We start from the raw sequence: 71,932 nt of genomic DNA on the forward strand, positions 1-71,932 counted from the left end.
TCCATCACTCTCCGCACTCCTTATTTCTACCCTGCTCTCACAAGCGGGTCCCCTCTCTCCCTATTCTTCTTTCCAAACTTCATATACAATGATAGTTGAGATTGTATACCACTTTACACACACATAAACCTATGCACGGATTAATCTTACTCCATGAGAATCAAATAGCACTTCCCTTTAGTTGATGGTCTCATATATATGATACATTGATTTCCTTAACCATGGCAAATATTTGGTGAATTACCAATTGATTTGCCTTCCCACAATCTTTTGAATTTTTTCCTAAAGAGATTTCCCTCATGTTGTCACAAAAGATCATAGTAGCTTGCCTTGGGCTAATTGAACTTCATGTAGAAGCCTTGACAGGAATATTTCTTTGTATTCATATTTGAATAGAGCAATTTACTCTTCTTTTGTTCTTAAAAAGCAATTGTGTCTTGCTTGTTTATGTAAATGTTGATCGATTAAGAATTACAACCATTTGTTGACTTTGCCTCTTTACCTTCACCCCAATCTATATCATAGAGTCCAATAAGAAGTGGCCTTTGAACTGTATTTTTCATATCAAAAAGTTGATGGTTCTTTGTATATTTAAGACACTTGAAGATTTTCTTCATCAATGTCCAATGATTCTCATGGGCTTTCAATAAATTGATTGACCAAGCCTATTGCATAACTAAATGTTTGGTCTAGTTGCTATCTTGAGAAAATTCAATTTGCCAACTACTTATTGATATGATATTTGAAGGAAAAAATGGTTGTTGATATAATGTAGCACCTTGAAATCTCAATCTTAAAAGTGTTGCAACATCTTTCAATCAGAGTGTTGATAAATCTTGTGTTTCATCATGTTGAGTGATTTGAGCGTTTCATCAATGTATCTTCTTTTGATTGAAAGAGATCCCATCTCAATGTCTAGAATTTTAATTTTTAACATATCTCTCATGTCAAACTACCATCATAAAATTTATTTAAACTCATTGCTTGCTATGCTTAGATAATTTATATAAACTACAATGATTGTTAGGTTTCCATCTTAACTTAACCCATGATCATCTTCACATTTGACAAATTCTTGTGACTTGATGTATCAGTCTTGTTGCACCAAGCTCTTAGGGCCTACTTTAAATTTCATTCGATTTGCATGTCATATGCTCTTTTCCTTCTATGTCGAAACATAGTGCTAGCTACATCAGGCCTCTTTGTATAGATCTCTCTTGAAAAAGGACATCAATTTCATGATCATGCAAGTCCAATGTGCATGACTTATTCTTTATAATGCCTTACTATTCTTCACAATTATCAATACTCCATAAACCAGGAACCAAATTGTTTTGCATAGTGTCCTTAGTTCTTCAATGATATCTTATACATTGTACCATCTTTCACACTATGGGAAAGAATTTCCTTGTGATTGAACTTATGAATTTCTTCTTCTCAAAGAGAACTTGATTTTTTTATTAGCAATTCTTGACATAAAAAACAGTTGGTGCATATATCATTTTACAAATATTTCTTTATAAACCATCATAGAGAGATCTTCTATGCCTTCAATAAGTAGCTTGCAGTCATCACCAAGGTAAAGTTTTGAGGTTCTCTTGATTGACGTGAACTAATAGTTTTTGAAGGTCATATGAATGTATGCTACAAGGATCTAAGTCTAATGTAAGACATATTTGAAATCAATTTTCGAAGTGTAAAATACTCTATGCAATAATAGCTTTTGACATTGTCGAGGATAAATTTTATGCTTGAATTACCTCACCTATCAACTCTTCTTGAGTATTGTTATTACTAAAATCAACTACAATGTCATGCAACACTTTGGTCTTTCTAAGTTACACTCTTGTCCTCTCTATTTGCAACAATTTCTCCTTTGACCAACTATCTCTTGCAATATAACCCTCTTTTCTATAGTCGTGATGCATCACCTTTGGATTTAACTGATTTGGTTTGTGCTTGCTGGCCAATTTTCCTTTTACTAATTATCATGGCCTTGGCAATTTAACTGTAAAACTTTTTTCTTTGCCTTTAAATTTGGTTTCTGACATTAAGTCTCTTAGTACATTGCTTCCATCAAATCCATACCATTGGCTTCTCTTGAAACAAAATTGTCATAAATGCATTTGATGGTATCTAAGCCTCACGTAAAAAAATTATATGAATTTTTAGAGCCTTAAAAGACTTCGAAATGGGAATGCCCTTAGTAGTACAAGGTTCCAAATCACATAGGATTGGGGAAAGGGGGTAGTTTTTCCATTTAGGAGCTCTCAATGCCTAACATGAACAAGGTTCCTCATTAAAAGCTGGGACCACATGGGGTTTAAGGTTTAGGAAAACCTTTGTGACCCAAGGTGCTGAGAGCTTGAAAGCTCCCTATTGAATATCTACAACCCTCAACGCTCCTTTAGCCTTGGGCTTAGAACATAAGGACCATTCACCTAGGGATACCCTCATTCTATTAGTTCTCCAACCACATAAGAAAGACCTACGTTCCCAAATAAATTTCTTAAGAATAGCCTCCCCCCAACTAGATTCGCTTGTAAGCTTCTAGATTGTTTTGAACATGTCAAGGAGCCATTCCCATCTTTCATTGAGCATCAAATTCCATTGGAATCCCAAGTAGTCTAGCAAGAGTCCTAAGTGAGCATCTCATGGAGGATTGATTGGTTATCAACTGAGCGCCTGTGAGATCGATTGAGCCCCCCCCAATCCTACTACTATAATAGAAACTCAAGTCAATAAACCTTTTCTCTTGTGATGTATCTCCCTTTACATTAGCATGAGGAAAGAAGGCATTTAATGGGGCACACTAACACGATGATCAACTAACCTACATGATACTTGTTTTAAGCATTGTAGATTGGTCTAAACTCTAAAAAGTGGATCTATGGATTTGAGCTTTGAAGATGACCTTGCAAATCTACTCTTGTCTTGGACAATGAACAAGGTCTATTTCTTAGTAAGGAATTTCCTTGGATGAAGTGGTGATGCACTTCAACACGTCTTGTTTTGGCATTAAACATTGACTTGTTTGCCAGTTCAATGCTACTCATATTGTTAAAAGGGAGCAGTGTAGGTATTTGGAAACATTCCTATTTTTAAAAGGAGATTATTAACATGAGCCAACATTACTTGTACAAGGGTTGTGAAAAGTAAAACGCTTGTTAAGCACAAATAGAAATAGTAAGCCCTTTTGATTACATATTAGTTTTTTGTTGGTTTGTTGCTAATGAGATGAACTAATGTGACTTGTTAACTTTATTGTTACTTATCACTTTGTTGTTCCAAATGTTGACAACGTAGTGACATAGATTTGATGCTTGACTTTGGTGGCCACCTTCAATGACCAGGATTTCATGCCTAGCTTTAATAAGACATTGGCCTTTGAATTGAATTTTCTATTTAGCGGTCATGAGGCCCTAATTCTCATCCATAAGGACCCACACTCAGTACCTTCCAAGCTTGGATTGAGCCACACTAACATTAGGAGCACGGATCCATAGGTCAACTTCAAAAGAATCCAAGATTGAACTACCAAGGTCAAAGACTAGAATTCATGGCATAGATTTTAAAGTCTAGATAAACATGGTCATATTTAGTGCCTAGTCTAGTGGTAATTCTCAAAGATCGGGTCCACAATCCACTCTTATAGGTATGGGCCCCATGTATAACTCTAAGTTGAAAATTGGATGATTGATAGAGGGAAAACATTAGGTGGCCACTCAAGGGATGAAGCACACAATGTATTGGATCATTCCTATAGGCCCAAATGTGAAGGTCGTCTCTTGAAATTTGGTCATAGATATCTTCACAAAGCAATTTTCATCTACAGGTTCTCACACTTCAACAACAACTTTGTCTTTTCTAGCTACAACTTAAGAGAGGGAAGTGAAGGTTGAAGTTGTACATTATTTTTTTGGGCAGAAAAAAAAGTTTGTATTATATTATATCATCATCATATATATTCACAGTACATGTTCTTTAGCATAGAACAGCCAGCCCCATGGGGAGAAGTTTCTTTAATAAAACATTTCTGACAGATACTCATGAGCTTGAGAGCTTATGAAGTTGTCATAGCAGCATCAGCATAATTAAAAGAGAGGTACATATGAATCATCTGTATCATCTGTGTCATCATCATTAAAGTAGTCAAAGTAGTTGAAGTTCTTTGCATCACCAGAGCTGTTAGAGTCATCTGTGGCAGCAGCCTGGGCTTCATAGGGTGACACTGGCTCCTTCTTTACAGTTGGAAGGGGCACCTGTTTAAGAAAATTAGTAATCTTAGGGGGGATTTCAAAGGGTGTGGAGTTGTCAATCCCAAAACAGCTTTGAGTATGATCTTGGAGGTCAGCATTAAAGAGGGCAGCCTGACTTATGAACTGATTTATCATCTCTGTAATTTTCCTCTGGCCCTGTTCAACCAGTTGATAAAAAGCAAGTCAACATGCAACACAATTTGATTAAATTGGAGATTGTTTCTGGTTATCCAAATAAACCAAAGTTCATCTACTTTGATAGGTGTCTATAATTCATGTTTTGTCCTTGCAGAGTCTGCTAGTAAAATGGCCTTCCAATTTTTTGGTTCCCTTGTTTCAAGTTGAACTATTTTTCACATTTTCCTAGCAACAGGACAGGCAACAAAGAGATGGAAAATATCTTCACTTGTAGAGGGGCACCTCATGCATTTGCCATTTCCCTTTCCAATCCTCAGTCCTTTATTGTTAGTCCACACAGCTTTATGCATTATTAGCCAAAGCAAGGCAGACATTTTGTCAGGGAGTGAGGTTGACCAAATGGAGCAGAGATTGAATTTCCATTTGCCCTTAGAGTCCTGTTGTTTCCACCTAGTATTAAGGACCATGTAGAGACCTCCAATGTCCCTGCTTGAAGTTGTACATTGTTTGCTCAACCAAGTGTGATCATTTTGTAAATATGTAAGATAGAAGGTTGATTCACGAAGGAGGAATTTAAAATTCAAGGGAAGTTTGTAAATGGGATTTACAGATAGGAGGGGACTACAAGATACCTATCAAATATAAGTATTCTATGTACATACATATAAGGAGGGGAGTTTCCAATTCAAAATTAGGACATTATATGTATAAAAGAGGAGTACACAATTACACAAAAACTTGTAAAAGTTAAAATACAGGGGTGTTTGAATGTGTGCCCTTCATGACATATTTATTATCCCTAGTTTGGCATGAAAGGTAGTTGAGGCCAACCAAAAGAGAAAAAGATATCAAAATCTGCTTAAGTGATATGATGACCAAGAATGGTCAAGTTTTGGGCTCCTCAAATGAATGCAAGTGTTGAGATGAGACAACACTAAGATATGCTAGTATAGACAAACCCTGGAGACATAACCTCATAACCCTACCACATAGTTTGATAAACCAATGGAGCCATGAAAGGAAAGTATACATGTATAGACCCAAATGATGCATTCACCATTGACCTCTTTGATCAATGTGCAATCAAACTTGTATAATGCCAGAATTAATATGCTCTTATGCACTTCCTTTTCCCATGACATCATTTAACCTTCTCAATACTCCAAGCGGCCTTTAAACTTTGATTTTATACCATAAGTATGTGTCAACTTTTTATGCCAACAAATTGCTTTTGCTTGAAACAATAGAAGTAATGTCTTACTGCTATGAAAGCACTTGATCAAGGATATGGAAGAATTGCCAAAGCCTACAAGGTTGGCCATAGTGAATTGCCTCAAGAAATAAATCCAAATGGTTAAAGGATTGTGGAAGTTGAGAATGATGAGCACACTTGTGCTGAATACTTGAGGAGTCCTAACACGAGTATGGAGAAGCCTATCACAAATAGATGCAAAGGTAGATTAAATGCACCCATGTTGGGATATTACTCTCAATATGGAACATTTGGTGAACTAGTGCAAGGAGGAATAGAGAATCTACCATGACACCTTGTAAAACATATATGAAATAATTCCATGGCCCAATATTGTTCTAAAGCTACTACCACAAAAACCGACTACTATGATGATTTTCAAGTAAGGACCAAGCTATGTAGAAAGAGCAAGTCCTACCTTTAAACAATTATGTCTAAGCCTAAGAAAATTCCTACTGCCCACTTTTGCAAGAAGAGACATTCAAATGGAAGATTGAGTGATCTCATCCTCATAGATCAGCCTCACCAACATATCCTCATTGTTGCTATGCCACTAGCCTACACCGGCAATGAATTTCCCCAACGACTTGCCCCATGAGGACAAGAACAAAAATAAGTCCAACCAACATATTATCATTCTAGGTGCCAAAATAGTAATCAAGGAGGTTTTGTCACATTCTTGTAGCATTGGTGTTATCCAAGCACCCAACATATTGGTGAAATGGTAGTACTATTAGCCTCTTGAATCTTCTACCTATCACCATAATGTTAATTTCCACTCATGGAGGATTTTACTTAAAGATTATATTAGTTAGCATCCAAGTTAAATTTACAGATAGCTTGTCTTCATTTCTTGAGTTATAAAATGGGAAGGAAGATATGTAGGAAGGGACCTTTCAATGGAAAGACTTAGAATTGCAATATTTTTTTTGTTTGAAAAGGCCCTTTTGGAGAGAGTGCTTTTGTAGTTGTCACATTTGCATGGAAGGAGCCTCTATTGTGGCAACTTATCATGATTTGAGAAAAGATTAGTTGTAGCCTGGAAGGCCTAGGTTGGCATGTGCTAGCATCAATTTATGAGCCCTTGGAAATATCATGTGTTTCTTGGATTGAAAATATCTATGTTGGAAAGTGATGCAATGGCACCTACTTAGGGGCTTGATTAGTAGGTTCTTTTCTATGGACGAATACAAGTGCCCTCGGTGAGTGAAACCACATTTCAACCTTCGAGCCATTTGGGTATGGATTAAGGTGCCTTTTCCTATCCACATGGCTTTCTACTAAGAAGTGATGGATATGCATTTGAGTCCACCTTCACCTTTGGTAGTGTTCATCCACAACTCATGCCATATGGATTTTTGGGAACCAAAGGGAGGTCGTTTGGTGGAGATGTGCATCTGACTCCATCTTCAACCGAGGGGAAAACTGGGCGAAAGTTCATAGCCAAGCCCTTAGGTGTATTTGGTTGAAAAGATGTTCTAATCTCTTTTGAAATAAGGTTGGTGATGCAGGGCAAGTATTTCTAACTTAATGGTGACATACAGGTACGGATTGAGAACCTGAAAATCTTGCACAAACTTTCCAACGAGCTCCGTGGATATCTGGAAAACGAAGTGGTGATGTCCAACACCCAAGTCAACTTGGCAGCCCAAACTTGGAACCTGCTATCTGGGGTCTTTCAAGCTAATCTCGATGAAGCAAGAGATAAAAAGTGGTCTAATGAGTAGCAAACCAAAAAGAACCAAGAAGGGCTCCAAGCTAGCCCAAGGAGACAAAAAGTGGGAGGCATTTTCATGCTAGGCAAGGTGGACTCCTCCCCATTGGATAGAGCAAAGGAGACACTGGTCAAGTATAAGAGTCTAGGTCATCACACAAAGGCATAGAAAGAACTGACTACTTAGAAAGAGAGCGGCGCTGAAGAGAGGAGTGGAGGCACACCAACATCTCAACTAGTTACCAGAGCTAAAGTTAGTCACCTAGTAGAGGGGGCTAAAATCACATGTCCACTCCAACTGCTAAGCAAGGTGTGAAGCCAAGCATTATCATCAGTGTGGTTTATCACCCCAAGTTACAAGGAGGAGAAAGAATGACAGGTTCTATCCTGTGAGTCCACATGATACTTAATTTTTGGTTACGCATTGTCTCACCTGCTGTCGGGGTTGTTATGCTGTTCTCAATTAATCCACACTTTTTTGGATATTAAGGGGTAGAGTTTCACCTTGTAAAAATAATACTTGGATTAATATAATACACCCTCTTTTCTCTAGAAAAGATTATTAACTTTTAAGTGACATCATGTTTGTTTTTAACTTAAGAGATCATGCAATTTTTTGTCAATTGCTCATCAATTGGTTTGATCAGTAGTGAGAGATAATCTTGTTGGGTATACAAAACGATTATTCACATAAAGACAAACCAAGGATACATATTAAATATTCTATTAAAAAATTTAAAGATCAATTGTATGCATCTAAAGAGTCAATACTTGAAAATATCAAATGACAAAGAGGGTTTGATGATTATGCTTCAATATCAATACTTGAAGCTCTAGCACAAGCACAACAAAAGCTATCATAAGCATTGATATCTCTAACGAAATTGTTGTTGAACTAGACTAAATGGAGAGGGTTATGTATTTTGATTAACAAAAAGATTCTATTCTATTATGTTATCACACTATTTCATGCTAATTCTATTTACTCTATGCTTATAATGTTATAATATAGGTTAGCATAAAGTAAGATGAATTTTATAATAAAAAATGGCTAAATGAAAGATATCAAGAATTTTAACTTGCTAGCGAAATTCCAAAAGAAAGTACAAATATGTCAAACCAACTGGCATTTGAGCTGCATTTCCATGTGAGATTTGGAGTGGGAAATAAGAACTAGCTAGCTAGTTGCTAAGTCTGTACATAGATATTTTGATAGGTTTAATAATACATTAGAAAGTTAACGATTCATAATTATTAGCAAAATAGTTTATGCAGAGGCAATAGAATAGCTACTTGTTGCAAAGTCATCAAGTGCTATAATGTTACCGTAAGTCTAGTGATGTTTTTTTTGTGTGCGTAAAAAAAGAAATATATTAATTGCAAAATTAAAAAAGAAATTACAACCAAATTGCTAAGCACAACATAGAGCCGCGTGGGCTAATGTAGAATCATAGTTCTTCCTACTTATTAAGGTATTTCAAAATTCTTAGCACTTCCTATTGAATTTGACTAAACAAATGGACAGGGAATGCAGCACGCTGAAAGATGACTCCATTCCGCGTAGACTAGATCCTATGAACACTGATTCCATAGATTAAACTCAAGAGATGAAGTTGAGGATCCGAAAGTAGCCACAATCACCATGAGCACTGTTTTCCATAGAATAAGAAAAAACAATTGTCTACGAGCTAGCCACACAAACATCGACCACCACATTGGTCGAATCCTAAGGCAACTCCAAAAGATATGAAACTGGGATTCAATCGCCACTCGACAGAATGGGCACACCGGAGAAATATCATTGCGCCACTTAGCTAAGCATTCTCGAGTAGGAAACTTTGCAACTCATAATTGCCACAGTAGGAAATTCAATTGATAGGAAAAGGAGGGTTCCAAGACATGGTGGAGTCGCACACTGTAGATAGCAATCGAATCACAAGGAGAAAAGGATTTCCATGCTAACCTGACTTCGCTGGCAATGTCATTGTGAGGTCCCAAAGAGAATTCATTGAGAGTGAACCTACTGGAGGAATCTCACCGGGAAAGGGGACATGAGCACCTCTTGCCAGTGGCCCTAAACACCGAGTGCTCCAAAGGTGCCTAACCAATGTCGCGTGGTGATAATAGCCCAAGGTTGGATGAATGGACTGTAGTGATGTTAGAATAAGTCTAGTAATGCTCCCATACAATTCCTAAATTTTTTCTATTATAAAACTTTGACATATATTGAGATGTGTGTATGTGTTGTTCATGTTGAGTTGATGTAAACATTAAAAGACCTACGTCTATTGCCTAATGCTTTAGAGTGTTACAAAGGTTCTACTTGTGGGCAATTAGCTATTGTGATTAATATAGATATTTTGTAGTCCAAATATAAAGTAGAACAACATCAAGTTTGGAAATAATAATTTAGTAAATTTCAAAGAAAGATTCTAGTAAGTAAGCAAGTGTCATCTCACAAAACTATGTTATAGATTTATCATTTCTAGCCTTTGCATTTTGTATAAACACAAGTATGTGAAGTAAGTGCTGTTTTAAAAGAAACCTCCTTTCAAGGGTATAGATTGTGATTGTCTTCTAACCATTGAGATCTTGACATAAGCCACAAATAATGCATCCCACTAGCAAAGACGTGCCACACCAGATATGTTTTCGTAATGAGTGCCACACCAAATATGTTTTGTTCTCTCATTATGACATAATAGTGCATCCTAGAACGAGCTATTGATATCTAGTGTCTCCTAGCATATAAAAACTCTAGGAATCTATATTTTGTCCTCTCTATATCCCTTGACATTAGGCCTATGTGAGAAGCAATTCAAGGTTTGTTCCCTACAATTACACATTAATATCTAGAAAACATTGATAGACATGTATGGAGGAAGGTAATACACCTTGACATGGACTTGTTTTTTGTTATTTTTTACCAATGTTAATGGCAGAAAGCTAGCATGAATCATTTTCATGATCTACAAATCCAAAAGTCATTCCCATTAAAACAATTTCCATCATGTGGAATATTCTCACTCACTATGATAGTAGTGCTTCATTTTTCCATCATTTTTCAACAACAACTCATCATGGTGTAGGAATTATGCACTTGTTTGCTCTTGTTTCTTGCAAGAGTTACTATCAAAAAAATCATTTCTATGATCTACAAATCCCAATAGAAGTTTAAAATATTGAAGCAAATGGAATATTTTCCCTCACTATGATAGGAGTGCTTCCATATAACATTTTTCCTAAACTTTTAAATACATGTATATGAAAAGTGTTACATATATGAAGTAGAAAAACATCATTTGTGCATGTAATAATACATTCCAAAAACAATTTACAAATAAAGTAGTCATCCTCTTATAAAACTATGTTAATGTTTACTTGATGTGTAGCCTTGGTGTTTCAAATGAGAATATAAACATAGTATGTGAAGTAAGAGGTATTTTGAAACTCAATCTCAAGGGAAGAATGTATCCCAATGCAAAGCAACAACATAAAAGATTTCCATGATCTACTAATCCAAAACAAGTTTCTAGGAAAATAATTCCATCTTGTGGAGTATTGTGCCTTACTAAGATAGTAGCACTTCCATATTACATTTTCTTAGGGTATAGAGTCACCCTCAGTTTAAAATAGAGTCAAAACTCTAAGCACAAACATTTATAGACTTAAGCAAGTAAATAAAAGTGTTCCCCTAACTAGATATGATCACTTCCCACTTGGTCCAATGATGATAATGTAAAGGAGTCACTCTTTTCAAAGCTGAAAAATCTTGCCATTCCGAAGTCACCCACTTTAGGATCCATGCTATCATTTAGGAGGACATTGCTAGGTTTGAGATCACAATGCATGATGGCCTCACTTCCACAATCGTGATGCAAGTAAGCCATGGCCTGTGCGACACCCACCGCAATGTTGAGCCTTGTCATCCAATCCATCTCACAAGTCGCATTGTCATGTAAGTGATTATCTAGGTTTCCATTTGGGATAAATTCTAAGATCAATGCCGCTGTGGTGGAATTCGCAATGGCACCAAGTATCCTTACTAAATTTCTGTGCCGAACCTTACCTAAGGTTTGGCATTCTGCCCTAAAGATTCTATACATTTTGGGATCATGCTCTAGAGCTCTTAGTGTCTTGATGGCAACAGCTTCACCATCATGCAAGATGCCCTTGTAGACAAGGCTGGAGCCTCCTATTCCAATAATATTGTTGACACTGAATCCATTTGTTGCAACCCGAAGATCGGCTTCTGTTAAATTTAAGAGCTTGCTAGGCAAGACAGGTAACCTCCATCCCAGCTCTTGTAGGGATGCGCTAGAGCGCAAAATGCAAACTGTGACTACCACAAGAAACAATACACCCACCGAGCAAACTCCAACTGGAACTATAACTTTCCGGATTAAACTTCCATTTGTATGTATGTCAGAAGTGCACGATATATTAGCATGCCCACTTGACTTGCAAGCTGGCAATGGAGTCCCACACAAGTCAAGATTGCCAATATAGGAAGCACTGGTAAAGGTATTGAACTGACCTCCTCGTGGAATTGGTCCAAAAAGACGGTTGTTGCTGACATCGAAAGTGGATAGTCCATGTATTAGAGTGAGCGTGGATGGGATGTCACCACCCAATGCATTATTGGACAAATCCAAAGTCTCAAGATTTGACAAGCTCCCAAAACTTAAAGGAATCGCACCATGCAAATTGTTGTGGGACAAATTCAAGTAGATGATGCAAATCAAAGAGCCGAAATCAGAAGAGATTTCCCCATCTAGACGATTCCCGGACAAATCCAAGGATGCCATGGTTCCAAAGATATACGGGTACCTTAAAACATTGCCCTTCTCAAAAATCTGCAAATTGTCGAGGTAGAGAACTTGGGAAGCATTTAAGTGCAACGGATTCCGGAAGGCCGGCAGATTGATTGTCTTTGGAAGGCTTCCTGAGAATTGATTGTCGGAAAGATGAAGCACTTGGAGCAGGGGAGAAAAATTGAAAGCCCAATGCGGTATATGTCCAGTAAGGGAGTTGTTTTGAAGAATCAGAACTCGGAGGGATGCCAGTTTATTTAGGATTGGTGGCAACGAACCTGAGAGGTGGTTATTGGCTAGGTTGAGAACAGCCAAACTGGAACAATCTCCGAGTGCGCGAGGAAGACCACCACCGAAAGCATTCCCTGACAAGTCCAAAAGCTGAAGGTTGGTGAGACTTCCAAGAGATTCAGGAATTGCACCGCTGAGACGGTTGTTGGAGATCTTGAGAAGCTGGATACCACCTAATAATCTCCCAATTTCAAGAGGCAGGCTCTGACTGAGAAGATTTGCTGACAGGTCCAGGGTTGCAAACTTGTAGTGATCCGGTATCGCTTGACCATACTGCATCATCAAACTACTAGGTATCACTTGACCAGACTGCATCATCAAACTACTACGTATCGCTTGACCATCCGGTATCGCTTGACCATACTGCATCATCAATCTAATAGGTATCGCTAGACGATACCGACGGATCTGCGCTTGAGATGCGAAGTGAGGCAAATTGAAGTCGGATATCTTGCCGGAAAGCTGGTTTCCTGAGAAATCAACGTAGGAAAAGGGGATACTCTGATTTATAGCAGGGATCCTGCCAGAGAATTGATTATCCGCGACAAGTCAATTATTGTAAGGGGAACATTATCGATGCTCAATATTGCCGGCGGCATAGGACAAGTCTAGATACTGCAGCCGTGGAAGAGAGCAAATGGAGATGGGCAGCAAGCCATGGAGGCGAGGATTCCAAAAGAGGTCAAGATGTCGGAGGCGTGTGAGATGGGAGAAGCAAGGGGGGATCTCACCAGTAAGGCCGGAATGTTGTGCTGAGAAGTGAGTAAGATTAGAGAGAGCACACAAACAAGCCAGCGACGAGGACGGTGGAGCGCAAGTTCGTCCCATGGAGGGGTTGCAATAATACAACTCGGAGATGTCGAGGTGCTCTAAGCTGGCGAGTCCACAAGCGGCAGCAAGAACCGCATCCGCATCTACAAATACACTATTAGCACTAAAGGAGAAGAGGGCGGTGAGGTTGAGGGTGGCCACACGGTGGAGGGGGTCGCACGCAATGGCCGGCCAATGGCAACAGGGCAAACGAGGAGACCAAAGGCTGCGCAAGGGGGGGATGTAGGCATGGGCAAGGGTGCGTTGGAGGGCGAGGAGAGCTTGTGTATCTGAAGGGTGGCAAAGCTCTAAAGAGGCAGAGATTCGTGGAGTGAGGTGCACAATGCTCATCCAACACACACTACACACCAACAACCATCTCACATGTAAAGCCATCTCCTTTTCTCCATACCTCTCCTTTCCACTTATTTATATATTTCTCCAATCCTAAGCACCTCCCCAAGCAAACCCCCACCCAAGCTCCAACCTTATTCTCCTAGAAAATATGATACCCTCCATTGTCTTACTAGATTCTCTTCTTTATCTTGACCTTATTGACCTCATAATATGACCACCAAAGTCTTTGTACAATATGGATGGACTCATGGGAAAAATACCACAAGTATTCACATCATTGGCATTATCAACAATGAACATTACGTTGTGGACCAAAATACCACAAGTATTCACATCATTGGCGTTATCAACAATGAACATTAGGTTATGTACCCATCATTGGCGTCATCAACAATGAACATTAGGTTGTGGACCAAAATACCACATCATTGGCGTTATCAACAATGAACATTAGGTTGTGGACCAAAATGCCACGCAATATGTGTACACCAAGCCACTCATTTCAACACTACCCAATAATTTTTCAACAAGAAAGTTAGCAACTCTTATCAAGTACGAACTAAGTCTATTGGAAATCCTTCTAGAAGATAATGTTTAAATTGTCATGTATTTCTTATTCGCACCAGTTACGCCCCAGAGGAATCACGCCTGGAGCTACCATGGACAAATGGGAAGAAGTTTATTCTACAATTATGGACAAATGGGAAGAAGTCTCTTACCTATGGACAAATGGGAAGAAGTCTATTCTACAACTATGGATGTGTGCATAGGTGGTTTTGCATGGAGCCTTCCTATCATGTCAAGGTGCCGTGTCCAAGCAAGCACAACACAACATGTTAATGAGTATGGACAATGGGCTCCACAAAATAAAAATCAAGCTTGGAAAATATAATGCCCTCCATGTCTTACTAGAATGTCTTTGTCATGTCATATAATGACCATGGAATGTGAAGATCAAAGTCTCCATAGAGTAGGACTCATACCTGACTCATAAACTAATGGGAAAGAATTCACACCATCGACACTATCAACAAGGGACATTATATTGCGTACCAAAATGGTCAGGGAATATATACTCCAAGCCACTCATTTCAACAAATTCATGGAAACAAATCTAGCCAACAAAGTTCTCAACAATAAAGCTAGCAAATGTTTATGAAAAACAAAATGTAACTTAGAACTATTGATCTCTATTGGAAATCCGTCTAGAAGGAAATCCATAACTTGTACATAATCATATGTATATATAATCATGAGACTAAATATCTTATTGAGTCTAGAGATTTTGAATCATGATGTTCATGCAAAGCGTAATATAACCTTGACATCAGAGATCTTATTGGAAACGAGGTGTCTAGGCAAACATTTGGTTCTCCAGTAGCTTTATTTCAAAAGAACTTCTGCCAAACCAGATGCTAAACCACTATTAGATTTCTATACTTGTCAAAGTGCACTTCTACCAAGGGGAAGTCAAGAACTAGAGGAACAATGACAAGTTTCAAGGTAGGCAGGAATAGATATTAGGGTTACACGAGTATTATTTTTCGTCCTAATGAAGTGTTTGACAAGATTGTGCACATGTGCATTGCATGTGAGAGGGGAAATGAGACTTACAAATCTCCTTCATTTCTCACACAAAAGACGGAGGTGGCCAAGAAAAGAGGTTACCACAAGGGTGTGGAGGTCAATAAAGTACTTACCAGACACTTCTGTAACCATGGTAGCAGAGAAGCTCCACAATGAATAATGGTTTTTTGGCAAGAAGGACAAATAAAATTTCATGGAGGAGTGCGTCACTTTATGGTTTCGACATATATAGAGCTCTCCAAACAAGAATGAGGTTGAATGGGGTTTTTTGTTTTGATCGCATATAAGTTGTTGGATTAAAGATTTACCAATTCTAACACTTGACTCCATATAGAAACAATTAAGATATACAATAATATAATGGGCTTACAATTTTATTTCTAACATTTTATTTTCACTTAACCATTACAAAATAAGGTGGGATTGCATCCCAAAGTTGTCTAATACACAAAATACTTGCGTAATTGGACTTTTACAATTTCTCGCAAGCACATGGCTGAGCAATGGATGCATCAAGCTGGGATGGTGTCATACTCCTAGTTTTCATGGATGGGACAAGGTCTTGCTTCATAGCTTCTAGGTCCTCATGATCAGGAATTTCGGCTATGATTATTTAAATCACCGTTGCATACATGTGTCAAATATCCCACTATAAGAACCATGGCTAATGCTCTAATGTACAATGTGTCCAAAGCTGTATTCAATAATGTTTTATATTGAGAAAAAACACCTTTATTATAGGTGTTTAATTATACCTTCTACAAAGGATGTGTGTGTGTGTGTGTGTGTGTGTGTGCGCGTGTGCGTGTACATGTGTGTATGACCTGGGCACCTACCACATTTCCGTAGGTCCAACACACAATCCAAGTGAGGGCAGTAGACCGCCCATCACTTTGGATTGGGTCGGACTACTGCCAATAAATAGATATTTGTATATTTACTGGAATTGTTGATTCAAGAGATGTACATACCCAACCATTTTCTCAATTTTTAAAGGTCCAAGTCACATCCGAGGAGCTCCTGTTGTAGGAATGTTTTTATCACTTTTCTACTCTTTCCTCCTGTGAATCCATTCTTTTCAAAGTTCCTGATCAATTTCTTAATATGCATAAAGGCATTGAATTCCTCTTTCTCGATGTATAGTATGGGCATTACTTGGGAAAGAATTACCTTTTCAGAAAAGGATAAAGGCCTATTACTATGCACCCAAATGAACTTACATACCGGGTATTCAAGATATTCAGTTTTATCATATTTTCTTGGCACTGTTATTCCATTATTTCTTCTAGTGAAGGTAATGGACATGTTCAAGAAGTCAGCTTTTACACCTATAGTATTACCATCCTCCCCAACTTGCTTATCCACTGTGGTATCTTTTATTTCCAATAATTGGAGGAGGTCAATCCAAAGTGGGTTTATCTCATTATTTTCCTATGGTTTGAAGAACTCCTTCAGAGAATCAACATTGACCAACAATATGTCGTCCGTATATCTAAAGAGGTGTTCAAATCTGGACAGTCTATCCCATTCTTTTCCTTTCCATAGTTTCTTAATAAAGTTGAACTCAAACCAATGCAGATATAGTTACACCATAAAGGTGAACAAGAGAATCCCATGGGTGTACTCGAGACTTGTTTGAATATTTAGTCCGCTAATCTCAGGTGCATATTCTCTAGAAACCAAATATTGAGCATAATACATTCCCGCTGAGACCAGGATGTCAAGGTCTTACTTCTCCTGTTGCTCCATGAGGCTTTTTTCCTATTCCAGTTAATATTTAGGTATCGTTTCTTTTTCTTTTCATAAGCCATGTTGACTTCTGATAAAATCTCTTTCAATCCGTAGTTTCCTTTTAAAGGGATATTTTCATAGCATTTCCCAATATCTACAATGAAAACTGAGTAAATTTCTTTTGGTAAATTTAGTTTAACCTCGTAAATGGAAATGACTAGTGAGAATGCACTCACCTTAATATCAACTTCCAATCGTATTTGTTCTTGAAGATCCCTTGATGATTCCATGATGGGATCTAGGCATGCTTGTAATGCGAAAGTGATTAATGAAGCTAGTTCCAAAAAAACACAACGATGGATATTAGTAATCCATCTGAAAGTGTTTTTGTGGGCTTTGAAAGTAGCCATGAGATACGGTAATGAATGAGAGTCCAAAGTAATGTTTAAGTTAAAGTTTGTAATATCCCTGACCAGTCGGTCTAGGATGTATAGGTTATCCATTATTTTGAAGTCCTTGCTGGTGGATAGCCTCTACATTGCTTGATCTAATATAAACTTTTTACAGATATAAGCTGGAGTTGAGGCTAACTTATCTGTGGAAGTAATAAGAAGGGATGTTGTTAACCTTCTAATTTCTTTCTCTATAGTTGGGGTTCCCATGGGATTCACTTTCTCTTCAATTTGTAGTTTCTTTTTCTTAGTCACTCTCTACAAGTGATTTCTACAAAACATTCTAAAATCTCTCTCCATTGGTCTAAGAGTTTCACATTATAATGGACTCAATGTAGTTAGTTGGTTCGAAATCATAAGTAATTCAAAGAAGTGCATCCACGTCCCCTTGTGTACTTGATGCATCTTGTTAATCTTCCTCACTCTAGATCCATATGCCCTGGTAGATAATGTCTCAGGAGACCGTAACATGAGTTCACCATATGACATCACTCTTGGTAATGGTTGAGGTAGCAATGGAGCAAGTGGATTCTTCTCCAAATTCTTAACGGCTAATAATACTAGCTCCCTCATGTAGTAGAATGTGAGAGACGCCTTATAGAATGTAACCATATCACTAGACTTCATAGATCAAAAAGTCAAAATCTATTAGTATTATTCATCCCATGATAAATGTTATACTCAAAGCTTCAATGGACAAAAATTCATAAGAATGCCTTTATAAATAAAAGGAAAGAACTGAACACAGCTTTTAGTAGCCTATTTGAAAAAAACGCTAGTAAATTATGCAACATGTACCAAATTCCATGTTTGAATCATAATGGCTGTGCAATCAATCTTTTCCTCTAAAAATCTGCATTTTATGTATAATGGCTGTGCAATCAATCTTTTCCTCTAAAAATCTGCATTTTATGTATGGACGACTAACATTGAAGATGTCTTTCAAGTATTTCGGTGTCCTTTATGTTTTTGATATACGGCTCTTACATCTCCCAAACACGCCCATAGGGAAAGGACACTTGCCTATGGCAAAAGTCATTAGGTAAAAAGGGAGCTCATTTTTGGGCCTTTTATAAAAGAGAGAAAATAGGCTCTCAACCAATCAGGAGTGGGCCAACGTAACGTTGAAAATTCAACAAAAGAAGATGAAAATAAGAAAAAGAAATAGTACTATATGTTCGTAGAAGCATGTCACATTAATGAGGTGATCTAATTTGAATCTTTTAAAAATTTATTTTCTGTGCAGAATTTGGTGATTCTGACACCGCAATTTCTCACTTTTCGGCCTTTTTTGACCGTTTCCGGACCTCCGGATGTCCGATTCCAACGTTTCCAGTGCCGTTTTTGAGGTTTTGGGCCATTCCAGACGCGTCTGCGATGTCAGAATCACCAAATTCTGCACAAAAAAGTGTTGCTCTTATATGAACATTGAATGTAAAGCATGTGAAAGAATATATTTATTCCTTTTCACACTGACATTTCTCACGCAAGTATCCATATTTTCTTGCTTTTGTGGAGAGAGAAAAGAGAAAATAGTGAATTTCTTACAGGGCCCCAAAATGAGCTCCCTTTTTTCCTAATGTAACATCAGATAAAAATTGGATAGAGGATGATTATGTGTGATGCTGATACTAAAGCTTAGTACTTGCCTTTTTGCTTCCACTTTCAATGTTTTTTATGTCTCCACAAGATCAACTAGAAATAACCACATGTTTGGTGCCAAAATTCATGTCATGAAGTTCCCAAACTTTATTGTCGTAAGCCAACAATTCTGCTTCCAAAACCTGCGGAGGGAAGATAGGATTAGTATATGTGTGTGTAGAGCTCTTTTTGGGAGTGATTACTGTAGACATAACATGATCTGAGAATATTGTTTCTTGAATATCTTCTGAAAGTCCTTCAAGATCACAGAAACTATAATGTGTTATATTAGAGGAGGATCCTTCTGGCAAAGAAAAACACTTCAAACCCAGATTCTCGGGGAACAAAGGTCCAACTGAAGGAGGGAGAGTCGAAACATGTTCCTCATTGTATCGGGGGACTTCTCAACAAATTCCAATAATTGGTCCAAAGATAGAGAGAACTCATTAATAACCTCCAGAATTTTATTCGTATTTCCCTTTCCAATTACTAGAATTATGCACCAATCATTGATGGAAAGTTGCATTACCAATAACTTATTTGATTCAGGGTGTTCTTTGATTCCCTGCATACCCAAGGCTATGATCCTTTCATGGAGACTCTTATTCAACATTGTCATTATGGCTTGGCATCCAAGAGATGGTGCAAGCAGCAGATCCACAAACTCGAGAGCAATCAGATCCTTATGCCATAAAGAGGCCTGCTAATCAAAGCCAAGCATAACCATTAGTCATGAGATTTTTCTTATCTCACAATGGTTACACGTTCATCCTACATCTCTACTTGTTAATTATTTTTCATATTCAAATAACATTGAAAAATTCAAAGTCCTTTACCTCATTAACTCAAGGAGCCCTCAACTAATAATTTAATAAAAAACATATATCCTTAATAATCACACCCTTCTCATTGTGAAATATTCGAAATTCTATTGCAATCCAAGTTTCATCAATTCCATCATAGAAATTTCCAAATGTATTGAAGATAAGTATAACAAAACTATCATTGCAGTATATGAAGTTTTGGTGGCATAAACAAACTCAGACTAGTTGGAAAGGAGACTTAAGCTATCCCAAATCTGTCATCATCCATTCATCTTACCCAAATCCCTCACATTGTCAAATGGGGGAATCTTCGCAACAAAGAAACGTGTCAACCGAAAAAACTGCATCATAAGGATCTTAATTTTTCCAAAACACATACAAAACTTGGTCTTTCTTCAAAATTTTGGGTGATACCAGAAAGTTGTACGTGGAAGAGAAACATTTAGTATGGCTGGGAATCTGATCCCCACGAGAGGGTTCACACAGTAACAAAATATTACTAGAAAGGTATTATAAATATGAGGTTATGTATCGACGTGATAGTAAAAGCCAGTACACGCATACTTTTCATGATTGTGTAGGTCAGCAATATATTATGATGAAGTATACGATACAAAGACGAGGGATACATAGACCCTGACTTTTCATATAATCCCTCGACCCTACATCTTTTATTTCAGTTACTATGAACCTCTTATTGAGAAGTCATGATATATAACGAATGATTCAGAGCAATAGGATCACATATGCACATTCTTCTAACTTAGAACCAATTGGAACATTAGCTCAAGCATAAGATTACCTGGAAACAGTATATGAAAGTAACAAAAGCCCAGATCAAGATCTGCGCTCCAAACCAAACTCCAACGCTTACTGGTGAAAGGATATAGATCTTCAGGTCTAGATATAACGTATGTTACGCACCAAGTGTAGGAAGACCTTTCTCTCCTCCAAGGGCCGTCTGGGGCCATGCACTCTTAGCACGCAGTAACAAGCTTTTAGCCAACAAAATAGACAGAGGAGCTAACGCGAAGCAGTTTTGAGTGGCCTCTAGTGCAAGCAAATCGCCCGACGTTCTTTAAACAGTTTCACGTAGAAATGAATCGTGACTGCCTAATACGGGCCTCTATTTCATCGTATTAAACACTTATCTCCACGTTCATTCTCCGCACCCGCCAATATTCGTCTTGTATGAGTTTGGTAGGACTCCCTGTGTCTCATAGAGACACTCTGCCATCCTTTGGGCTACTGGATAAACCAGAACGCTGTTCCTACTACTCTCTGTAGTTGCTAGTCAAGCAAATGACGACAGATGCTTGCTACGGAGTGGGCGTAAGCTTGCAAGGAGCAGCTCGCTGTATTGCGAGGTTCCTGCATCGCACCTTCTCCAATGGAACATTAGTGCATGAGGGACCCCATGTAAAGATTGAAAAAGTGGGGAAATAAGGACTAGCGCTCAGCGTAGTCTGTCACTGTATTATTCTACATCTGCTCTGGGAGTTCTGTAACCCATCCTTGTAGATTTGTACATCCTTCACTCCTTTTCTTGCACCGAAGTCCGCTTATACCTTCTACTTTAGTAGCACTGGCTACTATTGACAGTCGCGGCTTAGTGCATGCTCTTGATATTAGAAGCGTAACAGAATACGTAGAAGATGCATAGTGGAACACGGAGAAAATGAGCGTCTCTTGGTTCTAATTCCTACGTAGTGGAACACAGAGAGAGACTTAGTGACACTAGAAGTATCCTCATGCTCTACAGAGACTAAACGTTGCGGACTTGCCTGTTTCAAGACTTAACGTAACGAGTCGACTACTGTTATGTCTGAAGCTCACCTTCGCTATAAGTCGTTGGGACTTATTCTCCCGTTTCTACTCATACTTGAGCAGTCTCCATTGAATCTCCATTCGTGTTTGCTGAGCGGCTACGTGCCGTTGTCCCTTGTTGGAGTAATACCACCTTCCGTGAGCTCTGCGCTTGGGAGTCGTGCTTCTGAACTCTCCCGTCTTTTCTTCAGTGTTCTGAATGCAGTGGCTCCAGTCTAGGATCGCGGGACGGGATGGTAAGGCTTTGGATGCTCTCTCCCATGTGGTAAGAGGAAGGAGGCAGCTTCCCTTGAGCCTTGGGAGTAGGTACGGCAAATCTCTATTAATTTGTGCGGCATCCCCTTTGTTCAAATCTGCTGCAAATCCCCTCCTTCAGTCGCCGAATTCCAATTTAATTAGTTCCGTACCCACTATATATCGTGTCCCGAATCACAGAATGGGTCATAGGGTAGATGAAGATCATCCAATCCATCGTTAACTATAGTTAATTTTCTCGTCTCTGCTACTAGTGTATAATAATGATTATCACCTATTACTCAAGACTAAGGTTTCCCATCCTTCTCTTATAGAAAATTATAATCATCCCATCTGGGCTAATGTTATGTCCTTATAACTGGGATCCCTAGGGGTCTCATATACATACAAGTATGGACTACATTCCGAGTTAATCCCTTTTCTTAAGTATGTATAACTTCATCTATCATAGTATGGTTTCCAAGGGGAAATTACCGTAATGCATCATGTGTCAAAGATCCTACCTCATCATGTTTTCTGTGAGAGAATCTCCATTGGATAAGGAGTCATTAAGGGTAGTTATACTGTATAATGCTCTCAATAGAGTGACTATTGTGGTCATGTCCGTTTCTCCTTCCTCATTTCACATATTATTCCTTTACCATAACAGTTCCCATTTGGGAGAAACGAATTCCTTCTCATGGTCAATAGCCTATATTTCTTGGTCAATAATGCATGGGGAATAATAGGTAATGTTTACACTAATGGATTTTCTATATTTCTTGGTCAATAATGCATGGGGAATAATAGGTAATGTTTACACTATTGAAAAATCCATTAAGGAACCTTAGGTCGTTCCTTTATACGTTGGCTTTTATAATTTAATAATTTTTCAATAAATAGATAAAAAATCCATGGTCCTCATGATCAAGAATTTTGGCTATGATTATTTAAATCACCGTTGCATACATGTGTCAAATATCCCACTGTAAGAACCACGGCTAATGCTCTAATGTACAATGTGTCCAAAGTTGTACTCAATAATGTTTTATATGGAGAAAAAAACACCTTTATTACAGGTGTTTAATTATACCTTCTACAAAGGAAGGGTATGTGTGTGTGTGTGTGTGTGTGTGTAACCTGAAAATTTGTGCATATTGAGACAGACTTATATATGGCAATTTTCTAGTGTTTTAAAATGTCGATGAGAGCTTGGTTCCCAATCTGGTGTACTGTGGATGTCCACAAGAGTTATCCTGTGAGATGGCAAGGGGCTTCATGGCAATCTTGTGAGATAATTTTCTTAGAAAACCCCATTTACCTACTATACTCCAGAGTGAGGACCAATGCATTTCGAATGCTAAATTTCTGTAGATGAGCCTATATCACTATGCACGAATAACCAAGCAAAAACCACCCCTTGGAAATCTGATACCTCATATAATCCCCTTTGCATTTATTGCCTTGCTATTGTCATTGATCTCTCTCTCTCTCTCTCTCTCTCTCTCCCTTGATTGTGGTGCACCTTACCCCAACACACTAAGTGTTTAGCTATGGACTATAACCTTGTTGAATGAAGAGCGCTTATCGCTCTTATATGCGAAAATGAGTGAGAAAGCCAATCAAAACTACCACAAGTAGAATTCTCTTTACCATCGGTATGATTGCAAGTACCATGTTCTAACACCATTTACCACTGTGTTTTTAAAAAATATGCCAGCATGTGGAAACTAGTTTCATTGTACTTACTACTGGTATATTAACCACCATTGCTGGAATATTTATCCAGTTCATTGGTGGATAAATGTTCCGTTACCGATGTGATCATGAAAGATATTGATTTGCACCCAACCTTCTCTTAAAGATTAAATCGTAAGAACCCTAGACCCCTAGACCCTAAACCCCAAATCTTTAAAACCCTCATCTTTGGTCCTAAAAGCAACATGTTTTAGAAAACCCTGGAAACCTTGCCATAATTTTAAAAAATTTGGGATTTGAGCAAGTGGTTATGTTATACCCAAGAGATTTCTTGAGCAAATAGGATTGCTCTTCTAGTGATAGGTTGCATGCAATCGAACCTTTTTGCATGAACATCAGGTCGGTGCAATACAACCCATTTCTCAAATCAAGAAAATTTTAAAAATTGAACTTTCTCAAACAAAAGGGATTTTGTTAATGTCTTTCAAAATTTCTTAAGCCATTATTCACAAATTCATTCCCAACATGCATAAAAATAATAAATAGACGTTCATTGAGAAATATGTGCCAACTATGTTACTCCGATAAATTTAAGAATTCCACAACTGAGAAATTTTATAAGTGATATGCCAGATGCATATCACCGCTGTAAAATAGGCCTGGAAGAACACCCTCCACATGCCAAGTTTCTTGGTCCCTCAAATTTGAATGTGCCTAATCCTAAAACAGTTTCAAAACACCTCAAGGATGCAACTAGAAGCATGGGGAGTGGCAAAGAAAACAGGTTTAACTTCTTCAGAGACGCGTACCGTGTATTGGCTAGTTGATCTTGCCTCATTGATGCATACTAACTCTAATGTTAAGACAGTCTCGGTACTGTCTTGGAATATCCGTGGGTGTTGTGATGCCTCTAGGAAGAAAGCAATCGTCTCTGTTTTAGGGGAGCTTAGGTCTGATGTTGTGACGCTTCAAGAATGTAAGTATGGTTAGAATGACCCGTTCTGGTTCACAGTGCACCGGATGGGATATTCTGCTCTTGTAAATTTGCCATTAGGAAAAAAGGGAGCTCATTTTGAGGCCCTGTAAGAAATTCACTATTGTCTCTTTTCTCTCTCTACAAAAGCAAGAAAATATGGATACTTGCATGAGAAATGTCAGTGTGAAAAGAAATAAATATATTCTTTCACATGCTTTACATTCAATGTTCATATAAGAGCAACACTTTTCTGTGCAGAATTTGGTGATTCTGACACCGACCGCAGACGCGTCCGGAACGGCCCAAAACCCCAAGAACGGCACTGGAAACGCTGGAATCGAACATCCGGAGGCCTGAAAACGGCCAAAAAAGGCCGAAAAACGCGATTTGCAGAAAAATGCGATTTGGCACTTTTGAGATTATCCAGAGGCCCGGAAACGGCCAAAAAAGGCCGAAAAACGCGATTTGCAGAAAAACGCGATTTCGGTCTTTTTTGGCCGTTTCCGGGCCTCCGGATGTCCGATTCCAGCATTTCCAGTGCCGTTCTTGGGGTTTTGGGCCGTTCCGGACGCGTCTACGGTCGGTGTCAGAATCACCAAATTCTGCACAGAAAATAAATTTTTTAAAGATTCAAATCAGATCACCTCATTAATGTGACATGCTTCTACGAACATATAGTACTATTTCTTTTTCTTATTTTCATCTTCTTTTGTTGAATTTTCAACGTTACGTTGGCCCACTCCTGATTGGTTGAGAGCCTATTTTCTCTCTTCTAAAAGGCCCCAAAATGAGCTCCCTTTTTTCCTAATGCCATTTTGTCGTAGGAAGGGCGGTACTGCTATCTTAGTCAAAGAAAAGATTGATGTACATGAGTTATTTCATCATGATGAGGGTTGGTTCTTAGATGCCTGTGAATATCTGAGGTTTTCAGTTTAAGGTCGTATGTGTCTATGCTCCTAATTCGTCCGGAGAAAGAGCCACGTGTTGGGACAGGTTATCTTCTACCTTAGAAGGGGATTGCTGGTTGCTCGGCAGTGATTAGAATTTTACTACTGAAAATGTAGACAGATCACATCCAAGTAGAGCGATGTCACAAGCGGAGCAGGATGCCTGGGAAGAATTATGCCTCTATCACAGGTTAGTGGATTGTATGCAGATCAATCCGGAAGGGATAGGTGTTTTCTCCTGCAGTAATAGGAGAAAAGGGAAAGAATTTCAAGCAGGCAGGCTCGATAGAATGTATGTCTCGGATGATGGATGGTGGTCACATGCTCCAATGAAAAGTGAGTACATCCTCGGTACTAGTATCTCACACCTGGACTTTTGGGACGCCTATCAAGGTTGAAAGGTCCTATGACCTTCCTTTTAATCTCAATAATAGGTTTCTAGCCTCTAAGGATTTTTGCGCAGAGATAAGGGCAGAGTGGCAGCGTGTAAGCAGACAATATGGGGATGCTTCCATAACGTGGGATCAATCTATTCGAGCCATTGTGCCGCTGGCTAAGCGCTAGGATAGAGAAGTTCGGGTGAGATGGAGGATGAAAGACCTCACAAATATCAGAGCTAGTGTCAGGAAACGAGTAATTGACATGGCCGAAGATCTCACTTCTAGCACATTGCTTTCTGAGGGTGAGAAAGAAATGCACAGAAGGGAATCTGAGTTTGCTGAGAAGGCAAGAAAGCAGTGCAGATTTAATTGGCTTAAGCAGGGGGATAGACCATCAAAGTTATTCTTCCAAATGGCCAAAAGAAAGCAACTGGGAATCGATTGACCGGGTAATGAACTGGGATGGGGTGATAGAGACAAGATTCTGGTACATTGCAGATGTCTTTCTACAGCATTTAAAGAACTTGGTGGGCCCTCAGTTTGCACAGGATGATGCCTGGACCAATGAACTGTCGAATTGTTTGTCAGGCTTGGAACCCAGATTAGATGAGGCTCAAAGAGTCAGACCGAGTCTGAAATTTTCTCAGGATGATCTTAGGAATGCCCTCTCCTAAATGAAAAAAGATGGCTCCGATGGGTTGTCTTCCGAATTCTATGAATGCTTTTGGGATAGTTGGGGAATCATCCAACAAAAATGGCTAATGCTTCGGTCAAGAGGCCCTATCAGTGGATGTTAATACCGGGCTCATTAAATTATTCCTCAAAAGGCAAACAAGACTGCAGGTTGGGGACTGGCGTCCCATCACTATGCTGAACGTGTCCTACAAAATAATTTCTAAGGCAATGGCCTTGCGCATCAGAGAGGTTTGCATGCATATTGTTGATAGGGGACAAACACGGTTTGTAAAGGGTAGAAACATCTACGAGAATATCTTGAATGTTAGCACTACTCTTGACTATGCTGTGGTTTCTCAGCAGGATTGCATACTCTTTGGCTTAGATCTCGACAAGGCCTATGACCGCATTCGCTGGGACTTTATCCTAGCTGTACTGAGCAGGCTTGGATTTGGAGATGGCTCCTGTAAGATGGTTAAGATTCTCTTTACTAATGCTTCAGCAGCCCTCTGTCTACATGGTGGGATTGTAGGCTGCTTTGACCTAACAAGGTCGATTAGACAAGGTGCCCCATAGCCCCCCTAGTATTTGCAATAGCCTCGGTTCCTCTGTTACACATGATCAAAGCTGCCATTAGGGACCATAATCTGCTTGGAGTTAGCTTGCCCTCTGGGTCTCAATTCAAGTCCCAAATGTTTGCAGATGATTTAATGGCCTGTTGTAAGGATGGACACTCTCAAGAGGATAATGTCAGTCTACTGTTAAGCGTCAGGTTCTGTCACCACAATGTAAATATCCTAAGTCAAAGTACAGTTGACCATTTATTTGATCATAATTAAAGAGTTTTATATGTGTTAATTATGGTCAAAGAGTTATTTTAATGGTCAAAGGATTGACTACGGTCAAAGATACTTGACTCTAGTCAAGTAAACCTGACTACGGTCAGAGAGTGTTGACTTCGGTCAACAAGACTTGGCATGCGCCAAGAGGGTTAACCTCGGTTAACCAAGATGTGCCAACTTCGGTTGGAGAGACTTGGCTATAATTAAGGCGCCTTGACCTTTGGTCAAAGCTCTTTAATTATAATCAAGAGTGTTGACCCCGGTCAACCAGAGAAAATATATATATTTATTTATTGGTATATATATATATATATATATATATATATATTTGTTTAGATGTGCACATGTGTTCAGTGGGGACGCCCACCGTGACTAGGATTAGTCCACAGTGTGTTATTTGCATGCAAAGCGCTAACAATTAATGGGTACCATGGTGGTGCGCTTTAATTAATTGTTGCAGGTACTAGCAAGGATTATTTTTCCTAAGCGAAATGGGAGCCTGACAAGCATTTAGGAGGCGGTTCGTGTGACCGAGAGGTTTGAAGACTCCAGAATGGCCCTTAGTGGCTTGTAATAGGATTTAGTCTAGATTTTAGACAAGTGGCATGTTGCCAATTTGAATGGAGCTTGAAGCTCTTGTAAAAGAAGGATTTTTCACGTTTTGAGAGAGAGACTTACGAGACAGCTCTAAGCTGAACTTCTGTAACAGAATTTCTGCAATGAATAAAGACCTTCGGGGGGGTCCAGCCCGACAATTTGTCCTGGGCCCTAGTGTATCTTCAGAGAGAGGGAGTGAGGGAGAGCTTTGGAAAGTTGAATTCCGTCTGGTTTTATGAAGCCATAGCTGTTTCCATCCGTCTGGTTGTATTGGTATCAGAGCAGGAGATTTCATTTTCTTCCTAGAAAGTGACGATCCAAGACTGAAGAGTGCAGGCTTTGGCCTAGCGGAAAGTAAGCCTGAAGGGAAGGTCATCATCGACGGTTAGCTATGCAAAAAGAACGGTGTCATGATCTTCCGGGTATTTTTGCGAAGTGAAACAGTGAGTAAAATGGTGGGTATTTGCGTTGCCTTGCAGAACGCAATGAGCGACGTAGTTTGCCTGGGTATCGCGTGAACGTGCGAGGCGATATTTGACTTCCTGTGTCAAAATTGCATACTGCGTGAAGGCGATAGTGCTCGAAGAGGCTACGCTATGGTGCGGGCTGGAAACGAGTAGGCGTAATGTTTGAAGCGAGGTGCTGGCGAAGGCGTGGAGAAGGTACTGCAGACGTTACCACGACGCAGGCGCGACGCGCGACGCCAGTCAGCCAGCCAAGGTTTGAACCTTAGGCTAACGTGGCAGGCCTAACCGACAAGTGACGTGGCAGCCAGGTGGCGTCCGCACGTGCAGGCGCTGACGTGGCGGATGGAGCGATGGTTGATGACGTGGCAGTACATGTGGCAGCCAGCTCAGAGCTGACGTGGCACACTGACACGTGGCAGCCAGGTTGGCAGACCTGTGGTCAGTGTGACCTTGTTCAAGTTAACTGCAGTTAGCTGACCCTGGTTAGAGATCCGGTCAGAGGACAACCTAACTAGACTAGACTGGTGCAGTTAACCAGTTTGGTTCAGTTAGTGGCCAAGTTACAGACATCTAACCAGACCAGAACAGGACTGATCTGGTTAATGTAACCAGCAGTACCCTTAATTTTTTTATTTTTTTTTTAAAGAGAGTTGCAGAGACAGTTTTTGCCATCAATTCCCACCTATCTGGTAATCCTTTTACTGTCAGAAAATCAGCAGAAAACAGAGAAAATCAGAGTTTTGCAGAAATAAAAGAGATGCATGCCTTTGTGCACAGAGAAGGGGAAACAGATGCCTTTTGAAGCCATCTGCAGCAGCCAGAAAAGGGCAATATAAATTGTTGATGCTTTGGCAATTGTGTGGGTATATGCCTTGAACTGACAGCCAATACTGGCATAGATTGTAAATGCAAAACACCTCTTGTTGAGGTACTTTTTCTGTTGAAAAAGCAAAAGTAGAGTGCATCAGTTACCCGCACTGTGTGAGAAATCTGCAGATCTCAGAATATGGATCAATCACCTATCCAGTGGGATTCACAAGATAGGGATGTACATCCAGGACAGAGAAATGTGCCGCAAACTCAACGAGAATTTGAACAGATGGTACGCACTCGTATACAAGAACTGGAAAATCTAAAAAGGGATCCCAGGGCTCAGCATTTGTTTCCAGCAGAAGCTATGCCTAATCCAGTATATGACGTGCCAATGCCAGAGGCACACTCTCGTGTACAGTCTGAGAGAGAGAGATCTCATAGATCTCATAAGAGACGGTCCCATAGTAAAAAGAGATCGAGGCATCATCACCGATCTCCTAGTCCATCACCGTCTACCTCGAATTCGACTTCTGTGTCTTCTTCTTCCTTATCAGATAAACCATCCAGGAAAAGAAGGAAACACAAGAAGTCTGGGAAGAGAAAGTCTTCCAAAGCGACCAGGGAATTTAAAGAGGGAGGAAAATCTGTCAAGTTTATGACCTACAATGGACAGTATGGTCATACAGACAAAGCATTGCAGTTTATCAGACAATTTGATGCTGCATTCGGTACAGAGAAATTTTCAGAATCCTCCAAGTTAAGAATGGTCAGTCTACACTTAACAGCAACGGCTAGTGCATGGTGGAGTGCACTGACCACAGATGGGTTAGCCCCAAGGAAGTGGAAGGGCTTCAAGAAAGCCTTCTACCAGCAGTTCATGCCTAAACAGTTTAGAGACCATGTTCTTCAAGATTGGGACAGCTTGCACATGGATGCAGGAGATACAGTGGATGGGTACAACCAAAAGTTCTGGGATGCTTATTTGCAGGTTGCACCGTTCAAAAAGATCTCCAAAGGCACCCAGATGAGGAAGTACAGAGCAGGTCTCACTCCAAGAATTCAGGCAGTAGTGAATGCTTTGGGGGCAAAGAATATTCAAGATCTTATGCATTCAGCCTCAGTAGCGAGTCTTGAGCCGCTACAAGATCCATCTACAGTGCCATCCTTGCATGCGGGACGTGCTGATAAAAAGAAAACTGATTTTCCAAAATCAGAAAAGAAAGAGTCCCCCAAGGCTGAAAAGAAAGGGTTTCAGCCTCAGAAGCCAAGGGGTACTCAGTTTTCAAAGACCTATAAGGGCAAATCTCTATTCACCCCTGAACAGATAGCGGAATTCCATAGAGATGGAAAATGCTTCAGGTGCAGTAAAGAGGGGCATGTGGCTGCCCAGTGCCCAGAAAAGCCTTCAACATCGAAGGGAAAAGAGGCAGAGAAGCCACGAGGACCGCAAAAGCCAATGGCGGGGGGAATTCCTGATATACTGGGTCATGCTTTGAACCCAGAAGAACGAGAATTGCTGCTATCATGGGGCAAAGTTAGAGACCAACAAGCGCTAATTTTATTTGATCCAGGGGCTACTAATAATTTCATATCAGAGGATCTAGCCCTGAGGCTGGGAATAAAGACGGAAGAGTTAGGCAGGGCTTTGGATGCCGATCAAATGTTTTGTGGGAATCCTGTGCCAGTTACTCCCCTGATAGGGAAGCTCCGTCTTCATGTTCAGAGTTATGTGGATCAGGAAGACTTCTTCATTTCTCCACTGAAACATTATGATGTAGTTTTGGGGATGCCTTGGTTTCACCGCAAGGCAGTGTAGTTGACTCTTCCTGAAAGAGTGCTGGAGTTTGTGCATAGGGGAAAAAATCAGCGTTTAATTGCCAGGAATAAAGGGGACACTATCCCCATTGTATCTGATGTTTCATGCGGTAAAGCAATAAAGTCTGCCATTTCTGCGTACATGGTTTTTGTAAAAGAAAAAGAGAATGATATGCATGCTGAAATGAATGATGCAGACAAAGATAAGTTCCAGTTTCTTGTAAACTTTAAAGATTGCTTTTCTGATGTTTTGCCAGGGGAGTTACCCCCAGAGAGACCAGAAGATCATCAGATAGAGTTAATGCCTGGTAGTGAGCCACCAAACAGACCCCCTTACAGAGTCAGTGCGACTTAGAGAGAGGAGATTATGGCTCAGGTACAGGACTTGCTGTCCAAAGGGTTGATTCAGCCCAGCTCGTCTCCTTTTTGTTCCCCTGTACTGTTAGTACAGAAAAAAGATGGTTCATTCCGTATGTGCGTCGATTATCGCGCACTGAACAAAATGACCATCAAGAATAGATTCCCTATTCCGCGTATTGATGATGTTCTGGATCAGTTAAATGGAGCTTCAATTTTCAGCAGGATAGACTTAAAGAGTGGCTACCACCAAGTGAGGATACAGCCTCAGGATGTGCATAAGACAACATTCCGCACAACATTCGGGTTGTATGAATAGTTAGTGATGCCTTTTGGGTTGACAAATGCTCCAACCACATTCAATAGAATGATGGATCGCATCTTCCGGAAGTACAGGCATTTTACGGGTACTTTCTTTGATGATATCTTAGTTTTTTCTAAGACAGAGGAAGACCACAGAGAACATCTTGCTATAGTGTTTCAAGAGCTGAGAAATCATCAGCTCTATGCAAACAGCAAGAAAAGTGAATTCTTCCTGGAAGAAATCCACTATCTTGGGCATATAATACCCAAGAATGGGATACAAATGGATCTAGCAAAGATCCGTGCCATTCAGGAATGGCCAGAGCTGAAAACTGTGCATGAAGTTCGAAGCTTTTTAGGCTTGTGTTCTTACTACAGAAGGTTTATCAGACATTTTGCTGATATCGCAGCTCCATTACATGACCTCACTAAGAAAAATGCAGCCTTCACATGGGGATTATCACAGAAGAAAGCATTCAATACACTCAAGGAAAGTTGACTACAGAGCCTATTCTGGTAGTTCCGGATCTGTATCAGTCTTTTGATGTGGATTGCGATGCTTGTGGAGAATGTGTTGGGGCTGCATTGCATCAGAATGGTCATGTAGTAGCCTATGAAAGCAGACGACTTCGGGATGCGGAAAGATATTTAGGAATCTATGAGAAAGATTTATTGGCTGTAATTCATGCCATCCATACATGGAAACACTATCTTTTGGGTGCAGATTTTACTGTCAAAACAGATCACCAAAGTCTGAAATACTTTTTGACTCAGACGAAGCTTTCAGAGAAGCATATGAAATGGGCAAACATGCTGTCAATGTATCATTTTCAGATTGTCCATACTCCAGGAATTCGGAACAGAGTGGCAGATGCCTTGTCCCGAAGACCCCAGGTCAATAATGTAACTATTGCTTATCATCAGGACCTGGAAGGCATGAGGGAACAATATGCTCATGATTCTGATTTTGGTGAAATTTTACAGCAAATGCAAGAGGGACAATCCACCAGTCACTATTCCCTGAAAGATGGGTATTTAATGAAAAATGATTGCCTATGCATCACCCAGGAGATGAGGAAAAAGATTTTGGGGGAATGCCATGCACCTCCCTATGCGGGACATAGAGGAATTACAGCAACAACTCTAGCACTAGAGAGGTATTTCTTCTGGCCAGGAATGCGGAAAGATATACATCAGTTTGTTACTGAATGCCTTACGTGTCAGAAAATCAAGTATGATAGACGGAAGGCACCTGGCCTACTTATGCCTCTTCCCGTGCCTCAGGCACCATGGGAAAGCATTACAATGGACTTTATTTTTGATTTGCCGAGATCAAAGTCAGGGAATGATGGGATTTGGACTATCATTGATAGATTCAGCAAGCAAGCTCATTTCCTTTCGGTTCGCAAAACCATAAAGGCAGATCATATGGCTAAGCTGTTCATGGCACAAATCTTTAAACATCATGGTATGCCTAAGTCCATTGTTAGTGATCGAGATCCCAGAATGACCAGTCTATTCTGGAGAGCTTTATTTGATAACATGGGGACGAATCTGAATTTTTCTTCTTCTTTCCATCCCCAGACAGATGGTCAAAGTGAAGTAGCAAATTCTACCATTTTGGATATGCTGAAATGCTACGTGGGTGACCAAAGTTCAGACTGGGAAAAGTACCTACCGTTAGTAGAGTTTGCTTACAATAATACAGTACATAGCTCTACAGGGAAAGCCCCTTTTGAGGTCATATATGGGAAGGTGATTTTGCCACCTATTTTGAGGACTAAAGATGAAATATTTGCAGCTGATCAGTTTGTCAGAGACCTCCAGACAGCTTACAGCCAAGTCCGGACAGCAATCGAAAGGTCTCAAGAAAAACATAAAAGAGCTGCAGATAAGCATAGGAGACAGTTAGATCTCAAGGAAGGGGACTGGGTATTTCTAAGGTTTGAAAAAGCTAGGCTCCGCAAGTTTAAAGGCAAATAGAAAATGTATGCAAAGTTATCTCCCAGATACTATGGCCCTTTCAGGGTTACAGAAAGAATAAATGACGTTGCATACAGATTAGCATTGCCAGAGCATTGGAGGATTCACAATGCATTCCATGTGAGTCTTCTAAAGAAATTCCAGGGACCAGAGCCTACAGAACCAGTATCAGAAGATCCACCAGAAGTGGATGAGCTGGAGGAAGTCCTTCAGCCAGAACAAATTGTGTACCATACTGTACGTAAAGGCCCTCAGGGTAAGCAATTTTACAGGTATCTTGTAAAATTCAAGAATTATACGGCATTAGATGCCAAGTGGATGGACGAAGACATGTTATCCGATCATCCACAGCTTTTGGATGTTTACAAGGAAGCTTAGAAGCCGAGGGGATGTCACCACAATGTAAATATCCTAAGTCAAAGTACAGTTGACCATTTATTTGATCATAATTAAAGAGTTTTATATGTGTTCATTATGGTCAAAGAGTTATTTTAATGGTCAAAGGATTGACTACGGTCAAAGATACTTGACTCTAGTCAAGTAAACCTGACTACGGTCAGAGAGTGTTGACTTCGGTCAACAAGACTTGGCATGCGCCAAGAGGGTTAACCTCGGTTAACCAAGATGTGCCAACTTCGGTTGGAGAGACTTGGCTATAATTAAGGCGCCTTGACCTTTGGTCAAAGCTCTTTACTTATAATCAAGAGTGTTGACCAGAGAAAATATATTTATTTATTTATTGGTATATATATATATATATATATATATATATATTTGTTTAGATGTGCACATGTGTTCAGTGGGGACGCCCACCGTGACTAGGATTAGTCCACAGTGTGTTATTTGCATGCAAAGCGCTAACAATTGATGGGTACCATGGTGGTGCGCTTTAATTAATTGTTGCAGGTACTAGCAAGGATTATTTTTCCTAAGCGAAATGGGAGGCATTTAGGAGGCGGTTCGTGTGACCGAGAGCTTTGAAGACTCCAGAATGGCCCTTAGTGGCTTGTAATAGGATTTAGTCTAGATTTTAGACAAGTGGCATGTTGCCAATTTGAATGGAGCTTGAAGCTCTTGTAAAAGAAGGATTTTTCACGTTTTGAGAGAGAGACTTACGAGACAGCTCTCAGATTTGCCTGTAAGGGTTAGTGACTCAGATTTAGTTGCCGGTCTGGTTGAGGCTTGGACGCTCGAGATCAGCTGCTGCTCTTGGCAAGGGATTGGTGTTCTTAAGGGTGATGCTAGTCTAAATGAATGTATCTAGTGGAGTAAAGTGGTCCTGATGAACAACCAATCTCTGGCCTATCTAAATCTAACAGTGGCCAGGAGTATTTGCAGAGAAGGCCTGGTTTATTGGAAACAAATCTGGGACCCCAAGAGAGGTAATTGGTGGGCTTTGGGCAAGATTTGCTGTGTATTCTCCCTGACTACTCAAGAAATTTCCTTCTGCAGGTCAATCTTAACTCGAGCTGGAGACAACTGGCCATCGAACTGCATCAAAGCTGAAGGAAGGAGACTCCACCACTGATTTATTGGGAAGGTACAGCTCAGAAAACTGTCTGCTAAAGTCGTCTACAGAAACTTGATGGAGTAGAAAATGGAGACAGTAGATCTTAACAGAAAATGGAACTTACGGTCAGCTCCGGGCTGGTGGCACCCAGAAGATTCAAAGAGATTTGGGGCAAGGGAAAATTAAGTTTTCTCCTCTGGAAAGTGCTGAATAAGTGGCTGTCAGTTAGAGCCAGCCTAGCAAGGAAATTTCATGTTAATCCCCTATGTCCATAATGTGGTAGTGCAGAGGAGTACATTCTGCACTTATTCAGGCATTGTCCAGTCTGGAGGCGGTTATGGCTAAAGATTGGGTCGGCTGTCAGGAAGACAGGACTAAAATCAAAATTTCAGTTAGTTACTGGCTGGAAATTAGCAATCCTTGGGAATTCTTACGGACTCCCTTCAACATTCAAAGAATTCTGGCCATTTTTGAGAGGAGCAATGTGCTACGCCATTTGGATTGTTAGGAATCAGATAGCATTCCGGGATAATCCCGGCCCACGCGGCAAAGAGCCTTGGTTATTCTATTTTGCCAAATCAGTCATTCTCAACAAAGCCAAGATTGTAGAAGTCTCCCATTCTCTGGTTAGCCAATATCTCAGGGATAGTGGGCGTTTCCTCTACTAGGAGCTTAAGCACGCTTTCATAGCACAGACCTAAGGCTTTCGCCTACGTTGTTGGCCACATTTTTGTAACGGTCGTTTTGGGACTGACCCCCCCCTCTCCCTCTCGTCCTGCTACGTGCACTTTAGTTGCCTTGGAAAGTGTGAGTATTTAAAACCTACTCCCTCATCTTGAATGTGATTCATGTTTCGGAACCTTATTTTTTATAGCTTAAGGCTTGCATATTCCATGTGATAGTCTGGGATGCTCTTCTATGGCTGCCAATGTTCCTTCCTATGCCAATTGTAATGTGATTCTCCTACCCTAATGTCCAAATCAAGGTCTGATTGCTGCTTTTTCTCCTTGAGCTCTGTTTCAATGCTCCTTTTTAATGTTGGAATCCACCTTTTGTTGAGCTGTAGATTCAGCTTTCTTTTACTTCAAGGCTGTCCACTGGCTTTTAAAATGCTTCCAAAAGTGTCTCTATACTGTGATTCCTATTTTCAACGAAACTACGCCATCCACTGGCTCTTAAAGTGTTTCCAAAAATGCCTCCGGCCACTCTCTTTTCTTGTCGCATCTTCAATGCACTTTTCAAATTTGCCAACCTTTTCCTTGAGCTCTAGATTTTCCTTCTGCAGTTGTTAAACCTCCTATTGTAGGAGAAGAAAATGATCTACCCATGGGATTCCAGAATCCACATCAGTCCATTGGGGATTTTGGCTCCTCGTTTGCAGCCCTGGTGCTGTTTTGGAAGCCTCTTTGCCCTCTTGTTGCTATTTATGATGGTGATCAAAGCAAAAGAAAGCTTACACTTCGGGACCGTGCTGAAAGTAGCAGGGAATTGATGTCTTCCTGGTTGGAGTAAATTCTAAAGGAACTGAGCATATGCTTCAGCTAGACTTGAAAGAGCAGCAATGTTTGCTAAACTCATATACCTTTAGGTGTTTGGCAAACCTAGATTTATGAAAACACATATGCAGCATGCGGCTTTGGAGGCCACCCTATGGCCTTCTCGTTGCCATTTATTATTCCAATCACAATCAAAAGAAAACTTTTGGGATCCTGCTGAAATTAGCAGGGAATCGATGTCTTCCTGGTTGGAGTAGGCTCTAAAGTGAACTGCGAATATACTTCAGTTACAGCCTTGAAAGAGCAGCCACTGTTTGCTAAACTCAAATACCTTTAGGCGTTCGGTTAAACCTGGAAACATGGAACACAATATGGAGCTTTAAACTCAGAGAATGGCTGTCAAATTAAGCACAAGTAAACTCAGGGTATCTGTTGATACAGCCGCCCAACTCAGATTGGAAATTTCAGCACTGTGCAGCCTTATGCTACCAATGCTGTGATGGAGTGAGTGGAGAGTGAGAGAGAGTAGGAGACGAGAGTCAACAATGTGTGGGTGTGAAGAATGGATAATAGGCACACCACAACCCATGAGTTTTATTCATGTGGTAGGGTTAGGGTGGAACTAGTTCAACGAACCGGTTTCACATTGTATACAAACTATAAATGTTACATAGGGCCTTTACACCCCAACAACCTCCCACTTAAAGGCAATATGCCCGTAGGAGAGCGAGAGAAAAAAAAATACAGCAAGTGTACAATGATATACAAGACCAACACAAATCTGAAAATGGCCTCATCCAACACCCATGAGTGATCTGCAATGTGCAAACCGCTCGGCATGTAAACTCTTCGTCAGAAGATCTGCAGGATTATCATCCGTGTGAATCTTGACAAGCTGAAGCAACTTGCCATCAATCACCTCACGGATAAAGTGGTACTTCACATCAATATGCTTCGTCTTTGCATGGAAAACAGGATTTCGTGCCAACTGGATGGCACTCCTGACTATCACAATGCAAGAACGGAACATCACCAGGGAATCCCAAATCTGCCACAAGCCGAGCAAGCCATAAGGCCTCCTTGCAAGCCTCAGCAGCTGCAACATACTCTGCCTCAGTAGTAGACAAGGCAATGCATCCCTGTACACAAGATATCCATGAAATTGCACCACCTGTAAAAGTGAAAACATAACCAGTAGTAGACTTCCGGTTATCTGGATGACCTACATAGTCCGAGTCTGTGTACCCATGAACAATGGCATCATGCTTACCAAAGCAAATGCACATCTCCTTCGTACCCTTCAGGTATCTCATGACACCTTTCACTGCATCCCAATGTTTCTTCCCAGGGTTTGCCATATATCTGCTAATGACTCCCACTGCAAAGGCAATGTCAGGCCATGTAGCAACCATGGCATACATGAGACTACCGCAAGCTGAAGCATAAGGTATCTTGGCCATCTTTGCCCTCTCAGAATCACTCTGCGGGCTGTCCTTAGCACTGACTTTCAAATGTGGAGGCAACGGAGTAGAAATAGTCTTCCCCCCTTCCATATGAAACCTATGCAAGACCTTGTCAATGTATTCCTCAAATGCTGATTTCTGTCCCGAGTGATACGCATACCTAAAATGTGGCTGGCATGTCCCAAATCCTTCATGTTGAAGGTCTGATGCAAACCCTTTTTCAAGACATCCATCTCCTTAAGAGATTTACCGGCAATAAGCATATCATCCACATATAAAATGAGAAATAGCAAACTACCATCTGATACCCTCTTGGTGTACAAGCAGTGATCTATGTCACTTCGCCTGAAGCCTTGGGATTTCATGAAAGCATCAATTTTATGATACCATTCCCTTGGTGCCTGTTTCAAACCATAAAGGCTCTTCTTGAGCTTACACACAAGATCCTCTTTCCCCTTTACTGCAAAACCCTCAGGCTGCTGCATGTATATCTCCTCATGGAGATCACCGTGAAGAAAAGCAGTCTTCACGTCCATCTGAACCAATGCCATGTTTTCATGTGCAACCAAGGCTAACACATTCCTTAAGGTTGTCATCTTAACCACAGGTGAAAAGATCTCATCAAAGTCAACACCATATTCCTGCTTAAAGCCTTTGGCAACCAGTCTGGCTTTATACCTCGGCCTAGCATTTGGTATCTCTTTTAGCCTGTAAACCCATTTGCATGGCAATACTTTTTTACCATTAGGCAATGGCACCAAATCCCAAGTTTCATTTTTCTTCAGAGAATCCATCTCTGACTTCATGGCAAGCTCCCACTTGAGCTTATCATCCCTCTGCATTGCTTCCTTGAAGCATGAGGATTCACCACTATCCGTAAGCATGACATAATCAGCCCCTGGGACAAACCTATCAGGTGGTCTTGTGATCCTAGTGGACCTCCGAACCCTATGTTCCTGACCTTCTGCTGGCTGTTCAGCCCGCATATCATCATCATTTGGCATGTGTCCTTCAAGGTACGGTTGTAAGATAATGTCAGGAAGCTCCTCAAGCGGTGGCATAACATTTGGGAAATCGTTTCCCTCTTCCTGTTGGTCATCAAGACCATCATTTGCAGCATGATTGGGCTGATTTTGGGGCTGTTCTTGCTGCGGTACAGCCCTCTCGTTTTGCTGTCCAGGATGTGCATCTTCATCATATACAACCCTTTTGCCTTCTGGAGCATTCATGGGCTGTTTGTGCATCCTATTTTCATCAAAGATCACATCATTGCTGCATATGACTTTCCTTTGTGCGGGATCCCAAAGTCTATATCCCATCTCCCCATCATCACCATATCCTAGGAATACACACTTATGAGACTTAGGCTCGAGTTTGTTGCGCAAATCCTTGCGGATATGTACGTACGCTACGCAACCAAAGACTCGCAGATGCTTATAAGAAGGAGGCTTTCCACTCCATATCTCTTCTGGCACCTTATTATCCAGCCTCTTATTAGGCGATCTGTTGATGAGGTGAATGGCCGTTTGCATGGCCTCTGCCCAAAATCCATGGGATAGTGCAGCATGTGACAACATTGACCGAACCTTCTCATAAATGGTTCGATTCATACGCTCTGCAGTTCCATTTTGAGGTGGGTTATAAGGAGCACTGATCTCTCTTTTAATACCCTTGGAGTCACAAAATGCATCAAACTCCTTCGACACATACTCCCCTCCATTGTCAGAACGCAGGCATTTGAGTGTCTTACCCGTTTGGTTCTCAACCAAGGCAAGCCACTTCTTAAATTTCGTGAAGGTATCACTCTTCGAACGAAGAGGACTGGCCCACACTTTACGTGTGGCATCATCAATGAATATAACAAAATACTTTGCCCCCCCGAGTGATAGATTTGGCATTTCACATGTGTCTGTATGCACAAGCTCTAACTATGAGCTTTTCTTACCCAAACCCCTCTTATGAGGACACATATTTTGTTTACCATAAATGCAATGCTCACAATTTTTCAATTCTGAAAATTTAAGAGACGGGATATAACCAAGACGAGACAACTCTTCCATTCCTCTTACACTCATGTGTCCAAGCCGGCTATGCCACAATGAAACCTTTGGCGGCTCGGCAACAGAAGCATCACCAGATACAACAATTTTTCCAGCAACTAATGGATAGAGAGTGTCCATCTTAGGACCCCTAGCAACAACCATGGAGCCCTTTACTATCTTCCACTTCTGAGCACCAAAAGTGGTTTGATATCCCATATCATCAAGCTGTCCCGTACTAGGACGTAGCGTACATCATGAAGCATGAAAGCTGAACCATCATAGAGCTGCAATTTCACGTCACCCATTCCCTCTATGAGGCATGCATGATTATCTCCCAAATACACATATTGAGGCTTCTGAACACGGTACTTGCTGAAGCTGTTCTTGAAAGGAGTAACATGGAAAGAAGCCCCTGAATCAATCAGCCATGTGTTAAGATCTGAGAGACACCCCGCATGTAGAGAGTGTGCACTCATAGTAGAGGTAAAAAGAAGATCTGAAGAGCAATGGCTGCCATCAAACACATAATTCAGCTCCTCTATCTTGACAGAAGACTTCTTAGAATGAGGCACAATGGCCTTCGAATCATCACTTGCATCTGCCTTTTGCTTGCCCTCTTTCTTTTCTGCTTTCAACTTCCAACATTGCTTTTTAAGATGTCCCTTTTTGCCACAATGATCACATTCAACATCCTTTTTGGAGCGGGACTTGCTCCTACCATTTCTGTCCTGACTCTTGCCTCTATTCTTGGTTCGGCCACGTGCTTGCAATGCATTCCCTTTCCCACTTGAGTTGTTCTTTCGATTCATATCTTCCTGCAGGATGGCACCCTCCACATCTGCCACATTTAAGAGAGGATTGGAGTTGCTTGTGGCTGTCCTGAAAGTGTCCCAAGATTCTGGCAATGAACCTAAGAGAATTACAGCCTGTACCTCCTCATCTAGTTTCAGCCCTTGTACAAGCACTTGGCTGAATATGCTTTTAAACTCATTTATGTGTGCACTGACCGATGTTCCCTCTTTCATCTCGAGACTTGTAAGCTTCTTGAGCCAATAAACCTTGCCTATGGCACTCTTTTGAGAGTAAGTGTTCTCTAACCGCTGCCACATTGCCCATGCATTGGGCATATCCCGTATCCCAGGAAGAAGAGAAGCCACAACTGATAGCATGAGTGTGGAACGCGTAAGCTCATCTATGTTGAGCCACTGCTCATCACTAATGGCGGAGGGCTTGACACCCTTTTCCCTTATAGGGAGATGCTGACTCTTCTGCAACGAAACATTGTACACCTGGGTCCTCCAGATGTCGTAGTTCTTAGCACCCTCAAGCTTCCGGATGTGGAGCAAAGATGAGCTCTCTCCTGATGAAGCCATATCAGCAAATAGAACCAAGAAATAAAGTGTGTGACTCCCTGCAAACACTTAGAAGTGCTCAGCAAAGTATCTCCAAAGCGCGGAAACACTCCCAGATAAATAACACCTCCCACTTGCTGCAGAAACGGTACAGCAAGCTTTAATGACAATTATAGCACTCGAAAATGCGGTACAGCAGCAGGAAAGCTCCACCAAAACTGTCCAAAAACAGTAAATGATGGTACAACACCAAAAAACAAGTGTTCAAGGACGAAACGAGACTCAAACAGTCGTGAAACTGTCCCGAAACAGTGAATTACTGTTATACTCAGAAAATGGCACAATTTCCCCAACTTAAAGTGCTCAATTAGTGACCAAAAGGCATGTAACAGTCCCCCAAACTGCGGCAAACAATTCAGAACTGCAAATAGGCAAAAGCACCTTGATTTGAACACTTTTGACGAGGATTTATGGCATGTACTTCCTGCTACAGTTTGTCCAATGCACAAGAACACCTCTGTCTTCAAAAGCCCCTTGATTAGAGCTCAATTTCTGAACATGTGAGGCATGTACGGCATCCAATAGCTTCCTCCTAAATGCATATGCATCCAAACCACAAAAGCCCTTTGAACGGCAAGTGCTATCCAAGCACAATAGGCATCAAAAGTGCTCTCAATGCATCAATAGCATACCCACTGGTGCAATCACAGTGTTATGTGACGAATGTCACGCAATATCACTGCCAAAGTGCCCAAAGTGATAGGTACCTGCGAACCACGACTCCCCAAGTGGACTATATTCACAAGGAGGGTCTAGAGAGCAAGTACCTTAAGAGTCAAGAGTTTTCGAAGTGTCACAAAATCACCATTGGATGCTCACAAGGGTGTGCCACCACTACACAAACACGCCCTTCGAACCACGTCGCAAATGGGATTTTCCAAGGCCCGTAACGGGGGCACTCTTCTTTCCCTTTAGAAGTGCGATAAATAACGGTTTAAGGACGCATTCGCACCGGGGGGGGATATGCCCCGTTATGACACCCGTTGAGAAGAACGGGAATTTTCTTTCAAACCTCTTATCTCACAAGCACGTTTTTCACCTCTTCCAACATCCCCAAAATGGCAATTCTAGACGTTGTTTCCCCAGATCTGCAGTGTTCTGCTCTTGGTCTTGCTACGTTCAGGTTGCTCTGCGCACCTGCGTTCGGGATGCTCTGCGCGTTCTTTCGCTCCACGCTGTTCTGTGTCGTGCAACGTTCTGATAGCCAGCTTCTGCACCCGCTGCACGGTTCTGCGCGTACGACCTTCTCTGTGCGCTCTTTACCTCCGCGCAGTGCTCTGCCGTCCTGCTCGTCACGCTTCTGCGTCTTCTCAACGTTCGGTTGGAGTTGCTTCGCGTGTGGTTGTCGCCGGGTATTCGGGGGTTGTCGCCAAGTGTGCGGGGTGTGTGGGGGGTGTGAGCTCCCAAGCTCTGATACCAATTGATGGAGTGAGTGGAGAGTGAGAGAGAGTAGGAGACGAGAGTCAACAATGTGTGGGTGTGAAGAATGGATAATAGGCACACCACAACCCATGAGTGTTATTCATGTGTTAGGGTTAGGGTGGAACCGGTTCAACGAACCGGTTTCACATTGTATACAAACTATAAATGTTACATAGGGCCTTTACACCCCAACATGCTGAAGGCTTCAGATCGAGCCAGTTGTTATATGAATATTACTTTCCTTCTTATAGCTGCTTCTGCTCTTATTCAAAACTTCAGCACCAGTCAATTTCTCCCAGACTACCAATGCACTTCAGATGGTTTTTGTCTGAGCCCTAACTCTGCCTCTCAGGTCTGTGAACTGTTTTGGTTGAGTAATTCGACTGACCGTGTCACCTAAGAAGGAAGGCATAGACTTGTTGCGAGTTACTAAATTAGGCTAGCAAAACAGTAAGGGAGCAAGGCCACTGCTGTATTATGGTAGTGAAAAATGACAAGCAGCAGAGATAATGGGGGTGTTGGAGCTAATCCGGCCTCCATACCTCAGCCTCTAACCTTCTGGGTTGGGCCATGGAAGTGCACCCAGCCCAGAATGGGTAAGGGAGCACAGCTGGTTCAGGGCCAAAAACACGAGAGAGAGAGAGAGAGAGAGAGAGGGAGAGAGAGAGAGAGATTATTGCTTTATTGCATTTTCATTATCCACAAAGCTGAGATGAACTAAGGAACCAAAACTTCCTAGATGTTTTGAAAGACGCCTCTTGCTTGTCTATCAAGGGATCATGTATCTATGAGTGCTTGGGTCAAAGGAAATTAAAGCTAAGTAAGATCACTCAAAAGGAGCACTGCCAGAGATAAATCTCTAGATATCCATGATGGACAAAAAATTGCAAGTCATTTTCGAAAAGCTCTGTGGTGTCCTCCAATCGGTCTATTTAGACATTTGTGGTGACATGAGACACTCCAGCCATTTGCTGTTAAAGATTGGTTTCCTTGTTATGTTGTACTAAAGTAAGATGTAGCTCTCACTCTGCACTCTATGATTTCAAGGGCTGGCAGTTATAGTTGATTGATTAAACTGAGCGTTTCACGTAAGCGGGAAAGGCATAGACATACTGAGTGTTCTACTAAGCAGGCGAGCAAAACGGTGACTTGAAAGGCTGCTGATGTGTTTCTAGGTGTTGGCAAAGGTGATGCAAAATGAAGCATGGAAGAGCTGATGATGGAGATAATCTTGTCTCCATATCTCAGCTTCTAACCTGCAGCCAAGAATGGCATTAAGGGACTACAAAGTGGCTAGTGCACGGGCAGGAACACATGCACACATGCGTGTGTGTGTGTGTGTGTGTGTAATATCCTGCTGGATGCCTCCCTTGCTGATTTGTGATTATTTTGACTTTTCCAATTTTCAGTTAACCTCTTGGCTTTTTCCAAGTGCCTACTTGTAATCTTTATACTTTTGTACTTCATGGTGGGTTTTCACCTCTTCTGAGGTTTCCCACGCAGAAATATAAGATTTCAATTGAAAAAAAAGAGTGTGTGTGTGTGTGTGTGTGTGTGTGTATGTGTGTGTGTGTGAGAGAGAGAGAGAGAGAGGCTATTAAAAATCTTCGAAAGACCAAAGGATCTATGAGACTGAAAAAACCAAACACAAAGAGCTGAATGGGTGGAACCTCTACACCCAAGACAAGTGCAACACAACCATACAAACACTAATACATCAAATGTCTGATCCTATGGAGAGGACGGAAGCTGTGGTGTGGCATGCGATGGTCCTTGTGGAAGGATCAAGCCCATGGGAGATCTCGGTGATGCATGAGGCTGTGATGGCATCAAACTGGCGATGATCAATGTGTATGGTATGCCGTGGTCTCCTCCCTGTGGCCCTACGTTGGATAAGTGCCACTGTCACACCCCACAGCCTTCTCATTGGTTTGGTGAACATAGAGGAAAAATCCCTGAGCCTAATCTATGCATCAACCCATGTCTCTTGCTCCGGACCTCGGCTACATCATCTCCCTAGGACCTGCTGGTCCGTGCTATCTGGCTGGAGAAACTCAAATATCACACTCTGAGTGGACCCTCACTGAGCACCCTGATCTCATTTATGTGCCTTGAGCAGATGGTCTCTGTGTCGGACTACCTCAGGTAGAGAGAGGTCCGAACCCTTCCCTAAAAAGACAAAGGTAATGACCTCGAATTTCGTAGTATACAAGGCATTTGAAAGCAAAGTGCTTCTCCAACTCAATCTTCTACAGATCACACTAAGTGCAAATGCGTCCTTCTCTAGGTATGCCCTCAGCCCACCCACTCTCGATGCATGGTCATTACAATGAGACATAGAACTACCCGATCGATACCGTTAAGGATTGGGGAAGGTGGATCCATGTATGGCCTAGTGGATCAATGAAGCCCCCCTTTCTGTCCATATGGAGCCTCAGACTCCCAAACCATCTATGTGTACGTGTGTACCAATACCTGTGATTGCTCTCAACGGCTAAAGACATGGAGCCATCCATGGTCGAGGGATCATTTGATAGCCAACCCCCATTGCAAAATTGGGCACAGACTCCCACGTTTTTGAAGCTGCCCTCTCCTACATCTATAAAAGAACCTCCATCATTTGCACACCTCTCTCCCCCCTTGCTGCTGCATACTCTCCTATAGCTCCTTAAGCAGCAACTCCCATAGTAGCTCCTCTTGCCTTTGCAGCTCCTTCCCTACAAGTCTAGCGGTACTTCTTCCTGCTCCTTCCTCTGTAGCAGCTCCTCCTACTCTTGCAGCAGTAGCAGCAGCCCCTTTTGCAGCTCCTCCTGCTCCTTCTGCAGCAGCAGTAACCCCTTCTCCTTGTGAAAAAAACAGACTTTTTCGAGAATGCAAATGTGTGCAATGCATGCAAAATTTGAATGCCAATTGGCCCTCCAATGGGGAAGAGCACCCTCGTGAGAATACTTGTTTCTATTTCAACCTACATGCAAGGTGGGAGAGAGATGGCGGATGAATGCAATGTGGTAAAGAGAATGCTACGTGAGATTCACAATGGAAGGGTGATACCCTTTCATTAATGTCCCTTGATATACTCAAGTTCCATCTTCCCATTTATACCTACCCTTATCCTATGACCCATGCACCTACCATTCAATGCACTCTAATGCACCCTTTCCCTTTCCTATTGCCCCTAGGACCTAGACGCGTGTGTGCACATTTTTATTAATAGAATAAGTATCACATGTCCAAATTCGATGCCGTCTGAAGTAGTGGCTCCAGCTCGACTAGTCCTATCTACTCAAATGATCCGCCGCCATAACAAACCAGTCGGTGTCCATCATAACTACATATACATGTTACACCATTGGCGTATAACATATAATAATGTTTTCAATGTCTACTAATCACGGATTAGTGATTTCTCTTGTCATGACACGCCCTCCTGCTTGAATGGGCAGAAGTCCTCTTCTGGATCCTCTCGTCTCTTTCTCTTGCATACGCTTCTCTTGTACTTCTGCATTTGCATCTCCTCTTCATAATCTGCAAATATTCTTCTCTTGGCAGTACATGATCTCTTCTAAATTAAAACTTAAATCCCATCTTCAAGTTCTGATTCCTCTTGATGCTGAATATTCAAAATGCAAAAGTACCACTGCAGTGCTTCTTCAATATCTCTTCATACTTAGAATTCTCTTCTAAATACCAAGCTGCTGAAATCTCTTTATAGTAACCTGCTCAATAAGCTGAAACATATTCTCAACAAACCGGTCAGTATTAAAACGATTCTCTCACCCAAATGTGTTATTGAACTAGATAAACTTTGGCTATATATGATTTTGCGATGGAGAACTACTTAGTCTATAGAAACTATAGACCTTCAATCTCTTTTTCCAACTCTTCTATTTCAGCCCTATTCATCCTATCAGACGCTCTACACGGAGTTTTCTCCATCTATACTCCACAATGAATATGTCTACTCTCTATTCAGTTCACACATCCATACACCAATGTTGGCTGAATGGATAGCATTTACTCTTGGTTCTATGTTCACCTAAAGTCTTGGGATAAGGAGGTAGAAGCCTCACCCTCCTGCTTGGATGCTTTGCCTTTCCCTTTTACAAAATCGGTTTTCGCAATTTTGGCTAATAGAGTAGGACATTTATGCCATGGATGCCCTAGCTTATGTTTCTTACATCCGAAACATTTACCCTCCTTAATTAGCTTTTTCTTCTCATCATCAGTCATGGAAGGAAATGGTATCCATCCAGGACGTGATTAGCTGTTAACATTTTGTACAATGGCTTTCTCATTTCCTTTGTTGAAGGGTTTACGAGGATTCAATTTCCTCTCAACAATCTCAGCCAATTTAGTGAGGTCTTTCAAGGTGGTTGGGTTGAACATTTCAACCTCATAACTCACTTTCGGGGTTAGGGCTGCTAAATACTTCTTCCTTTTATCATCCTCATTCTTCTCAGGTAACTCTAAAGAGAGTTTTCAGAACCTAGCTGTAAATTCAGCGTTACTCTCGTTATCGAATTGCCTGAACCTTTCCCAGCGGAAAGTTAATTCTTCTTCATGCCTTGGAGGCATGAAAGTGGCCTTAAGCTGCTCTACAAATTTGAACAATTGAAGAATAGGCTCTTTTCCTGTTTGTGATAAGGACCACCGCATCAAAGCATCCTTCTGTAGATGCAGTGTGGCAAGAGCAAGCTTCTCCTGGTCAGTCTTATCTTGATGGGCAAAATATAGCTCAAAATGGCGAATCCAATTGAGGATCTTATCCACCTCCCTTGCCCCATCATATTTGGGGAACTCAATTCTCTCTCACGGTTGGAATTTGAACCTCTTAGAAGGGGTACTCAACTCTTCATTCCCAAAGTTTAAAGTCCTCTTAGTCCCTAATCTTGTCATAATGGACTCCTCAATCATATTGCTAAGCTGGAAAATTAGCTTATCAACAGGAGTCTCCTCTCTTCCTCTTGCACTTGGATTATAATCCATGTGTGCTGGGTTTTGAGTTGAAGGCGTGAACTCATCACCTTGTTCTTCGCTGGTCTCATTTCTTCTTTCATTACGAAAGGAGAACTCCCTATCAAGAGGTTCTTGAAGGAGAGATGAAGGTAATTCTATACGTGGGTTATCATACTCAATATGTGTGTAACTCTCATCTACATTATCCTCTTCAGGAGGAGGTGATGGTGTTCTCTCCCTATGTCCTTCTGGTAGTGGAGGAAAAAGGACAAGTTCATTATTAAATATCCCTCCTCCTTCTATTCTTTCCTTTTAGTAATACAAGAGAAAAGGGGTTTATTTTACAGCAAAAGTCAAGTGTTGTAGAGTTGGCGGTACTTATCCGACTCCTGCTTCGCTTGTGTCGAAAAACTACTTCATTTGACCTCTTCTTCCTTCTCTTTTAGCCTTTCTTCCTTGTTTTTATGCTATAAACTGGTATACTCCGTTTGGGCTACTTGTTTTGAGCGGACTGGAGTTCTAGATACCGTTATAGGGGGTACTTGATGGGTGGATCACCCCCTTAAAATCTTGTTCCGATCCGACTTTCCGTTGGGCAGAAGGGGAGGGGTCCCTTTTCCTCACGGTTTAAGGATTTTAAGGGTACATTCACATTGGGGGGGGGGGGGACAATTCACCCCGGCAAGACACCCCGTTCACCGTCCAAGACCAAAAATTTTCAGAAAAATCCCTTCTTTCGAAACATCATAGATTGGTCGGTCGGAAGATGGAAAAGTTTGCCTCAAGAATTCGGGAGGGAGACAGAAAGTTTTCTCCGCAACGATTCTGCCCGTGGATCTCTCGCCCTCTTCTCGTCCCGCTCGTGGACCGTCACGGCTCTGATACCAAATGTGAAAAAAAAAGACTTTTTCGAGAATGCAAATGTGTGCAATGCATGCAGAATTTGAATGCCAATTGGCCCTCCAATGGGGAAGAGCGCCCTCGTGAGAGTACTTGTTTCTATTTTGAGATGGCGGATGAATGCAATGTGGTAGAGAGAATGCTACGTGAGATTCACAATGGAAGGGTGATACCCTTTCATTAATGTCCCTTGAGATCGCTCAAGTTCCATCTTCCCATTTACACCTACCCTTATCCTATGACCCATGCAACTACCATTCAATGCACTCTAATGCACCCTTTCCCTTTCCTATTGCCCCTACGACCTAGACACGTGTGTGCACATTTTTATTAATAGAATAAGTATCACATGTCCAAATTCGATGCCGTCTGAAGCAGTGGCTCCAGCTCGACTAGTCCTATCTACTCAAATGATCCACCGCCATAACAAACCGGTCGGTGTCCATCATAACTACATATACATGTTACACCATTGGCATATAATATATAATAATGTTTTCAATGTCTACTAATCATGGATTAGTGATTTCTCTTGTCATGACACTCCTCCTGCAGCAGCTCTGCAACAAGTCCTTCTACAAACAGCCCTTTCTGAGGCAGCTCTGTAACTTTTTTTGCAGCAGCACCTCCTGCGCCCTCCTGCCAACTGTTTCCCAAAATTTTGTGGTGAAAGAATCCCTCTGCAATCCTACTCTCTCCAAGCAGCTATACTTAAACTTCGAGCCAAATCTGTAGCAAATTTACATGGTTTTCTGTATAGTTTTAAAGTGGCATCAGAGAAGTAGAAGCACACAGTTATGCTAAATCAGAATCTCGTTTTCAAAGCATTGGCTAAGTGTTACTGATGTGTGGAAACATGATAATTGTGCAGGAATCTTCCCTCAGGATTGGAGAGCCCTTTGGAGCCTTGAGCACCCTAGCTAGGCTATCTATTGAGACACTGTTGTGTAAATAGACTTACTACTCAGCTTTGAGATTCATTTTCATGTCTTGTGACATAGCTCCGACTATAGTGTAAGTCTTTCAGTTGGGTCTCAAGTTTGGAAAGTGTTGATAAACACCTTGGTCTTGTATCTCAGTGTAATAAAGAGCCTGGATAATGGGGGGAAAGGGGGGCGGGGGGGGCTGTCTTGGCCCCTTAATCATGTGTACATCTTTCAAGCAGTATTGTACATTTTAGTTTTCGTCTTGCAAATCTATTAAGCAAAGCAATATTCCACAATCTTGTGCAAAGCAAACTTGCCCCATCCCCTTTAAGAGAGCCACTGAAACACTTCATCAACATATAGTAAGAGCAGAAGCACCATGTGAGGGAGACAATGTTTGACGCCAATGTTGCTGATGAATGCTTGAGGCAGCCCCTCTTTAGTTTTAATACTGCATCCTCGCCTCCTATGATCCTTGTTATGTAACTTCTATGATGTAAGACCTCTAGGCACAGCAGCAACAGCAGATCGAATAGCAGCCAAAGCCTGAAGAACAGACTGATCATTGAGGTCACTGGCTGCATGCCTATAAATGTGTGTGGGCACGTGCAAGAAATGAGGCACTACGACCTAGTAAAAGTAGTAATGAGGATTAATTATTGTCCCTAAATGGTTAGTGGCCTCAGGTGTTACTACCATAGTTTAAAAATTTCTTGTGAGCATGGCCCAGCATATACCGAGAGGAAGGATCAGAGAAAGCTGCCATTTCTATGCTCCAGATGAAAAACCGACTTTGCATTGAAGTCAAACGTGAACATCTGCATGCTTTATAAGCTACAAATAGACGCAGAAATAGTAGTAAACGCTGCAGGAGATTGCATGCAATATGCCATCTCACGAATAATTCCTGAAAAGAGCAAACTTACTGGGGACATGATCTTCTTTCGATGAGATCAAATGACTTGCAGCTTCTCCTGGGTTACATGTCTTCTAAATATACGAAGTGTGACGACGCCTCTCAAGGCATAAAAAGGCCCAACACGAGATGTAATTCCCAGATACGCTAAAGGATAAAAGTTATAACTTCAAATTAAACTTTAAAGATAAGTTACCTCGTTGTGAACCCACGGGGAAACTTTTTAAGACCTGTGTTGCAGACGATGTAAGAATATTTTCTATAGCCCCTATTTGGTTTCAAGGAAAAACAGTTTTTTTGAGAGGCTAAGCAATTTTCGAATCGAATCTAGCATGGAAATCAATGGATAATCTAGAAATTTGCAATTATCAGACATCGAGCAGTTTTGTTGGCGATGGGCTTGTTAATTAGGCTACCGGAGTTAGGACTCTTACTGTATTAGTTTGACTCCCTGGACTGTATGAAAACTGTTGATGAGCACTGCAGTTGCCGTATCACTAGGGTAAGTGAGTTCGTAATCGACAATCAAAATCTGCTCAGCAGCCACAATGCTCTAATTAAGATAAACAACAGATATAGGTTGCAAGCCAATCCACATTTAAAAGCGTGTACCTTACAAAGAGGAAGCACCGCCACGAGACCAAGAAAACTGACTGCAAGTACATAGCAGCCCCATGACCTTGACCACTTGTATTAACGATATCATAAGTTCTTTGGTCCATAGGGATGAGGTACGTACTGAACCCATCTAAAAGGTTAAGGCAATAGTCATTGAGCTGAATGTTAATAGCTACGCTACTAAAAGTCAAGAGTCCTGTAAGGAATCATCTTCCGCAAGTGCGATCTCGATTAAATTTCAAGGAAGCACGGGGTATCACTTATTGAACAATGCAAGGTATCTCGTGATCTGGGAATGGCAAATGCAATCCGTACCACTAAAAGCGACGCCATAACATCAAGATCACTGTGTTTTCTTGTCTGGTGAAGGGCTTATGTGCAATGCCCATCCTAGTAAGCAAGCTCATCCAAGATTTGATGCAAAAAAAGTTAAGCAGGCCCGCCGATACATTGAGAGAGGGGATAATTCCAGTCGTCAAGCTGAGCTTATGAATGATGATGCAGAAAAGAGCGCCCAAAATTGCACTGACTACCACGGACCGTGACTTGAGCTGTCCACCGAGGGATCTCTCTGAGAGCAGCCTCCCCAAGTTTTCATTCTCTTCGTCTTGTTGGTTGAAGGAAGTTTAGAAGCACAGTGTCTTCGTCTTGTTGGTTGAAGCAAGTTTAGAAGCATCGACACTGTGTGGGATCTTTCCTGCGGCTGTCGGTTTCGATCTCGAATGCCATCTTCTTCCAAATCGGTAGCTGGCGAGAGATTCCCTGCTCGCATCTATACAGAAAGCCCATTGGAATTCCCTACTCGGATCTGCAATCAAAATGCAGAAGCTGATGATCAAGAGAGACTGCAATTCGAATGTGCATCTACAGAAAGCAATTCAACTTAGACAAATGAGCTTTCTTTATACGGACACAAGTTAAGTATTCCTTATGCACGTGAGAGCACGTGCTCTCCAAGGGAATGATACTCAAGGAACACTCCTCGCCGAGAGAGAGCTTACCCGCGTGACGACTGTGACTCGAAGGCTAGCAAGAAGCTGGCACCGCTAGCACTTTGTGCACCGTAGAAGTAATGATCTCGCTCAGCCTGCCCCAGAATTATGAAGGCATGGATGCTCTTCATTGGTGAAGGCTCAGGCAAAATCGAACCCCAACTTTTTTGGAGTAATGCTCAAGGCAACCACGGAGACATTCGCTCTTACAACGCTAGTAGGACACTCTCCGAGGAGGCTGGGTTCACCGCAGACCTGTTTCCACTCAAGGGAAATGTCCTGCTCATTTGAGCACCAGTGGAGGGAGGGTCGGTCCCACACGCCTGGAAAGGTAAGGTTGCAAAGGGAGGGTTGCATGGTTGCAGAGGAGGGATGGAGGCGTGCTATTGGCTAGACACTTTGCCCAATGCCTCCCGCACCCACGTGGCCGAAGGACTCCAAGGTTTTTCCTCAGACTCAAACGCTTTTCCCTTGCATGGAACCAGGTATAGGACCCACCAGTCTAGCGACATAGGCTTCCATAACGATTGCAAGTGGAACTAGGTGTTCACACAGTCCAACGGCACAATCCACCAGTTTGGCGACATAGGCTCTCATGACGATTGCAAGTGGAACCAAGTGTTCACACAGTCTAACGGCACTGTCTAGAGTTGGAGAGATATCTCGTGGTAAAGTTTGGACAATTCGCGTTCGACCTGGACCCCCTCCTACCCCTCCAGCACTGTTTGATGTGCCAATCACATCATACACAATCACCAAAAATTTATAGCCATAGAGCTGCATGGATGATTGGCCGGGCTTGACATGTGTACCAGTGAGCATCCGAACGTGCTTTCATGGTTTGCAGACATGCAGACAAGGTTGGGTTGGGTGCTTGTTTGTCTGAACCCAAGTTGATTGTGAGTGTGGAATTACTGGCGTTGAGACACATGCACGAATGTTTGTCTAAACCCAAGTTGTTTGTTTGAACCCAAGTTGTGGAATCACTAGCATTGAGACACGTGCATGCAATGTTTATGAGCGTGAGAAGGTGATTTAGTGTGCAGATTAACATTACAGAAGGCTAAAATTAGGCAATGGGATTTCAACTCCACCAACCCAAGCCTTTAACAATGTAGGTATGTGCCTCCTTCCTTTCGTCAAAGGCATCACAAGATGAGGAAAAGGGCTCAAGGAGGCCTTTCTCCCTAGGCAAGGGGGAGGAAAATGCCAACTAGCTCAAAGTGCTTTCATGAGCATCAAGGTTCAAAGGGACATGGCTATGGTAGTTTGATCCGCACATAGTCAGTGGTGATAGAGTGTCCAGAATGGTCTTCAAACTCATCTATTCCTGAGAGAGCATCACTCATTGATGCACTTTCTATGGATTTTATAACTCCATAGTCTTGCAACTCCTCTATTCCAGAGAGAACATCACTCATTATACTATCATGCATGATTTCCATAATTTTATAGTTACTCGGTTTGACTCCAAGAACTTTATCAGTATCCATGAAGCCATCCATGCTTGAAAAGATATCACTTTTGACATCTTTGCCCAAGTTCTCAATGTGCATGAACTCATCCACCCCGGATAAGGCATCACTTATGAAATCTTTTTCTTTCTCGGTATCAATAAACTCATCGACTTTTGATAAGACATCAGTGCTATAGTTGAGTGCATTGGAATCATCCATCTCTGAAGGAATAGAGTTTGGTACATTGGCATATTCTTTCAATTCTTTGATGTTGTAGTATACATTATGTTTATCATTAAAAACCACATGCCGAGTCTTTCCAATCTTTAAAAATTGCATGCTCCATCTCAAATCCTTACCTACCTCATAGTAGGGACCATCCAATGAGATTGAGTTATCATCCATACCATCATCGGTAACTTTTTGAATTCTCATATGTGCAAATGTCCAGTGTTCCACTTGTTCAAATCCCAAGACTTGACCTTCTGCTACATTCTTATTTGCAAATGATAACATTTGTAAAATATCTCCCACTCTAAAATCCAAAGATATGCACTCTGTATTCCTGATGACATGTGTTGGATAAGTCTTATCTCTGTCCCATGCAATAAATGCTTTGTTGGAAGTATTATAGGGCATAACATCTCCAAGGATTTCCATATCCCCACACTTATGCTTTAGCTCAACATGTGCACTAAGAATCCTTGATACGATAACCGCCACCTTATCTTCGCCAAGTCTTCTAAAGTGACAAATAGAATTCGGATCACTTTCATGGATTGTAGCAAATGCAATTACTTCTCTTTTGCAACATAGAATCACCTCCATCCCTGGAATAAATTTTGTAGCCATCTCCTTTGTGAGTTTCCTTTGCAAACAAGCTGTAACAACCGTTATAAAGAACATTAGTCTCTTCTCAATAATCTACTTTATTAATTATTTAAAAATCTAGATCTTGTTTGAAAAATTAATCAAACCCTAAATCCTAACCCCCAACTCCCAAACCCTAATTTAGACCCTTGAAACCATAAACCCTAATTCCTAAACCCTAAATCTTAAACCCTAACCCCTAATTTCTAAACCCTAAATTCTATACCCTAATTCCTAAACCTTAACCCTTAAATCCTAAGCCCTAAATCCTAAACCCTAATCCCTAAACCAAAATCCTAAACCCCTCAATCCTAATCCGTAAACCCTAACCCCTAATCCCTAATCCTAAAATCCTAATCCCAAAACCCTAATTCCTAAACCCTAAACCCTAATACTTAAACCTAAATCCTAAATCCCTAAATCCTAATTCATAAACCCTAATCCCTAATCTCAAAACCCAAAACCTAAACCCTAACCCCTAATTCCTAAAACCCTCAATCCTAATCCTAGACCTCTAAACCCTAAATCCTAAACCTTAAACCCTACCCTCAAAACCCTAAACCTAAACCCTAACCCCTAATTCCTAAACCTAGACCTCTAACCCCTAAACCTTAAACCCTAAACCCTAACCTATAAACCTTAATTTCCAAACCCTAACCCTTAAACCCTAATCCCTAATCCCTAATCCCTGATCCCTAAACCCTGAACCCTAACCCCTAATCCCTAAATAGTAAATGTTCATCTTGACTCTCTAAACCCTCAACCCTAACAAATAAAAACTAATCCCTAATCTCTAAACCCTAAACCCTAACTCCCAAACCCTAAACCCTAAACCCTAATCCCCAAAGCCTAAACCCTAACCCCCAAACCCTAAATCCTAAACCCTTCCCCCCAAACCCTAAACCCAAACCACCAAACCCTAAATCCTACCCCCCAAACCTTGAACCCTAAACCCTAACCCCCAAACCCTAAACCTTACCCCCAAACCCTAAATCCAAACCACCAAACCCTAAAATCCTAAACCCTAACTCACAAACCCTAAACCCTAACCCCCAAACCCAAAACCCTAGACCTTAAATCCTATGAATGTTTTCAGTAATATCATTTATTTAAGTAATAGTTTTAATTAGGATCGGAGTGGGAATGGGGGAGGTGGGGGTCGAAGGGTGGGAGTGGGAGGGGTGGGGTGGGAGGATGGGGGTGGGAGTGGGAATGGGGGAGGTGGGGGTGGGAGAATGGGAGTGGGAGTGGGAATGGGGTGGGAGGGGTGGGAGGATGGGAGTGGGAGTGGGAGGATGGGAGTGGGAGTGAGAAGTGGAGGTGGGAGAATGGGAGTGGGTGGGAGAGGGAGAGAAGATAATGTGATGGAGAGGCCAATGGGAGAGGAGATAATGATATAGAAGGACCAATGAGACAGAAGCACCTAAAACCCTAGTTTTTCTTATACTCTCCTCCTCTCATTGTTTCTCTCATTTCAACAAGGAAGAGCAAAAGGAGAAGCAAAAAGAGGAGCAAGAGCAAAAGCAAGCACAAGCATAGATCTCAACTTTCTTCCAGGTACTTTTTTTAAAATTTGTATTCTTTGAAATTTTATTATAGAGAGAGAAAAGTGAAGGAGAGACTTTTAGAGAGAGATTATAAGAGAGAGAGTCTTGCTGCCTCCGCAGCAAGAGAGAGAGAGGGAGAGAGAGGAGAGACTTTTAGAGAGAGAAAGGGTGTGAGGTAAAAGAGAGAGAGTGTGTGTGAGAGAGAGAGAGAGGAGGGCCACATGAGAGGAGAGAGAGAGAGAGGGGAGCCGCGATAGAGGGGAGAGAGAGAGAGAGAGAGAAGGGGGGCCGCAATAGAGCAGAGAGAGAGAGAGGGAGGGAGAGAGCCGTGAGAGAGAGAGAGACGAAAGGGAGAGAGAGGGGAGAGAGAAAGGATCGCGCGAGAGGAGAGAGAGGTGAGAGAGAGATAGAGGGAGAGAGAGAGGGGGAGAGGACTGCGAGAGAGGTGAGAGACGAGGAAGAGAGAGAAAGGGAGAGAGGGAAAGGAGAGAGAGCACGAGAGGGAAAAAGGGAGACGAGAGAGAGAGAGAGAAAGGCGAGACGAGAGGGAGAGAGAGAGAGAGAGCGCGAGAGAGGGAGGGGAGGAGAGAGAGGGAGGGGGGAGGCACAGCATGAAGGAGAGAGAGAGAGGCGTCAGAGAGAGAGAGAGAGAGAGAGGAGAGAACGAGAGAGAGAGAGGGTGAGGATGCATAAGGAACCTTGGCCATCATGGCTTTCTCCTCATCTGATTTGGGACTATCTGTATGACTCAGTTTCACATATGGAGGCAATGGAGTACTCACTGCCTTCCCCCCTTCATCTTCTTTTTCATTCATTTATATGTGTTTGAGTATTGTACAGGGGGCCGCGATAGAGGGAGAGAGAGAGAGAGAGAGGGAGAGAGAGAGAGAGAGAGGGAGAGAGAGAGAGAGAGGGAGAGAGCCGCGAGAGAGAGAGACGAGAGGAGAGAAAGATAGAGGGGCGAGAGAGAGAGAGAGAGAGAGAGAGAGAGTGGGAGAGAGAGTAGGAGAGTGAGAGAGAAGAGAGAGAGGCGTAGCGCGAGTAAGAGAGAGAGAGAGAGAAAAAGAGAGGAGAGAGAGAGAGAGAGAGAGAGTAGGCAACGCGATAGAGAGGAAACGGAGAGGAGGGGAGAGAGAGAGAGAGGGGAAATGAAGAGGAGGGGAGAGAGTAAATAAAGATGAGAGGAAACGGAGAGAAGAGGGGAGAGGAGAGGAAATAAAAAGGAGAGGAAAGAGAGAGAGAGAGAGAGAGAGAGAGAGAGAGAGAGAGAGAGAGAGAAGAGAAAAAGAGAGGGAGAGGAGAGACGAGAGAGAGAAGCATACTAGCGTAAGAGAGAGAGAGAGAGAGAGAGAAGAAGAGGAAGAGAGGAGATGAGAGAGATTGACGAGAGATGAAAAGAGAGAGAAGCGTACTAGCGTGAGAGAGAGAGAGAGAAGAAGAGGAAGAGAGGAGATGAGAGAGATTGACGAGAGATGAAAATTTAGACAGTGAGGGAGCAAGAGAAAGTACAAGAGAGAGGGATAGAGAGAGTAAGAATGAAAAACCGTGACTCTCAAAGATAGAAAATTTTCAATGAGGAGGAGAAATGAGTGGGCGACGATCAAGGAGGGATAAAGGAGAGATGTTTTGATGGGAGAATTTGGAAGCTACGATCAATGAGGGATATTAGACGAGAGATAGTGAAGGAGAATGTAAACGTGTGGAAACTTGTAAACAAAACTATCTACCTTGGTGTGTGATTTAGTCAAAACTTAAACAAAACAAAACTATAAACCTTGGTGTTTGAGAAGAGAAACGTGTGGAAACTTGAATTTCAAATTTCCTGCCTTTTTTAAAACTATGAATCCTTGTGTTTGAAAAGACAAAGGTGTGGGAACTTGAAAATTGTGTGAAAAGACAACGTTGTGTTTGAAAAGACAAACGTGTGGAAACTTGAAAAGTGTGAAAAGACAAATGTGTTCAAAAAGGAAAACTTGTGGAAACTTGAATTTTAAATTTTCTCTTTTTTTAAATTTAAAATGAGTTTCACTTTCATTTTCAATTTACTAGTTTAATTTCTCAATTGAAATTTTTGAAATATAGTAGAAAAAACTGCATTTTGTGTTGGACTATAGAAAGTATAATTTTAATTTTATCACATTTTTAAAAATTTTAAAAGTAGTTTAACTTACATTCGTATATTATTAGTTTAATTTATTTCTTTTTAGGGAGAATTAATATATTCTTCTAGGTAAATATTAAATTTTTTATTTTAAGTCTTATTTTCTTAATTTTACGTTTAAATTTTTATATTTTTCGGATAAACTTTAAGTTAAATTAAATTAATTTATATTTCAAATTTTGTGATTTCAAACTAATAAGAATTTACTTTGTCAAAATTTAAACTTCTTATGATTCTGAATTTTAAATTCTTATTAGTTTTAAGTTAAATTAATTTGAATTAAAAAAGAGTTTGGGGGTTTGGGTTTAAGGTTTGGGGACTGGGGGTTTAGGGTTTGGGAGTTAGGGCTTAGAGTTTGGGGTTAGGGGTTTACGGTTTAGGGTTTGGGTTCAGGGTTAGTGTTTAGGGAGTTAGTATTTAGGGGTTAGGGTTTAGGGTTTAAGGTTTAGGTTTTGGGGTTCAAGGTTTAGGGATTAGGGTTTAGGGTTTGGGGATTAGGGTTTAGGGTTTGTGGGTTAGGGTTTAGGATTTAGGGTTTAGGGGTTTGGGTTTAGGGTTTAGGCTTTTGAGGTTTGGGTTTAGGGTTTAGGGTTTAGGGCTTTGAGGGGGTTTAAGGTTTAGGGTTTAGGGGGTTAGGTTTTAGGGTTTTAGGGTTTGGGGGTTAGGGTTTAGGATTTGGGAGTTTAGGGTTTAGGATTTAGGGTTTGGGGATTCAGGTTTAGGGTTTAGGGTTTGGGGGTTTGGGTTTAGGGTTCAGGGTTTGGGGGTTTGGGTTTAGGATTCAGGGTTTGGGGTTAGGTTTTAAGATTTGAGGGTTTGGGTTTTGGGTTTGGGGTTTAGGGTCTAGGGTTTAGGGTTTAGGGTTTGGAGTCAATTTAAATTTGTAGTTTTTATTATTTAAATTTAAATTTATTAATATTTTAACTTCTTATTAATATGAATGTTAAATTCTTATGAGTTGTAAGTAAATTAGTTTTTGTAAATAAAAATTTTATCTTTTTTAAACTCGCAACCTGAGTATATTAAAAAGAACAATGGAAAATATATTATTTCTTGCTTTTAACTCGCAACCTAAGCATTTAAAAAGAACAATGCAGTTGTGGGAGTTGACAGAGCATCATGCACTTATATCTGACAGACTTCAAATTTGTATTCGATTGTACTTTATTTCATTTTACAATATCCACGAGTTCATTGTAAATCCTTATTTTTTTAAACATTTATGCATGTATCTAAGTCTTGGAAAGCCTTTTAGGCTATTCCCAAAGCTTGAAATTGACACTTATACGATTGGAAAGAATGAAAACTTGAGGTGTATCAATGGGACTCATTGTACTTTTGATTTATCAAAGTAATTGTAGTTTGTCAAAGTACCTAAAATTTTTGTTGTGCTTTAATATAGGATGGATCTTGAGGCTACAGCATTTGTCAATGGTATGACACTGAAATACAATGGAAGAATTTATGCCCCAAAGGACTTCACAAACTGGACCGTTGTTGACACAACAAAGAAAGCATGGTTCTTAGTATTGAGTAAAGGAAATCTCATTCTAATGATGACAAAGAGAGAGTTGGAGAAAGATGAGTGGGCATCAAATGTCTCTTTCTCAAAGAGCAATTTGATTCAAGGGGGCACCTTACTAGGAACAAAATTTGAAAAAGATAGCAGTACAATGATGATTTACACAAAGTCAAGAATGAGCAACAGATTGTTTCTTCTTTTAAAGAAAGATGCAGTGCACTTTGTGATGCCACCGCGAAAAGCACATAGATTTCCTGAATTGGTTCCTGCATTGGAGATCCTCCAACATATGTGGGAGGAATTTCCCATTGAGGAAGCAAGAAAAATGCAGTCAAAGATTATCCTTGAATACTTTCAGGGTGTCATTGAAAAAGGTTCAACTTCATTGGAGGGACCTAAGGTGCAAGAATCCACACGAGAAAGGAAGTGATGAGACACGCCATGTAGACCTGGTTCATGGTAATACAAATGAGAGAGGAACTGGAGTGGATGAAACAGAACACATTGTAGCATTGGATGAAGGTCTTGTACACATGGATGCTTACAAGGGATCTACATTTGAGACAGGAACTGCATTGGCTGAGACACGACTTGCAAGGACTGAGCTTTAATATTAGCATCACACATAATCATCCTCTATCCAATTTTTATCCGATGTCAACTTTTGCCACAGGCAGGTATCCTTCTCTTGTGGGCGTGTTTGGGAGATGTAAGAGCCGTATATCAGAAACATAAAGAAGGACACTGAAATACTTGAAAGACATCTTCAATGTTGGTCGCCCATGCATAAAATGCAGATTTTCAGAGGAAAAGATTAACTGCAGAGCACAGCCATTATGGTTCAAACATGGAATTTTGTACATGTCGCATAATTTACTAATGTTTTTTTCAAATAGGCCACTAAAAGTTGTGTTCAGTTCTTTCCTTTTATTTATAAAGGCAAGTCTTATGAATTTTTGTTCATTGAATCTTTGAGTATAACATTTATCATGGGATGAATGATACTAATAGATTTTGACTTTTTGATCTATGAAGTCTAGTGATATGGTTATATTCTATAAGGCGTCTCTCACATTCCACTACATGAGGGAGCTAGTATTATTAGCTGTTAAGAATTTGGAGAAGAATCCACTTGCTCCATTGCTACCTCAACCATCACCAAGAGTGATGTCATATGGTGAACTCATGTTACAATCTCCTGAGACATTACCTACCAGGGCATATGGATCTAGAGTGAAGAAGATTAACAAGATGCATCGAGAACACAAGGGGATGTGGATGCACTTCTTTGAATTACTTATGATTTGGAACCAATTAACTACATTGAGTCCATTATAATGTGAAACTCTTAGACCAATGGAGAGAGATTTTAGAATGTTTTGCAGAAATCACTTGCAGAGACTGACTAAGAAAAAGAAACTACAAATTGAAGAGAAAGTGAATCCCATGGGAACCCCAACTATAGAGAAAGAAATTAGAAGGTTAACAACATCCCTTCTCATTACTTCCATAGATAAGTCAGCCTCGACTCCAGCTTATATCTATAAAAAGTTTATATTAGATCAAGCAATGCAGAGGCTATCCACCAGCAAGGACTTCAAAATAATGGATAACCCATACATCCTAGACCCGACTGGTCAGGGTATTACAAACTTTAACTTAAACATTACTTTGGATTCTCATTCATTACCGTATCTCATGGCTACTTTCAAAGCCCACAAAAACACTTTCAGATGGATTACTCATACCCATCGTTGTGTTTTTTTGGAACTAGCTTCATTAATCACTTTCGCATTACAAGCATGCATGGATCCCATCATGGAATCATCAAGGGATCTTCAAGAACAAATACGATTGGAAGCTGATATTAAGGTGAGTGCATTCTCGCTAGTCAATTCCATTTACGAGGTTAAGCTAAATTTACCAAAAGAAATTTACTCAGTTTTCACTGCAGATATTGGGAAATGCTATGAAAATATCCCTTTAGAAGGAAAATACGGATTGAAAGAGAAGTCATCAACATGGCTTATGAAAAGAAAAAGAAACGATACCTAAATATTAACTGGAATAGGAAAAAAGCCTCATGGAGCAACAGGAGAAGTAAGACCTTGACATCCTGGTCTCAGTGGGAATGTATTATGCTCAATATTTGGTTTCTAGAGAATATGCACCTAAGATTAGCAGACCAAATATTCAAACAAGTCTCGAGTATACCCATGGGATTCTCTTGTTCACCTTTATGGTGTAACTTATATCTGCATTGGTTTGAGTTCCACTTTATTAAGAAACTATGGAAAGGAAAAGAATGGGATAGACTGTCCAGATTTGAACACCTCTTTAGATATATGGACGACATATTGTTGGTCAATGTTGATTCTCCCAAGGAGTTCTTCAAACCACAGGAAAATAATGAGATAAACCCACTTTGGATCGACCCCCTCCAATTCTTGGAAATAAAAGATACCGCAGTGGATAAGCAAGTTGGGGAGGATGGTAATACTATAGGTGTAAAAGCTAACTTCTTGAACATGTCCATTACCTTCACCAGAAGAAATAATGGAATAGCAGTGCCAAGAAAATATGATAAAACTGAATATCTTGAATACTCGGTATGTAAGTTCATTTGGTGCATAGTAATAGGCCTTTATCCTTTTCCGAAAAGGTAATTCTTTCCCAAGTAATGCCCATACTATACATCGAGAAAGAGGAATTCAATGCCTTTATGCAGATTAAGAAATTGATCGAGAACTTTGAAAAGAATGGATTCAAAGGAGTATATTTAGACAAAACATCGTTGGATGCAGCACTGCACTAGACACTATAGGCTTCTTTGAATCTACTAAAGCCTTGAATATTTGTTGGGAATATGATTTATAAAGATTCCCGCTATTTGTGAAAAAAATTGCTACCCCTACATCAATGGAATTGACAACATAGGGCTTTTGTCCCTAGATATATATGAAATCGTCATTTGTGGTCATCTCATTAAGAGAGAGATTTAGGTTTTTCACTGAGGTGAGTTCATCTTGATCTTCTTGGACATCCTGAGCTTCCTCTTCTTTTTCATGTTCCACTTCCAAATGTCCTTTCTTTATAGAGGGATGATATCTTTTTTTGCTATTTGGAACTGCGGCTCTTGAGGTACTAGCCTTTTGCATTTGACATCGTGGTTTGCCTGTGAGAGCTTTTACCATGATATCCTAGCCCTTCAATATTTTGTAGTTCTTGTGCACTCAAGGATTGTGTTTCTTCTTTGTTTTGTTCTTGAGTCGCATCATCCATTTTCTACTCTACAAATATGTGTGTGGGTCCTTGATCTAAAGCTACATATTTAGCCTATCCATGAACTAAAACAGCATGTCCAGACCGTCAATGAGCCAAAATAGCATGTCTATCATGTCCTTGACATAAAGGTGCATGTCCATCCTATCCCTGAATCAAAAGAGCATGTCTTGCCTATCTCTGAATCAAACCATGTGCACGTTCTGCCTCATGCGAAGGTCCTTGAGCTTGAGGTACATATTATGCATCCTCAAAGCACTCAATCATGATATTTGTATGCATTTTATTTGCCTCCCCACTCGAAAATCGCCTCTACACATATGCAAGAGCCTCCAATTAAGTCTATAGTTCTGGAAACATCGATGGTTCAAGAGGTGGAATCAGAAGTGTTTTGCAAAAATGTCCACCAAGGACATTTTTGGGTCAATCATTATTCCTATTACAATGCTCGAAGTCATATCTTTCTTGGAAAAGGATCCATCCCACAGCTCTTCATTTTCCTTTAAATCTCTGCTTAACATCATGAAGAATTTCTTGTGTTCCTTTCGAAAGTAAAATCAAGCTCTCCAACCTGTCTAATAACAGTCCCACTTTCCAAAGTCCCTCCTGGGATACTCTTTTCCTTCCAAATTCAACATGATGTTAGAGACAAATGCTCTTATCTCCATAATAATTTGGAATCCTATGTACAAAATAATAATTAATATTTTAGATAGTTAATTAAATACAATTTTAGAGAGCCTAATATATCCAATGTGTTACAATTTTAGAGAAAATGCAAGAAGAATAGCCAATAAGTCTTTACAATGAAGGTATATAAAGTGCAATCTGCCCACTCATACGACTACCAATACTTTGAAAATCATGAACTCTACTCACTAAACCATGGATGGATGGGGAATAGCCTAGACGGCTTCAACAAGGCTTAAATATGTGCACAAATTTGAGAAAACCAGCTAATGAGAAGGCATGGATTAATTGAAGCCTGAAGGCTAATTCTTTTACTTATGTTTGTTTACGATTTCAATTGTATTCAATTTACCATATTACTACAAAATAAAACTTAGGGCACTTACAAATCTATGATTATGTACACTTTATGCATTTGCTTGTAGAAGGGTTTCCAATAGACATCAATAGTTCTAAGTTACATTTTGTTTTTCATAAAATATTTATAGCTTTGTTGTTGAGAACTCATTGGCTAGATATGTTTCCATGAATTTGTTGAAATGAGTGGCTTGGAGTACGCATATTCCCTTAGCATTTTGGTGTCCCTTATTGATAGTGTTGATGGTGTGAATTCTTTCCCATTACTTTATGAGTCCTACTCTACAAAGACTTTGATATTCACAGGATCTTCACATTCCATGGTCATGATATGACATGACAAAGAAGATGATATAGTAAAACATGAAAGGTATTATATTTTCCAAGCTTGATTTTGTTTTTGTGGAGCCCATTGTCCATACTCATTGACATGTTGTGTTGTGCTTGCTTGGACATGGCACCTTGACATGATAGGAAGGCTCCATGCAAAACCGCCTATGTACACATCCATAGTTGTAGAATAGACTTCTTCCCATTTTTCCATAGGTAAGTTAAGTCTTCACATTAAGAGGTCACTATAAGGTCATGACAAAGAAGACAATCTAGTACAACAATGGAGGGTATCATATTTCTACATTTGATTTTGATCCCCTTGTCCGTAGTCCTTGACATAGGTTATTAATCTTGCATGGACATGATGCCTTGATTTTGATTTTGTGGGGCCCTTTGACATAAATTATAAATCTTGCATGGACATGACACGTTGATATGAGAAAAAGGTTACTAATATTGAATGGACATGACACCTTGATATGAGAGAAAGGCTCCATGTAAAACCACCTATGTATAAAGCTAGAGTCATAGAACAAGATTTTTCTCATTCGTATATGTGCAAAGCACGGTCATGCAACATTGATATGAGAGAAAGGATCCATGCAAAATCACCTATGTATAATTAAAGCCAGAGGTCTTCTCTATTTAAATGTTTTAAAAATATTGTGTGTATTATGAGTGCCATTGTCCTTTACATTAAGTTTAAATGCTAAGAGAAGAATCCATGGGACCAAAAAAAAAGAGAAAAGAAGGGATAAAAGGGAAAAAAAACTGCAGATTTTGCATCAAATTATTTTTTGATTACTGTTTATTTTAAATAAAAGATTTTGTAAAAGAGAGAAGAGGATTGTTTTTCCATGAATTTTATTTAGTTTATTTATTTAAGTTATTAATAATTATAAAAAACTTTAATTTTTTAGAGGAGGATTCTAAAAAATACAAATTTCAACTAAGATATTTCAAATATAGATTAAGGAATTTCATAGTTTTTGCATTTTTAGTGCAAAATGACATTTATTGGCTTCTTCAACTCTTTATGGGCTGAGACGTAAATGGGAGGTCACAAAATTAAAGCGTAAAGGCTAATTCTTGTACTTCTGTTTGTTTACAATTTTGATTTTATTGAATTTCCCACATTAATGCTAAATAGAACTTAGGGCCCTTACAAATCTATGATTATGTACAAGTTATGGATTTCCTTCTAGACGGATTTCCAATAGACATCAATAGTTCTAAGTTACATTTTGTTTTTCATAAACATTTGCTAGCTTTATTGTTGAGAACTTCATTGGCTAGATTTGTTTCCATGAATTTGTTGAAATGAGTGGCTTGGAGTATATATTCCTTGACCATTTTGGTACGCAATATAATGTCCCTTGTTGATAGTGTTGATGGTGTGAATTCTTTCCCATTAGTTTATGAGTCAGGTATGAGTCCTACTCTATGGAGACTTTGATCTTCAAATTCCATGGTCATTATATGACATGACAAAGACGTTCTAGTAAGACATGGAGGGCATTATATTTTCCAAGCTTGATTTTTATTTTGTGGAGGCCATTGTCCATACTCATTAACATGTTGTGTTGTGCTTGCTTGGACACGGCACCTTGACATGATAGGAAGGCTCCATGCAAAACCACCTATGTACACATCCATAGTTGTAGAATAGACTTCTTCCCATTTGTCCATAGGTAAGAGACTTCTTCCCATTTTTCCATAGTTGTAGAATAAACTTCTTCCCATTTGTCCATAGTAGCTCCAGGCATGATTCCTCTAGGGCGTAACTGGCGCGAACAAGAAATACATGACAATTTAAACATTATCTTCTAGAAGGATTCCCAATAGACTTAGTTCGTACTTGATAAGAGTTGCTAACTTTCTTGTTGAAAAATTATTGGGTAGTGTTGAAATGAGTGGCTTGGTGTACACATATTGCGTGGGCATTTTGGTCCACAACCTAATGTTCATTGTTGATAACGCCAATGATGTGAATACTTGTGGTATTTTGGTCCACAACCTAATGATGTGAATACTTGTGGTATTTTTCGCATGAGTCCATCCATATTGTACAAAGACTTTGGTGTTCATATTATGAGGTCAATAAGGTCAAGATAAAGAAGAGAATCTAGTAAGATAATGGAGGGTATCATATTTTCTAGGAGAATAAGGTCGGAGCTTGGGTGGGGGTTTGCTTGGGGAGGTGCTTAGGATTGGAAAAATATATAAATAAGTGGAAAGGAGAGGTATGGAGAAAAGGAGATGGCTTTACATGTGAGATGGTTGTTGGTGTGTAGTGTGTGTTGGATGAGCATTGTGCACCTCACTCCACGAATCTCTGCCTCTTTAGAGCTTTGCCACCCTTCAGATACACAAGCTCTCCTCGCCCTCCAACGCACCCTTGCCCACGCCTACATCCCCCCCTTGCGCAGCCTTTGGTCTCCTCGTTTGCCCTGTTGCCATTGGCCGGCCATTGCGTGCGACCCCCTCCACCGTGTGACCACCCTCAACCTCGCCGCCCTCGTCTCCTTTAGTGCTAATAGTGTATTTGTAGACGCGGATGCGGTTCTTGCTGCCGCTTGTGGACTCGCCAGCTTAGAGCACCTCGACATCTTTTTGTTGCCGCTTGTGGAATATTGCGACTCCTCCATGGGACAAACTTGCGCTCCACCATCCCCGTCGCTGGCTTGTTTGTGTGCTCTCTCTAATCTTACTCACTTCTCAGCCCGATATACCGGCCTTACTGGTGAGATCCCCCCTTGCTTCTCCCATCTCACACGCCTCCGACATCTTGACCTCTTTTGGAATCCTCGCCTCCATGGCTTGCTGCCCATCTCCATTTGCTCTCTTCCACGGCTGCAGTATCTAGACTTGTCCTACGCCGGCAATATTGCTGTTGACATTGTCGCCTGCTTCTCCCATAGCTCGGCCGCCCTTCCAAATCTCAAATATTTGGCCCTCAGTGGGATCAACATTGGCTCTCCACTTCCCAAGAACTTCTCTTCTGTACGAAAGTTGCAGCAACTAGACTTGAGTGGGACCAACATAAGTGGCGATTTCCCATCGTCTCTGTGTTGGGTACCCGAGTTGAAGTCCCTCGACCTCCGCGTGAACTTGCTGAACTCTACATTGCCTTCCTGCTTGGGCTCTATCTCTCAGCTTGTCGGCCTCTATCTCTCTTCCAACTCTTTCACTGGAAAGATTCCCGAGACGTTCTCCAATCTCTCCAACCTACAGTATCTTGATCTCTCTTCCAACTCTTTCACTGGAAAGATTCCCGAGACGTTCTCCAATCTCTCCAACCTACAGTCTCTTGATCTCTCTTCCAACTCTTTCACTGGAAAGATTCCCGAGACGTTCTCCAATCTCTCCAACCTACAGTCTCTTGAGCTTTCTGGAAATCACTTAGAGCTCGGCCATATCCCCGCTTGGGTTTTTACACTTCCATTGACATATCTCGGTTTAAGTTCCTGTTCTCTCGCGGGCAAGCTTCCAGCTTCATTTGCCAACCTCACAGCTCTTAACACTCTATATCTCGCTGCCAACAACCTCACGGGCTTCCAAACAATTGGCTCCAACTCCCTGGATTTGAGCTCCAACTCCTTGGTAGGACCTTTTCCAGACTGGATTCTGGCCAACAGCAGTGGGGTTTTGGAACTCGACCTTTCTGCAAATCATTTTAGTGGACATATCCGAGCGTCGGATATTTCTAATTGCTCCAGCTTAAACTCTTTGGACTTGTCCTCTAACAATTTCTCTGGCACGTTACTTGCCTTCTCAAATTGCACTTCGCTTGCTTCTCTCTCTCTCGGAAACAATCTCTTTCATGGAACCCTGCCCGAACACATCGGGGACTTTTGGCCACACCTTTTCACAGTCTCTCTGGAGCATAACATGCTCAAAGGTCCCGTTCCTGAGTCCATGGCCAACTGCTCAAATCTCGTTCTCGTCAACCTGACTGCAAACCAATTCTCTGGTGGATTAAAGTCGTGGCTTCCAAAGTTGCCCCTCCGAGTATTAGATCTCCATTCGAACCGTTTTGAAGGGCACATCCCAGATTTTACTAATTCGAGCATCTATAATTTTCCCCTTACAATTGACTTGTCGCATAATCAATTCTCTGGCAGGATCCCTGCTATAAATCAGAGTATCCCCTTTTCCTATGTTGATTTCTCAGGAAACCAGCTTTCCGGCAAGATATCCGACTTCAATTTGCCTCACTTCGCATCTCAAGCGCAGATCCGTCGGTATGATCCAGCGATACCTAGTAATTTGATGATGCAGTATAGTCAAGCGATACCGGATCACTACAAGTTTGCAACCCTGGACCTGTCAGCAAATCTTCTCAGTCAGAGCCTGCCTCTTGAAATTGGGAGATTATTAGGTGGTATCCAGCTTCTCAAGATCTCCAACAACCGTCTCAGCGGTGCAATTCCTGAATCTCTTGGAAGTCTCACCAACCTTCAGCTTTTGGACTTGTCAGGGAATGCTTTCGGTGGTGGTCTTCCTCGCGCACTCGGAGATTGTTCCAGTTTGGCTGTTCTCAACCTAGCCAATAACCACCTCTCAGGTTCGTTGCCACCAATCCTAAATAAACTGGCATCCCTCCGAGTTCTGATTCTTCAAAACAACTCCCTTACTGGACATATACCGCATTGGGCTTTCAATTTTTCTCCCCTGCTCCAAGTGCTTCATCTTTCCGACAATCAATTCTCAGGAAGCCTTCCAAAGACAATCAATCTGCCGGCCTTCCGGAATCCGTTGCACTTAAATGCTTCCCAAGTTCTCTACCTCGACAATTTGCAGATTTTTGAGAAGGGCAATGTTTTAAGGTACTTGTATATCTTTGCGACCATGGCATCCTTGGATTTGTCGGGGAATCGTATAGAGGGGGAAATCCCTTCTGATTTCGGCTCTTTGATTGGAATCACCAACTTGAATTTGTCCAAAAACAATTTGCATGGTGCGATTCCTTCAAGTTTTGGGAAGTTGTCAAATCTCCAGACTTTGGATTTGTTCAATAATTCGTTGGATGGTGAGATCCCGTGGAGTCTTACTCTAATACATCGACTATCCAGTTTCGATGTTAGCAACAACCATCTTTTTGGACCAATTCCACAGGGAGGTCAGTTCAATACCTTTACCAGTGCCTCCTATATTGGCAACCCTGACTTGTGTGGGATTCCATTGCCAGCTTGTAAGTCAAGTGGGCATGCTAATATATCGTGCACTTCTGACATACATACAAATGGAAGTTTAATCCGAAAAGTTATAGTTCCAGTTGGAGTTTGCTCGGTGGGTGTATTGTTTCTTGTGGTAGTCACAGTTTGCATTTTGCGCTCTAGCACATCCCTACAAGAGCTGGGATGGAGGTTACCTATCTTGCCTAGTAAGCTCTTAAATTTAACAGAAGCCGATCTTCGGGATGCAACGAATGGATTCAGTGTCAACAATATTATTGGAATAGGAGGCTCCAGCCTTGTCTACAAGGGCATCTTGCATGATGGTGAAGCTGTTGCCATCAAGACACTAAGAGCTCTAGAGCATGATCCCAAAATGTATAGAATCTTTAGGGCAGAATGCCAAACCTTAGGTAAGGTTCGGCACAGAAATTTAGTAAGGATACTTGGTGCCATTGCGAATTCCACCACAAAGGCATTGATCTTAGAATTTATCCCAAATGGAAACCTAGATAATCACTTACATGACAATGCGACTTGTGAGATGGATTGGATGACAAGGCTCAACATTGCGGTGGGTGTCGCACAGGCCATGGCTTACTTGCATCACGATTGTGGAAGTGAGGCCATCATGCATTGTGATCTCAAACCTAGCAATGTCCTCCTAAATGAGAGCATGGATCCTAAAGTGGGTGACTTCGGAATGGCAAGATTTTTCAGCTTTGAAAAGAGTGACTCCCTTACATTATCATCATTGAGGGGCTCGATAGGTTACATGGCCCCAGGTGAGATAATATATCATCCCTCTCTATTGTTTGCACTCATTTAAATTCGTCTCTTTAAATGCAGTATATCGTTGTTCTCTCGATGCAACATGTATTTTTCATTCTCATGTTGCATGTTTGGTGATAGAGTATGCCAACGGAAGAAGAATCACACCCAAAGCAGATGTTTATAGCTACGGTGTGTTGCTCTTGGAGTTGCTTGCGTGCAAGAGGCCAACAAGTGACATGTTCAATGGATCACACACTTTGGTGACATGGTCACGCTTGGCCCTTTATCATGACCACCCGCTCCAAGTGGTTGACCATACTCTCGCCTGTGAAGCTTCTACCATAAACTCAACTCAGGTCAAGGAGCAGATAAGGGTAGTCTTGGGGATAGCGCTCAGATGCTGTGAAGAGTCTCCTAGAGATAGACCATCCATGAGGGAAGTGCTAGAGCGACTTTTGCGAATCAAGGGATCCCTTCGAACACTTTGAGAAGAAGACAAAACCTCTAAGAGTTTTTATGCAAACACAAGGGCTCACTCGACAATGCCAAAAACACTTACACATTATGCCCATGTAAACCACAAAAGTGTAATTGTGTAGCTCCTTTTGGACCAAGTGGGAAGTGATCATATCTAGTTAGGGGAACACTTTTATTTACTTGCCTAAGTCTATAAATGTGTGTGCTTAGAGTTTTGACTCTATTTTAAATTGAGGGTGACTCTATACCCTAAGAAAATGTCATATGGAAGTGCTACTATCTTAGTAAGGCACAATACTCCACAAGATGGAATTATTTTCCTAGAAACTTGTTTTGGATTAGTAGATCATGGAAATCTTTTATGTTGTTGCTTTGCATTGGGATACATTCTTTCCTTGAGATTGAGTTTCAAAATACCTCTTACTTCACATACTATGTTTATATTCTCATTTGAAACACCAAGGCTACACATAAAGTAAACATTAACATAGTTTTATAAGAGGATGATTAATTTATTTGTAAATTGTTTTTGGAATGTATTATTACATGCACAAATGATGTTTTTCTACTTCATATATGTAACACTTTTCATATACATGTATCTAAAAGTTCAGGAAAAATGTTATATGGAAGCACTCCTATCATAGTGAGGGAAAATATTCCATTTGGTTCAATATTTTAAACTTCTATTGGGATTTGTAGATCATAGAAATGATTTTTTTAAGAGTAACTCTTGCAGAAAACAAGAGCAAACAAGTGCATAATTCCTACACCATGATGAGTTGTTGTTGAAAAATGATGGAAAAATGTTGCATCAAAGCACTACTATCATAGTGAGTGAGAATATT

The 71,932-nt window shown here is 41.0% G+C and overlaps 4 protein-coding genes across 7 annotated transcripts; 1 reads left to right on the forward strand and 3 right to left on the reverse strand.

Moving 5' to 3' along the window:
- Positions 1 to 4,094: 4,094 nt before the first annotated feature.
- LOC147903807 (uncharacterized) lies at positions 4,095 to 13,004 on the reverse strand. Its single transcript, XM_087372299.1, has 2 exons — positions 11,083 to 13,004; positions 4,095 to 4,415 (listed from the first exon to the last, which is right to left on the reverse strand). The coding sequence occupies exons 1-2, from the start codon at positions 12,838 to 12,840 to the stop codon at positions 4,095 to 4,097; spliced, it is 2,079 nt and encodes a 692-aa protein (XP_087228425.1). The 5' UTR covers positions 12,841 to 13,004.
- A 34-nt stretch (positions 13,005 to 13,038) lies between these two features.
- On the reverse strand, positions 13,039 to 13,667 carry LOC147903808 (uncharacterized). The gene has a single exon (XM_087372304.1). It carries the CDS (start codon positions 13,627 to 13,629, stop codon positions 13,039 to 13,041), a length of 591 nt encoding a protein of 196 aa, XP_087228430.1. The 5' UTR covers positions 13,630 to 13,667.
- A 5,326-nt stretch (positions 13,668 to 18,993) lies between these two features.
- LOC147903809 (putative metal-nicotianamine transporter YSL6) lies at positions 18,994 to 51,592 on the reverse strand. 4 transcript variants are annotated; one of them, XM_087372939.1, is made up of 4 exons: positions 51,440 to 51,592; positions 51,262 to 51,307; positions 19,576 to 19,749; positions 18,994 to 19,189 (listed from the first exon to the last, which is right to left on the reverse strand). In XM_087372939.1, the coding sequence occupies exons 1-4, from the start codon at positions 51,547 to 51,549 to the stop codon at positions 19,097 to 19,099; spliced, it is 423 nt and encodes a 140-aa protein (XP_087229065.1). In that variant the 5' UTR covers positions 51,550 to 51,592; the 3' UTR covers positions 18,994 to 19,096. The 4 variants fall into 4 exon arrangements, 2 of the variants coding, with proteins under 2 accessions (XP_087229065.1, XP_087229066.1); XM_087372940.1 differs by lacking the exon at positions 18,994 to 19,189 and adding an exon at positions 51,024 to 51,095 and having other exon boundaries at positions 19,466 to 19,746; positions 51,262 to 51,359; positions 51,445 to 51,592; XR_015540798.1 differs by lacking the exon at positions 18,994 to 19,189 and having other exon boundaries at positions 19,466 to 19,746; positions 51,262 to 51,359.
- A 15,330-nt stretch (positions 51,593 to 66,922) lies between these two features.
- LOC147903810 (uncharacterized) lies at positions 66,923 to 71,381 on the forward strand. Its single transcript, XM_087372305.1, has 2 exons — positions 66,923 to 70,618; positions 70,746 to 71,381. Exons 1-2 carry the CDS (start codon positions 66,961 to 66,963, stop codon positions 71,093 to 71,095), a joined length of 4,008 nt encoding a protein of 1,335 aa, XP_087228431.1. The 5' UTR covers positions 66,923 to 66,960; the 3' UTR covers positions 71,096 to 71,381.
- Positions 71,382 to 71,932: the final 551 nt, after the last annotated feature.

This window comes from Dipteris shenzhenensis, chromosome 3 (assembly GCF_047967505.1).
Source record: "Dipteris shenzhenensis isolate YYH24624 ecotype China chromosome 3, Dip_SZ_1.0, whole genome shotgun sequence".
Taxonomy (NCBI): Eukaryota; Viridiplantae; Streptophyta; class Polypodiopsida; order Gleicheniales; family Dipteridaceae; genus Dipteris; species Dipteris shenzhenensis.

Excerpts from the sequence above, each read along its gene's own strand:
- LOC147903807 (XM_087372299.1), bottom strand. The coding sequence starts at position 12,840 with ATGATGCAGTATGGTCAAGCGATACCGGATGGTCAAGCGATACGTAGT. Across the intron at positions 4,416-11,082 it reads CATTATCATCATTGGACCAA|GGCCAGAGGAAAATTACAGA; the intron begins GTGGGAAGTGAT and ends CTGGTTGAACAG.
- LOC147903808 (XM_087372304.1), bottom strand. The coding sequence starts at position 13,629 with ATGAGCATTGTGCACCTCACTCCACGAATCTCTGCCTCTTTAGAGCTT.
- LOC147903809 (XM_087372939.1), bottom strand. The coding sequence starts at position 51,549 with ATGGACCAAAGAACTTATGATATCGTTAATACAAGTGGTCAAGGTCAT. Across the intron at positions 19,750-51,261 it reads CAGGGAGTCAAACTAATACA|CAGGCCTCTTTATGGCATAA; the intron begins GTAAGAGTCCTA and ends GGCTTTGATTAG. Across the intron at positions 19,190-19,575 it reads CTGAATCAAATAAGTTATTG|GTTTTGGAAGCAGAATTGTT; the intron begins GTAATGCAACTT and ends TTCCCTCCGCAG.
- LOC147903810 (XM_087372305.1), top strand. The coding sequence starts at position 66,961 with ATGAGCATTGTGCACCTCACTCCACGAATCTCTGCCTCTTTAGAGCTT. Across the intron at positions 70,619-70,745 it reads GATAGGTTACATGGCCCCAG|AGTATGCCAACGGAAGAAGA; the intron begins GTGAGATAATAT and ends GTTTGGTGATAG.